Below are 72089 nucleotides of genomic sequence, written 5' to 3'. Positions count from 1 at the left end.
CTGGGGTTGTGAACTGTGGCGTGACCACTGACCTTTGGCAAAGCCAAACCCAGAAAAGGACCTACATTTCGCTCTCTATGCATTCAGTTAACTACAGTAGTACTATGGGCTTCTCTATGATCAACAGGTGTCTTAAAACCTTTGAAGTGCAAGAGGACAACGCGGCCGAGAACATCACCAGAGCGATGTACGAGGCTTTCGTTGAGTGGGGGATAACTCACAAAGTCAGCGGTGCCACCACAAACGGTTCAGTTGACGTCGTCAAAGCGTGCTCCCTCCTAGACCTGTCCGTGGAAATGCCTTGCCTCGGACACACCATCAACCGTGCGGTGGACGAAGCCTTCCAGTTGCCACGAGTCTGCAGCTTTTTGGGATGTTGCCGAAAACTGGTCGACCATTTTCAAGAACCGACGCTGTATCTGCTGAAGGAGAAACAGAAGCAGCATGGCCTCCCGCAGTGTGCACTCATCGCAGACAGGCCCAGGTCTTGGTTGGCCACGTTGGCAATGTTGCAAAGACTGGAGCAGCAACAAATTGCTATAACTGCGACACTTGGAGAGAGTTCCAGCAGTCATCATTTCAGCTTTGAAGGCACTCACTGGGCTTTGTTGGATGACTTGATTGAAATCCTTCAGCCTTTTAAAGTTGTGGCGAACATGATCACTTCTTGTAGGTACCCAACCATCAGCATGGTTCGGCCCGTGCTTCATATGCTGCTGAACACCACCCTCAAGGTCAAGGACGGGGACCTCAAAGAGATCAGCATGACCAAAGAGATCATCTCAAAGGTCCTATCCAGCACCTACTCGCAGGACACACCTCCGTCGCAAGACATAGCAACGTTCCTCAACGTTGCTACATTTTTGGACCCTCGGTACAAGAAGTTGCCCTTCCTCTCCACTCAGGAGCGCTCCAAAGTTGAGAGTACCATCATAGAGGAGGCGAAAGCCGTCCTGGAGAAGCAGATTGCAGAGCGACCGTGCCTAGATGATTTCTCCTTGGACTCTGATGAGCCACCGAGCAAAAAGCCTGCGCCTCTACGAGAATCTGCCAGGAGTTCAACCCAAGACAACCCTTTGGCTGCCATATTCTGTCAGTTCGATACAGACCAGAGCCAGGAGGAGCTGCATGCACAGGTGTTGGAGGAGCTGAGCAACTACAAAGCACAAAGAGTCCTCGGTCTGAATGAAGACCCTTTATTCTGGTGGTCGAGTCATGCGCCCTTGTTCCCCGCCCTCCCTAAGGTGCTCCAGAAGTACTGGTGTGTTCCTGCCACCAGTGTGCAGTGTCACCGGCTGTTCGGCTCCTCTGGGACTGCTCTGTGTGGGAAAAGGAACCGCATAGCTCCAGCTTTAGTAGATCAGCAGATCTTCTTGTACGAGAACTCGAGAAGCTACTATGAGCCTGAGCCCTGTGAGGGGGATTTGGACAACGTTTAGGAGAGCCTCTTGAGTGACTCTGCGCTTAAAATGAGCAAATAGTTAAAGAATTGTGATGACTTTATTCCTTGTAATGGAACTGTTGTAGCAGTAATTACTGTTTTTCTTTTCTTTTTAAGAGTTTTGACCTATATTGTCTTACATTAAAATGAATTCTAGAGAACTTAGAGGTATTGTTGTACTTTGTTAAAAAATGAGATTGAAATCAATCTTCTCATCTCAGGAAAGAAAAGAAAAACTTCAAACTGGAAGGAGTTTATTAAAGCCTATAAATCAACTCTACAAATCACTTTTTTCATCGCATTAATCAGAGGAAATCCTTAAACTGCTGCAGTCATCACATCTGTTCAGTAGATGGTATAAACCAAATGTTTATGGATATTTCAGCATTAACAATGGATGGGTTTTATGTCTTGCTGTGCAGAACACTGGCACATGTGAGTATGATGTAAACGCAATCTATGAAAGTAAAGGTGTTGTCTTCATTTTAGTGACTTGACTTTTTTTATTGTAACGTTGGTGCATTTTTATGAATACACTCAATTATTCATCTTTCACAGGGGCAACGTATTGTAAATGACATGAATTGATTCTTGAATAATCACAGATTAGACATTCCTGTCCCGACATAGTTCATGTAACGCTACCTGTTCTTCACACAAACATTGAATCATGTTGAGTCCTAAAAACATCTGCAAATGAAGGATTGGATAATGTTGTCATGTGATGCGCTCTCTCCTACACAGTCTTGCCCAAGCAGAATGGAAGGGTTGGCGTTGTGACGGGGGGCACCAGAGGAATGGGTTATGAGACAGCGAGGCACCTGGCACGCCTCGGCATGCATGTTGTCATAGGTAGGGTGGATTATTCTAAATACCTCCAGAGTGTGAAAGATCCACCAGGATCGGCCACCTTTTACATTTCAGTCAAACGTGATGTTGTCAAAATGTTTCATAAATACAGCCTAGCTTGATACATGACAGCTAATCATTTTCAGGAAGAATGAATAATTCGTAGCGACATGAGCTTTAGCCAGTCCGGTTGAGATGCAGTAGATATCTGCTGGACATCCGCCCACCAAGTCTCTCTGATCTCCATCATCTCCAGCTGGAAACGAGAGGACGGAGGGAGCAGCGGCCGTCGGCAGGATCCAAGAGGAAGGCGTCGCGGGGAAAGGTAATCATCTGTCTCTGGTCACGTGTCATTGAAGACAAAAGGAAAGAACTCTTTCAATAGTCTGGTATAGAATGTGAGCTGAGAGACGAGTGGAGCCTTCAAACCAAAGCTGCCAGTTGATACAAAATGTTCTGTATTCAAATATACCGGTACATGACTGGCTGTATGAAGTCATTTGTCGTCTGAATTATTTATTTCTTTAAATTAGCCATCTCTGAAAAAGTTTCCAATCCTTTTTTTGATATTCATAATCAATATTAGCGTTTGTTTCCCGAAAAACTGATGTTGATGTGACAAAGATCTGGAGAAGGCAACTGCTGCTGCAAAGGTTGCTGAGTCTGTGTGGAGGATACGGGTGTACACATCTGGATGTTAGGTCTTGATCTACTGTTACAGCTGTGTATGTCACAGAGCCGCCCGTCGGCGAGGACCGTTTCTCCAACTAAGCAATAAAACTCACTATTTCAACATGTCATATCACTGTTTATGTTTCAGTTGTTCTATCCTCATTCCACTCCCTTTAGTCAGGTTAGCTAATGGTGATGTCTTTAAAGCAACACAATTGAGAATCTAAAGGAAATTAATCTACCGTTTATCATATATTGTTTATTTTAGATTTTAGATGCTCCAAACACACAGGTTCAGCATTTCACCTCCACGACTGGGTCCATGCGATCCAAATGATTTATTCGACATATGATAATGATGTTTTTATGACTTTTTTTTTTCCCCAACATGTTTTACTTTTTTGTCATACTATACTGTCTTTTTATGACTTTTTAACATAATATAAATGAATAAGAAATAAGTCCAGGAAATGCCATTGAAGGGTTTATTTGAAGTCATTTGTTTTCCGGTTTGTGCTTCACATAAAACTGAGGATTTCATGAATCTAACCTATTTCCTCTCATTTTGAAAATCAATTCTAAAATACAGAAGTTATACGAAGTGCTCTGCTCTGGCCCGAGGCTGATGAAAGCGGTTAAATGGGACTCACGGAAGCAGCCAGCTGTTCATAGACTGATTAAAGTGACGCAGAGTTCCTTCAATTATAAAATCTTGACATGCGTGAAGCTGCTAAGAACTAAAACCAGGATTTAGGGGGAAGACATTCTAGGTTCAAAGCTGTTAAGTTATATCCTTTTTCGTTTCCAGGTTTCCCCTGAATTGTCCTGTGTGCACCTAATATACTTTGTATTAACAATGGATGCAATGTGAAAGCTCTGCAGTCTCTGTCAGCTCTGTGGTTTGGTATATGATTGATTGAAGATGAGCCTTTTGATCTGTGCTAACGTGGCGGTTTGTCTGTTCACAGTGGAGTTCGTCTTCTTAGACCTGACCTCACTCAAATCAGTGCGGCAGTTTGCTCAGGCGTTCAAAGACCGAGGTCTCCCGCTCCATGTTCTGGTTAACAACGGTAAGCTGCGGTAAATGCATGAAAGAGAAGATCAGACACACTGCGTACACTAAGAGCACATCTGTGTCCGTGCAGCTGGAACCATGATGGTTCCTGAGAGACAGACTGAGGACGGCTTTGAGTTCCACTTCACGCTCAACTACCTCGGCCACTTCCTGCTGACCAACCTGCTGCTGGGCACGCTGAAGAGGTCGGGGCGACAGGGCTGCTGCTCCAGAATCATCAACATGTCCTCCGCTACGCACTACGCAGGCGTCGTGCACATGGATGACTTAAACGGCAGGTGAATGCCTGCTGATGATTCTGAGGGTGCTAAATCCCAAATTCCGAGCATAAATAGGATTGAGGAGTTGGGGCATTAAACACAGCGCAATAGTAACCTCCGATTAGTCCTACTGATGATTTTAGTGATCCTCAGACTTTCCATCTAGTTATCTAGTCTAAGTTTACTGCTAACACACCGGTGTGGTGCAGTCACCTCAAAGCATGCAGGTAGGGGGTTCGATCCCCGGTCAGGACCTCTGTGTGTGGAGTTTGACGGGAGCAGCCAAAAGCAGAAGACGCTGACGCACCAAACTATGATGGTGAACATGATGAACAGTACATTTGTTAACATGTCATTGTGAGCATGAGGCAGACATTAGCATTTAGCCCCACGGAGCTGCTAGCCCAAATCCAAATAATGAAACCATTTTACAGTCTTGATATGATGCTACATTCTGTTGTCTGCAGTATTCCCACAGTGGTAAAGAAGGATAAGTCTGTGTGCAGACATCTATCGTGTGTGTGTGTGACATCTGGCAAAACCTGTGATATTGTTGCCGAAAAGCTAACCAAATACAAAGTACTATGTTTAAAAAAAACACCTGCATAATGCTGCGTTCACACTGGTCGCGTTGATTTTTTTGACGCACTGCAAAATCGCGTCCAACGCGCCGCCGGTCGTGTTCACACCAAACGCCGCAAAATCTCGTAGTGCCGGAGAGGGGGCGTGGTTTATCGTCCTGGAAGCCGTTCACCTGGCCGCCATTTCTTTCCGCTGTCAACCGTGAAAGGAATAAGGACAATTGCTGCTTTGTACGTGTTGTGGAAGTCCCTCAAACATCGGAATGCCAAACGCCGTCATGTCTGGTTCATAACATTGTTCAGAGGAGCTCCGTGGATTGTATCGAGCTGTATTCACCGTGTCTAGCAAGCCACCGGTCGCTGTTTACTACAGCTGTAGGAACACAAAATAAACTGATTTGGCTGTGATTCAACGGCAATAAACCGACAAAAAGGGACTCCGAAATAACTACGTAATGATGCCGATTTGTACTTGTCTTCTCCGACAAAAAGGGACTCCGAAATAACTACGTAATGATACCGATTTGTAGGTTACTTGTCTTCTCAATGGAGCTCTGATGGATCGGTGCTAGGCTATGCTAACATCGTAGCAGCTCCACCAGCACTCAATAACGTCACGTAGACGTAAATACGGCAGCGTCTATTCATTGTTTGTACCGTATGGTTTACACACACACATGTATACACATAGTTTGGTCCGGTCTCTGTTGATATGAGGTATCGTAGAGCTCTGGGTGAACACAGACGGCTACAGGATTTATTTCCTGATTCAACAACGGCAGGAAGCCAGTGATGACAGGGGGAGCAACTCAACGCTGATAGGCTATCGCGCCACGCGATTATTTCGCAGAACAAATTTCAACTCGCGGTGTCCATCGCAAAATCGCGGCACGCCAGTCTCATCGCGTCTGTGCATAGACTTTGTATCTCGACGCGCGTCAAAAAATCAACGCGCGTCGAGATTACATACAAAGTCTATGCACAGACGCGATGAGACTGGCGCGCCGCGATTTTGCGATGGCGCGGCGCGTTGGACGCGTTATTGCAGTGCGGTGGACACGTTGGATGCCGCAAAATCGCCAACGCGCGAGTTGAAATTTTTCAACTTCAGCGACATAATCGCGTGACGCTGTGGCGCGATAGCCTATCAGCGTTGAGTTGCTCCCCCTGTCATCACTGGCTTCCTGCCGTTGAATCAGGAAATAAATCCTGTAGCCGTTTGTGTTCACCCAGAGCTCTACGATACCTCATATCAATAGAGACCGGACCAAACTATGTGTATACATGTGTGTGTGTGTAAACCATACGGTACAAACAATGAATAGACGCTGCCGTATTTACGTCTACGTGACGTTATTGAGTGCTGGTGGAGCTGCTACGATGTTAGCATAGCCTAGCACCGATCCATCAGAGCTCCATTGAGAAGACCAGTAACCTACAAATCGGCATCATTATGTAGTTATTTCGGAGTCCCTTTTTGTCAGAGAAGACAAATACAAATCGGCATCATTACGTAGTTATTTCGGAGTCCCTTTTTGTCTGTTTATTTTCCGTTGAATCACAGCCAAATCAGTTTATTTTGTGTTCCTACAGCTGTAGTAAACAGCGACCGGTGGCTTGCTAGACACAGTGAATACATCGCGATGAAATCCACGGAGCTCCTCTGAACAATATTATGAACCAGACATGACGGCGTTTAGTTTCCCGGGATATCTGTGACTTCCACAACACGTACTGAGCAGAAATCTCCGGCGCGATTTGCACATGAACACTTGGTCCCCGGCGTTTTGACCGGCGTGGCGATGGACGCGAATATGCGGCGCGATGAATTCGCTGCACCTTCGGTGTGAACGAAGCATTAGCTGTTTTAAAATGCTTGCCATCTTTTTCTAAACTCAATGCTATTACATCTGTCCTTTGGTTTAACCAACATAGTCAACTCACAGCTCCGAACCATAACCACTGCTGGAGCTCAGTGTGACGCTGACAGACTGATAGCGTCCCTCGCCCCTCTCTAGGATCTGCTACAGCTCCCACGGTGCTTATTCCCAAAGCAAACTGGCTCTGGTCCTCTTCACCTACTACCTGCAGGAGCAGCTTACGGCCGGCGGCTTCCTGGTGACCGTCAACGCCGTGGACCCCGGCATGGTGGACACGGCGCTGTACGACAACCTGTGGAGCCTCGTGCAGACGCTGAAGAGACCCGTGGCCAAGATACTGTTCAGGGTAGGTCTTCAGTCTGGCCAGATCAGTGTGTTGCTGAGACAAAGAGAGGTCTCTGTAAAGGGGCGGGGCAGTGGTGAAACCCACCTGAAACAGGAAACTGTTTCTGAATCGACCGTGTTCTGAAAGAATACATGTTGGGTTTTTTCATGTTCATCAACTCAACTTCCATGGTTTCTTTTGCTCTTCTCAGACTCCAGCAGAGGGAGCGTCCATATCCATCTATGGCGCAGCTGCCTCTGAGATGGAGGGCGTGGGGGCCTGTTACCTGTACAACAGCCACAAGACTCAGTCCTCAGACAGCTCCTACGACTCCGAGCTACAAGCCGAGCTGTGGAAGAAGAGCTGTGAGCTGGTGGGCCTTCAGATATAGTTCCACATCCTCCAGAGTCACAAGTCCTACCGGACCGCTGCCTGACTTCATGTAGTGTCCCAACACTCACACATCTAGACTTCTAGGCCGTCCACATCTGATGACACAGATGGTTTTAGAGCTGCAGCTTGATTACATCAATATAACTGAAATAACATGAAAACTGTTGATGATTTATTCAATTCAAACTTGAAAATGGCCAAACCGAAGAGAAATGTGCACATCAGACCTGATGGGTGGGTGAGCTTGTCCTCATTTCTGCTGCATTATCACAAAGTATTCTGTGTACAATGAATGTTTTGTTTTTCAACATCAGCTAAGTTGTCGCTCTCTGCTCTTCTGTTTCGAGACTAAAGATATGTTAATATCTTGCCATGCTTCCATACAGAGCAGCTGTGCTGTTGAATATCCACAGTCAGAGCACATGAGATTCCTACGGCCTAGTGTTGCCTATTGAAGCCGACAGATGATTTTCCATATTTGTGATTTAATGTGACGTGAGTTTGTAAGTTGTATAGAATCAGTATTCAATCACAACATAGAATCGGGAACTAATTTAAACATCAAGTCTACTGAAAAGTGAGTTTTCACACATTTCAATTCATCTCTATGCAGAAAATAATAAATTATTGAATGTATCTTATTGCTGAAAGGAAACACGGTAGAAGTTGCAACTTCACTTGAAGATGCCGCCAGATCCTACACACCGGCCCTTTAAGTGGATTCAGTTTTAGGGTATAGATATTCCATTTGTATACCACAAAGTGCACTTTTTTTGCCTTAATAAAAAATAATTTTTACATTCATATATTGAATTAGCATTTATAGTGCAATATCATTTCACATGTTTAACTCAGAGTCCCCACATGCTGATAGCTTGAGTTGACGATCCAAGATGTTTAATACCTGCCTGCGGGTCCATCTTATCATATATTTGAGTATGTTTCATAAGAACTACAGTGACCAGTTTTAGCAGATTCTTGCAAATTGAGTTTTAATGGAAGTCTATAACTATATGTGATGCGTTTACAAATGTTACATAAATGTAAATCGTCGTCCCGGATCATGGTGTCTTACTTTCTATAAGTATAAAGAAGTTCATGTTCCTATAGTTATGTTTATGATCCTGGGCCTGAACTCTTCTGTTTAATGTTCTGAATACATTTCAGTGTGTCAGCATCAAAAACTGTTCCAATCAAACTGACTATACTGCTCACAAATGGTTTACCACCATCACTGTGAATTATGCCTTCATTCCAGATTGTACTAATTTAGTCATGTGAGTTTACAGTTATTATATTAACAGGTTAAGATGTCCCACCGATTCACAATATGTTAATAAACACAAATTAACAAATTGCTTCGTATGAATGAATTTAAATTTTACATGGATACAATTAGTATATAAATAAAAATTGTGAAATCAGACAAGCCTTTATGAATGTGCAATAATGCACTTATTGATTTAATCAGTAAGAACATCAAACATGCACAACCTTAGAATGGCCCCTTAACCCCGTCCAAGTAACCAGAGGAAACATTTACCATTCTTTAACATAAGGTTTGTGTCATGTAACTAATTATAATGTGCAAATACAAATCTAACAGCTGATTTTGTTCAAATGTGAAAAGATGTAACAAAATAGATCAAAGGTGGAAATTATAGCCCTATTGATACAGGATGTACATTTCTGTATTTGTACAAAAAAATGACAATATATCAGGCAATACTCACTTTTATCACAATATTTTTGTGCCGAGTGTGACATTTTGCTAATAAGCCAAGATACAGGCCCACACACACAGGTACCAATCCTACTGGAGATAACAGTCAGCAGTTTTTAGTGTGCAGTTGAAGGATATGACATCATATGAACAGTATCAGTGCTGTTAAACATGTGCTTACACATAAAGAGGCTGGCTGGCATAATAGACACTGACTCCTCATCTCTGCCCTAACATACCATCAGTGGATATATATTCCTGTTAGTAACCCATTCGTACATGTCAGTGCTGTGCAGCGCACTAACCAGAGGATTGATCCACTTTCTTGGATTTAGCCCACTCCAGGTGGCTTTAGTATTTTCAGAGGAGGTCTGTAACTTTGTTTTAACCTCAAATGTTGGTGAAACGAGTCACAAACATTTAGGGTTCAATGTAGTGAGTGGACTGAAGTCATACGGGCACATTTCACACAAGGCAAAACAGAGCTGAGGGTAAAAAATGTTTTTTTCAGTATATCATTGTATGCTTGTACCGTTGGTGTCCCTGGAAACCATTTCCTGTCCTGTGTCTGTGTACTGATCTCACCCAAAGAAATATGTCTTGGGTCTGGACTTAAAGGAACCTCTCCCGGACCCCTCCTGCTCCTCCGTGTCTCGGAACGTGGTGCTGTGGACAATCTCCGATGTCCTCGAGCGCAGCTTCTGCAGTTTGGGCTTCATCCTGCTGAGTGAGGACTTCCTCCTGACGACTTTCTGTCTGAGTGGGACCTCGCCGTCCACAGAGTTCCAGTCGTTGGGTTTGAGGAGTCTGAGGGGCTTCAGGTTGGAATGGAGAGCCTTGGAGAACCTCCAGCGGCCTCCTTCCCTGAGGTCTGCATTCTTTGAGTCAGCACGTTCGTACGCTCCTATTATATCCTGCATGTCCACACTCACGTTGTCAGTGAGGTACTGGCAGGCCTTCCTCCCGCTGTAGTCTCGGATCTCCACATCGGCGTCGTAGGCCCCCACCAGGAGCTTCACCACCTCCATGTGGTTGTGCATGGCAGCCACGTGCAGCGGCGTGTAGCCGCTGTTGGATCGGACATCGGCGCTGATGGGGACGTCGTGCTGCTTGGCAAAGTTGATGAGCAGCGCCATCAGCTCGGGCTTGCCTCGCTTGGCCGCCCAGTGCAGGCAGGTGAAACCGGTGACGAAGTCCTTTCTCAGGACGAGGCTCGGATCCGTGGCGAGGAGGAGGCACAAGCTGCCCCACTCTCCGTCCGAAGCGCACATCATCCACTCGTGTTCCAGCGGGTCCAGAGTGATGGCGGCCCTGTCGTCGTCCGGGTCGGAGGAGATCAGGGAAGCAGAGTCGCCGTCATTCCTGTCGGACAGGTAGACTGAGCTGCGTATCACCATGCTCCGCCTCAGCTGGGGGGAGCTGTTCACCATTACCTCGATGAAGTGTTTACGACTGCCTTTGGGGCTGCCGGGTCCTTCGCTCCCAGACAGACTGCGTGTGTCCAACTGCCCTTCATCCTCCTCCTCTTCGTCTGACTCCGGCTGTCTGGAGGGAACTTGCCGTTGGGATCCTTTTGAGCTCCTGGTCCCCACGTTAATGTGTTCTACTTCATTCAGGCCTTCTGCTGAAAGAGACTCCGTCTCAACCGGTCTGTCTCTGGGGCCGAGTCCAACACTACCCGTGTCTACCTGTCCTGTAGTACCGGTTTGTACAGGCCCCAACAGGATGACCATAGATCCCTCTGCAGGAACAGGCGAAGCTTTAGTCACTGAAATTTCTGGTATTTCAGGCTCGTTTACAACCTGCTTCTTCTTGGAGTCCCTCCTCTCTCGTTTGAAGCTTTCTCTGTTTCCCATCTCACCTGAGTGACTGTCCACTTCCTCAACTACACAAACAAACTCGCCACACTCACTCGTGTCGTCCGTTTGCGCTGTAAAAATATTCGCAGTGTTGAAATCATGCGGAACTCTCACCTGGCGCTCACTTCCGTAACCTGCGCCAGGTGGCTGCGCCCCACGTCCTGCGGCGCGAGGCTGGGCTGGGAGCTCCGCTGCGTCACTGCCACGAGCCCGACGGCCGTCTGAACCTGCAGGACAACGGTGACGGAGTTCCTCTCGGGACGTTACCGGTTCGGTTTCTGTCCCGTCGCTAACACTCCAGTTCAGCTGCTCCTTCTCTGAACCGCGAAACTTTGTCTTCAGGCGGACATATTTCACTTCACTCTCAGTCTTTACAAAAGCAATGTTGTCCACGTACTTTTTAAATGTCTCACGGACAGCAGCTTTCTTCTCCGGCTCCTCCGGGAATACGACCTTAAAATGCGCAATTAAATCCGTGTTTTTCACTTTGCCCCCTTTCTCCTTTAGAAAGGCGAGAATTGCCTCTTGCGTACACTCGGACGCCATTGTAAACTACTAATTTGAATAACCGTCAAAGCAGCAAAACATCGTGTAAACATGCGTTCCTGTCGTACCGTCCTATACCGACAAATCCAACGAGTTATCATTCGGCGCAGAACTGAATGAAGTAGAACCGCAAACTGTGTCACGTGAGGTCGAGCTTTTCACTGTGTTCTATTTCTAGCGTTCTTCGCCTCCTAGCAACCGAGTGCAGGAAACGGACACTCGCGGACCGTACCATTTGTTCTGTAGAGGGGGGGGGGGGGGGGGTTATGCTGAAAACCTATGGTTAAAACCCGTTAAAAACGTCATTCATGTTTCTATGAACTGCCAAACATACTTTGATTACGCGCACTTTCAAACGTGATGACGTTTGAAATTAAATAATACATTTTAACATTTAGTTTTCTTCTGAATTAAGTGGTCCTCAAGGGCAATGCCAGTTTGTGAACAGACCATGTTGTTAGATGAAGAAATCAACTTAGTGGACGTGTGATTATGAATAACTATGAAACAAGTTGTATTCTGAATGAGTCATGTGTGAACAGTATGTTATGGGAAAACATGAACTGGTTGCTGTGTTGCACAACAGGACTGAACAAGTCTGGCACAGCACCGGCCTGAGTCAGCCATGCTTCAAATTAAATATATAATATAACCAGTAGGCTGATACTTAAACAATGATATTTTTAAAAGGTATAATGTGTAGTATTTTCCTATGTGTCTGAATCTGCAGAGACCCTGAACTCTGCTTCTACTTTATTTTATCTTTCACTGAGTGGCAATTTTGAGCATATTTCAGCATTATAGACTGTGATAAATTGTGGAAACACTAAATAGTCCCACAATTCCCACAAAAAAAGTCTTCATTCCGCTGCTGTGGAGAACCTGCGGCGAAGATCCGCGGCGGATTCAGAGACAGCAGTGATGGGACCAGGCATAGGATACACACCTCAAGGACCATACAGTGCAGGTCCAGCTGTCAACTCATGGCACCGGATGGAGAGAGCCCCCATCCCTACCAACGAGAGATTTCCCCAGTACATCGCACTGGAACCAAGGGAGCCAGACTGGGTGAAGCCTCAAGCAGGACCTTCAGGCCTTGCAGCACCTCCCTAGGGAGAACCCATCGCAGAAGTCCTCCACCAATGACCCCACCGCAACCCACCTTCCTGCCCTCATGCTTCAGGACAATGGATCGGACCAGCAACCCCTTTTCACCGAGCATCAGCATCAGATGAGTCATCAGTCAGCTCTGTTCTCACCCCCACCACACCGGTCGACATCTCAGAAGGATGGCCACCACTGGACACTCCCCCACTGCAATCTCAGTCAGTGCAGTCAGCCGTAGCTGAAGAGCCACCACCTAAAGAGACCCTGAAATCTGCCTCCGAGATCAACAAAGACCTTGCTGTTCTTGCTGACATTGGGATTGAAATTGGAGACCCCAAGACCTTGGCCACCATGACCCGGCAGGAGTTCTCACGCCTCACATTAGACCTATGGTGCAGAGAGGCTGGAGCACTACAACGTCTGAGAAGCAAATACAAGAAGCGGCATGCCAGCAGAAAACACCACCTCAGTATACAAGCTCAACTGAAACAATACAAACTACAACTGGCTGAGGTGACCAGCACCATGAATAGCTACGCCCGCCAACTGGAAATCAGAGGCAGCACCTTGCAGCGTATCGTCGACTGTGAGACGTCACACTTATCAAACCAGAATCCCCATACGGCACCTAAACAGAGACTCAGTATACAAGCCTCTGTCAGGATCTCACCTTCCAACTCTGATGAACAGAAATATATATTTAACACACGAAAGCAAAGGGATGAAGCAGAAAAGCAGAATAGATCTAAAATACAATCAAATAATATTTTGAAATGCTCCATTGTGCATAATGAGTGCTTTTACTGTAACATAGTATTTCTACACTTTCTTACTTGTGCTTTTAAAAGGCAAGGCAAGTTTATTTGTATCGCACATTTCAACAACAAGGTAATTCAAAGTGCTTCACATAAAACCATTAAAAACAGCAAAACATAAGGCAAAAGAAAAGGAGATTTAAAAACAGTTAACATTTATTGAAACGTTAAAAATAGAATAATAGTTGCAGTGCAGTGTAAAAAATAAAATACAGTAGTAAAATGCAGAAATTGATTAATATCCTTGAATGTGGTTCAATTAAAGGCAGCAGCAAACAGAAAAGTCTTCACTCTTGATGGTCTCAGCAGACCTGCAGCTTTCTGGGACTTTGTTCCAGATATGTGGAGCAGAACAACTGAACGCTGCTTCTCCATGTTTAGTTCTGACTCTGGGAACAGAAAGTAGACCGGTCCCAGACGACCTGAGGGGTCGGGATGGTTCATAAGGTAGTAGCAGATCGGAGATGTATTTTGGTCCCAAACCATTCAGTGCTTTGTAAACCAACAGCAGGATTTTAAAGTCAATTCTTTGTTGGACAGGAAGCCAGTGCAAAGACATCAGAACTGGAGTGATGTGATCCACCCTCCTGGTCTTAGTGAGGACTCGAGCTGCAGCGTTCTGAATCAGCTGCAGCTTTCTGACGGACTTTTTACAGAGACCTGTAAACACACCGTTACAGTAGTCCAGTCTGCTGAAGATAAATGCATGGACAAGTTTTACACATCCTGTTGAGACATAAGTCCTCTAATCCTTGATATGTTCTTCAGGTGATAGGAGGCTGATTTTGTAATTTTGTAATCTTGATATGGCTGTTCAGGTTGAGGTCTGAATCCATAACTTTCCCTACCACGTCTGGCCAATTTGTTTTCCCTCCCCCTTTAAATTGAATCCCAAGTATTCTTTGATCAGTCTGGGTCACAGTCAGGGGGAGTTCTGTCATTTCAGTTGCCGTCCACGGTCCATAAAATGAGCTTGGGTCTTGCTTCTGTTGAGCTTTGACCCAGAGGCCCGGCCGTACCAGTCAGTCAAGTCCAGCGTCCTGTTGACAGATAAAGGTCAGTGCATAAAATGTTTATGTCGTCCATATGTAAAACACATTTGGCTTTGAGTCCTCCACTCCCTGGGGCTGTTATCAACATATTGTAATGAGGCAGAATCATTTGGTAAGATCGGCCAGATTGTCTCTCAAGGCGCTGTGAAATACGGCAGGGCTTTCTGAATATCTTTGGTGACACCAGGTCCAGGTATAGTCTCTTCCTTTAAATGAGAAGGCAAAACAGAATTGACTATGCACAGGTACGGAATGAAAATGCATTTGCCAATGGAGAACAATACCCTTATAAAGATGTGGGCAGGGATAAGGGAATGGGTGTTGTTTTGGATTTGGAACAGGGCACGTCAACTCAGGCTTACCGTGAGCGTTTTGACTGGGACAACTGGGTCTTCAACTGCTGTCGACAAGAGTGTTGTACTTACTTTGGTTTCTCTTAATAATGCACAAGTCTTTCGCCTTTTACTAAAGACTTCCGTGGAGAGGAATACCAATGAGCTGAACCTATTTTTGGCAGGCTTTGCCATTTGGCTGAGTCTTGTGCATTTGTGAAAAGAAAGCTGTCCATGGAGGGTTTGGACGGGTGTGCTAAGCAGCAGCCACTGCTATGCCCAACTGAGGTTACCAAACCTACTGGTGGCCTTGACGGAGTCATGGAGCTGAGTAAAGGATCCAAACATGGACGGAATGGCTAAGGGAGGCCAGTACAGGTGGGCTCCGGTGCTGGCACTTCAGGGAGTGAAGTGAAGGCAACGCCCCGGGTGGAGGAGTGACCCAGGCACCCATGGGGGATGGCTTTACTGCAGGCATGTCCAAAGTCCGGCCCGCGGGCCAATCACGGCCCGAGGTCAGATTTTATACGGCCCGCGCCTTCTGTCTTAAAATGCATTATTTATGGCCCGCCAGCACAGTCAAAACGGAACGAATAAATCATACAAATTCAACATGCAATTCCTATTTTTACCTCATGGTGGCAGCACCACTCTGTAACTGTCTGGCTGTTTGAAATTGGCTCTGACCCTTGAACTGTCATGGCTACGGCAAGTAAAAAAAGGAAAGTCGATAATGAGGGCCGCCGCTTGCAGGAGAGGTGGAGATCGCAATATTTTTTTCACCGAAAACCGAAACAACTGTGTCTCCCTAATTTGTCATGAGACTGTTGCCTTGTTTAAGGAATATAATGTAAAGAGACACTACGAGACCAAACGTGCTAATGCTACAACAAGCTATCAGAGAGCGTCCGTGCTAGAAAAGTGAAGCAACTCCAAGATAACTTGGCCACACAGCAGCGGTCCCTTTCACATGAAAACATCATCAAAGTAAGCTGCGGAGTGGCCGTGGTAATTGCTAAACATGACAAACCTTTTACGGAATGTGAGGTTATCAAAGACTGTGTTATGAAAATAGCAGAAAACATTTGCCCCGAGAAGAAGACAGAGTTTGCTAATGGTTGTCTGGCTCGTAACACTGAAGAGCTATCATCAGATACGAAGAGACAACTTGATTTTTTTCGTGAGCCTGTTTCATGTGTGTTGAATTTAAATGTTAGACAACTTTTCATCACCCTCACTAAGTCATATTTAAGGTGAGAATATTGATCGGTTCCTATGTAATTAGCTTTTAGATGGCTTGTTCTTTGTTATCTGACTTTCAAGATGTGAAAGAAAGGCAGAATAGTTGTTGAGATGTGTTCACACATGAATGCTTACATTTGGTTACATTGCTATTTGCTGTCATTGAAAATAAAATGATAAAATAACAATGTATGTATAGGCTACTTGTATTGTTTAAAAGAATGTCAGCAGGGACTGTTGGCCCTTGGGCATTTTCACATTATCAAATGTGGCCCTCTTTGAAAAAAGTTTGGACACCCCTGCTTTACTGCCCTCACTCCCGATCCTGCTCCCTCCTCCAAGACCCGTTTGAGAGGAGAACTTTGGCGGAGATTCTGAAGCCAAAGAGCTGATATCAGATCAGCCTGACCTCAGAATCAGACAGCAGACTCGCGGGAAAGGGAAGCAGTACATGTGAAGCTTCTGTACTAACTGTACACCAGACAGGTTTGGCTAGCTGCATGACGTCACGCTAATCATTTATTTAGCTTTTTAAAACAACGGGGACGGATCCAGCACGGACAGTTACGGGAGTGAGGGATGAGGAGGTAAGGAAACATGAGAACACCAGGGTAGGGAGTGAATGATGAGGAGGTAAGGAAACATGAGAACACCATGGTAGGGAGTGAGGGATGAGGAGGTAAGGAAACATGAGAACACCAGGGTAGGGAGTGAATGATGAGGTAAGGAAACATGAGAACACCAGGGTAGGGAGTGAGGGATGAGGAGGTAAGGAAACATGAGAACACCAGGACACACATGAGAACTCTGTCAAGCTACATATTAGACAAAGTGAACATCTTTTATTCTACATAGCTGTCCTCAGTCTCATCTGCTTAACTTGGTCATGGAGACGTCAACATGTAATAGAGATGTTAAATTAACAGTGAAAACTCATCATAGCTTAATTTAACATCAGTATTCATAATTACACTTCATGTTTACTTCTCCTGATCTTTACCTCCTATAACAAGGTCCATAGGGGCATCTCAACAAATGAACATGTTATATTATATTATATAAGTGTTATTTACTGATTGTTTTCGTGTTGGACTACATGTTAAATATTTAACTGCCAAGTAATAATGCGTGTTTGATACTTAATTTTTTTTGCATTAAATCATACTGGGATGTTTGCTGAAATTGATAGGATGGCCCTACCTAGAACATGTTCCACCAGCCGCCACTGACAGGAATACATGGACACACAGAGAGCTTCTTCCTGCGCTCTTCCGGATCACCATCTCGTCCAGGCCAAAGAGGAAAAGTAATCGCAATTTTAATCATTTTCTTACTTCATCAGATTTTATACAGGTACTTCTTTTTAGTTTATTTTAGGTGTTTTATCTTTTTACCCCTTAGCTACGTGGTGCCTCCACCATGTCTGCCAACCATGCCGGCATGCAGAGGCACCACAGCGTCTGATTAACTTTCAAAGAAGTAGATGGTAAGCTGCTGGGAATGTCTAGACTAGACTTCTTTCGGAAGTTAATCCAAAAAGCCCTGAACTTTAAGCCAGAAGACTTGAACTGCATTTTGACCCTACCATCCAACAAAGGATTTGATGTAAGCTTTCGCTCTGCCATAGCACTGAAAAGAGTTGCGAAACCCGTTTTCTGCCTTTAATGTTGAGAAACTGACTGATAATGCCTTTAAAACAGTCATTGTCAAAATGTTCAATGAGACAGTGAATGCAGATGACATTTGTTTGTGGCTGGGTAGATACTGCACTGTCAAGGCCAGGCTACCATTTAAAGGCTTCATCATGTGTGTGCCTTGCTATTTCTCAGTTATGACTTCAGCTAAGTGTACTAAGTATAACCTCTCTATTGGTCTCAAGACATGGATTATGCATTACATATAGACGGTCTCACTGAGCATACAGTGTAGCAAAATGACAAGTAGCTTTTTGTCAAAATAGTCGACTGAAAGGGAAGCCATCTTTGTTAAGCAGCATAGCCGGCATCAAGCCAACAGCTTCCACTGTTGTCACATCTCTTCTGAGGCATCAGCCCGCTGTGGCTGCTCCTCTTTCTTAAACATGTTTGATCAGGATCAGTTGTTGAATTAATCCACATTGACTTCATATTAGCCTGCTAAAAGATGCACATTTTTACCAATTTAGGTCTGCTGACTGTAAAGTATTTATCAATCTTGCATTATTTAGTCACTTTGTACTGTGCTGGACTCTCCTTCAGGAAATCCCAACATGGCACCAACACTTTGCTAAACACCGGCTTTTACCCGTCAATGAATGACTTTTATCCTGTTTTTTTAAGTTTTTCATTTTTACGATTGTGGTTATATACTCTGACTGCACACAGAAGGCCCAAGTTGTAATTGTACTACGTAATACTTTCTCATTTTACATCAAAGTATGACAAAATTCAATGTTAAGCCTAAATGTCTCATTTTCGGTGATTTTAACATACATCTCTGCTGCCCTTCCCAGACTTCAGATCATTTCCCATATGAAATCAACCATGCAGCCTTTATTATACAATAAATACATTTCCTAAAGAAGTTGACTCATTTGGGCCCAGTATGTTATAGATTTGTAATAGCTCAGAAGCAATAAGAACTATTTCATCCACTCTAAACATGCCGTAGACCAGGGATTCCCAAAGTGGAGCTGCTTCTAGGGGGTGCGCGAGAGGAAAAATGTAATGGCGGTGCAGTCCTGTCTCCTAAAAATTACGTTCCCCCAAAACTAAAATGCATTCTCAATTACGTTTTACCACGAACGTATTTTCTCCCTGATTACGTTTGTGTTTGACGTATTACAAATACGTTTCTCATCAACATATCTTTGCTGTACTCTAGTCTTTATTATTTTTCTGTGATCTGCCTCGCCTCTACCCCGCCACCCACAAGTTATTGACCCGCGGCCTGTTCCGAGGGCTGAAGACCTGACGATCGGGTGCCTCACGGCGGGGGCGGCATTGGAGACCTCGCGTCCCAGCGCCAACGAGTGAGCGCCCGCCACTCGGAACCATAAAACCAAGTCCCGGATTTCACCCGGGGGACATTCTGGAGGTATTGTGACCGGGTGATGTGCCTCGTTGCTGGGGAGGTATGAGCCGAGAGTGGCGGGGTGTTATGGAGGTATATATTACAACTCGGTGTTGTTCCCGTGCGTGGATGAGCGCATTTCTGCCGGAGACAGGCGGCGTGTTGTGGTCGTATTCTGACCGCGTAATAGGGAGAAGGAGAGGCGGTGGTGGAGAGGGAAACATGTTAAAGAGATGGTGGAATATATGATTGGAGAGAGAGAAGCGAACAAGTTGGACGTGATCCCGGTGTCCAACAACACTGTCGCGCGCATCGATGCTTTGTCCGAAGACATCCTGGCTACATTGGTCGGTCGCGTGAAGAAGAGTGAGTTTTACTCTCTGCAAGTAGACGAGCCTACAGATGTGGCCAATCTGGCCAATCGTCCGTTACCTTCGTAACGTTACGTCCGTTACCTTTTCGAAGGCACGGTGCAGGAAGAGTTTTTGTGTTTTTTATCTTGTAAACAAACGGCACGCGCGAGCAAACTGTTCTCTCATTCGTCCGATTTTTATGCGGCTCTGTTGCTTCTTTTTTTTTTAAGGTGTGTGGGGGGGGGGGGGGGGGTTGGGGGTGCGTGAACCCGGTCGGGATGTAGAAGGGGGTGCGTGGCCTAAAAAGTTTGGGAACCGCTGCCGTAGTCCAACCTCTTATAAATAAACATAATCTTGATCATGTTCTTCACAATGAGGTTTTCTAAACTATCACAAGTTTTAGGGAAAGTGGTTCCAACCCAACTTTAAAGTTTGATGCGTCTTAATAACATCTTAACTACGAGAGCTTTAAGAGCTTTACAGAGCACACAAACTGTCTCCTGAAGCGAACAAACTCTCTCCTTTTAGCAGCTGACGGGCTTTTTCAATTCTTTTAGACCTAGATGTCACTTTCGACACATGTGTAACATTGTTAGAGGATAGCCAATTACATTACCTGACAAATTGAGGTCCGCATGAAGTGTCTTGAGTGTGCCGGTCCCTCCCTCTCTTAAGATAGAAAGGCTGGCGTCCCTCCCTGATTGGCCAAGAGGGGAAATGCAACAAGCTGCTCTCAATTGTTAATTAGGAGCCGACCCCACCGTACCACCGATTGAGGGACGTCTGAGGGAGCGCACATGTTGAAACAAGAAGACTTGTTTTGAAAGCTGATCTTTGTGTTGTCTGATTTCAGGGTTTTCAATGATTTGTTTTTGAAATATTAAATGGACTTGTATTGCACCTTTCTGCTCTTCAACCATGCAAAGCTCTTGACACACAGCAGTCACGCATTTGATAGTTTCAACAATATATTATGTTATTTTAGATTTTGTGTCATTATTTTGATATTGCATATCAATTTTGTAAACCAAAGACATCAGGGGCCTGTTCAACATACCCAGTGTATCAGTTTATCTGGTTTAACTAACCAGAACTACCGCTGTCCCAAAAAGCTGGTTATTAATAACTCGATAAGTCAGCCCATGACATGAAGGGGCGGGGCTTGCAGCATATAACCAATCAAACATGGACAAGTCTGCTGTCAGCAGAGCGACGCATTTTAAAAATCAAGAAAAAACTATTTCTGACAAATAGGAATAAGTCAACTTTTCCACCCATGCTCTGAACTGGTTCAAATCATACTTATCCAACAGAAAACAATCTGTTACTGTAGATGGTGCTAGGTCTCCCTGTCTTGAATGTCCTGTAGGTGTTCCTCAAGGATCGGTCCTTGGGCCGCTTTTATTTTCCGTGTTTATTAACACACTACCCACCTCCTGTCAGAATATACATACACCGATGTACACGGATGATGCTGTAATCTTTACATCAGCTACAAACAACCAAGACGCTTTACGCATCCTATCATCTGCTATGTCTGATGTCCAAGCTTGGCTCACTAAATCCTGCCTCCTGTTGAATACTAAAAAAACTGTATGTACGATTTTCTCCAAACGTGCCCAAAAAATAACACAGTGGAACATATTTGTAAAGGGAACATAGCTAGACTTAGTAACCGAGTTCAAGTACCTAGGGGTAACTCTAGACTCCACCCTGACCTTCAAGAGCCATGTCAAAAAGGTAGCGACCCAGATCAAATTCAACCTTCTAAACTTCTAAACCTTCTAAACTTCAGAAACAGCTTGACCGAAAACGCAGCCAGGACATTCCTACATTCCATGATCTTCGCACATTTAGTGTACTGTCTGACCAGCTGGTCACTGGCGTGCACAGCAACACTCAAACCCATAGAATCTCTGTATAAGAGCACTCAAATTCTTTGACAAGAAACCGCGAACCCATCATCACTGCCACATCCTGAACAAACATACGTTTTTAAGTTGTAACAACCTTATCAGCCTTAAAGAAGCCAGCATCATTTACAAAGTCCTAAATGGTCTGACACCACCTCCGCTGAACGAGTACATCAAACAGAGACCTGTCTGCGGCCCTGCGACTAGAGTCACCAGAGCCTCCGACAGAGGCGACTGTGTCATCCCACACAAGCACACCACCTTTGGTCAGACGCGTGTCTGTCAAAGGCGGCGCCCTCTGGAACACTTGACCATCCTCCGTTAGGGAGTGCCCAAACTTCAGCACTTCTAAAAAGCACATGAAGGGATGGCGGCTGTCCACCCAAACCTGTGCACATATAGTTTAACCTGGGTTAGCAGTATTAGTGTCATGGATATGTGATGTACTAATGTTATATGAATGAAACCTTAAATGTGCAAATTAATTAATGCCCTTATGTGCAATTTATCTGTGTGCAATATGATGAATATGAAATGTCTTCCTTACACTGATATTTTTTCTAGTTTCTTTGATATATATATATATATATGCGATTCCTTTTTTATCCATTGTTTACTTTTTATTATCGAACTATTGTGTATTGTCAGCTACAGACTAATTGATTTTAGTTTATTACTATTGCACTTTGGCATGACCTTTTCCTTTAGGACACTCAGCCTGTACATTCTGGCGGGGACAGACAATGGAAATCAGCCTTGCGGCTGTAATTAGGTGCATTTACATTTTAATTTAAAGTGTTCATCAATGTACATTGTCCCTCTCGAACAAATGAAACTAAACTAAACACAAACTCCAGCCTGTGTAAATTAATCGATTTATAATATCACTGCTTCATCTACAGCAAAACTATGATGTCATCAGTGAGGAAGTGCAGTACTGTCTCTCTCGCACACACACACGCACGCACGCACGCACACGCACGCACGCACACGCACGCACGCACACAAAATCAAAGTCAGCTAACCTTAATACATTCCAGAGAAAGCATTCATTTGTCTACGCATGTCTCCGACTACAACCTCAAACATGATGGTGCATCAGCACTTTCATGTGCTAAAACAAAACAGACAACAAACATTTTCACCCCAATGATGCATTTATCAATATTAAAAACAAATTCAAAACAGTATGATCATTACAAGAGCACAGCTTGAAAGGTGTTTGTATCAGCACTACTGAATGTAGTACTGGTTTAACGCCACGTGTCTGGTGGGTCATCTCTTAAAGGTACAGTGGAACAGGTTTCTAGCCTTGTTGCCACCACAGCAGCAGTGCAGCGCTTACATTGTTAGAGAACACCGCTCCATCACTTCTTCCACATGTAGCTGTAGTTGCTCATGTTGATGTGAGTCAGAGCAGTCTTGCCCAGGCTGGAGGGCTGCTGGAGCTGCTGGAGGGAAGCAGGATGGAGACCACAAGCAGACAGGTCCACCGACCCACCAGGACACTGCAGACGCACAGAGACAGCTGGACTAAGAAAGACAACCGGCATTCTTTAATCCGACGCTGATGCCGCTTTCTGTGGCGGGACAGCTTGGACGCATCAATGGAACCTCAATGGAACCTCTGCACGTTAGCTGTTACTCAATGGAACCTCTGCACGTTAGCTGTTACTCAATGGAACCTCTGCACGTTAGCTGTTACTCAATGGAACCTCTGCACGTTAGCTGTTACTCAATGGAACCTCTGCACGTTAGCTGTTACTCAATGGAACCTCTGCACGTTAGCTGTTACTCAGTCAGGCAGGACTGTGCTGCCCACCGGCTGCTAACAGCTAACGCTAACTAGCTCTTTTCTCTAGTGCATGAAGTTATGAATGAAGTTTGATCTGTTCATTGAAGTACATGGCTGTCTTACCTGTTGCTTGGTGGTGTGTGTGTTCATGACAGCGGTAGGTGTGTGACTGTAAAGAGCAGCTGAGAAGTTCCCTTTCTGTGCGGACCGAAGGAGGGTTGTGACGGTGTGGAGGGAGGAGGGGAGGATAGGTCCTAAAGGAAGGAGGGGAAAACTAGTTCAACGTTACATCGAACAATGCCTCCACAGATTCTACACTCCAACGCCCTCAAATAGCAGAACGGATCACTAGCCGAGGTACCTGTGATCTCCAGACTGCTGATGTTCTGGTAGGTCGAACCAACCTGGCTCTTCACATTCACACTGCGGGCCTGAAAAACAGACAGATGTAGACATAGCAACAGCAGTGTGTGCCTTTACTCTGTGTCTGTGTGTATACTGTGTGTGTTCACACCTTCAGTGTGTGCATCGTGTGTGTGTTCACACCTTCAGTGTGTGCATCGTGTGTGTGTGTGTGTTCACACCTTCAGTGTGTGCATCGTAGCTCCCCTGAAGGCGCTGGGAGCCAGGAGTGTTGGGGGTAACCCGGCCTGGGAGCCCGCTGCAGCCACCAGACCCTTACAGCTGATGAGGAAGTTGATGAGGGTGAAGGTGTGCGGTCCCTCCACACACACCACAGACTCCGGCTTGTGGTCCAGAGACACAGTGGGACCTTCCTTATGACTACACCAGTGGTCAAGGAGCTCTGACTGGTTGTGACATGGCATTGGACACATGGTGTTTGTGAACCCGAGCAAAGCTTAAGTTTAGTTAAGTGGCGTGAAACACAAATAGGACAGCTGACGGTCGGTGTCAGAGAAGCAGGAGGATACAGTTGCATGGTGATGCTGTCTGGCTTCTTGATTTTGTCCTGGACACCCATCTCCTTCAGCCAGGAGAAGCTGCCGTCTTCATCATCATTCTCTCCATCGTCACCTGCCGGACTCTCCTCGCCCTCTTTCACCTCAGGACACCTACAATTCAAGTTATTATCCACAATGTCAGCAAAATCATCTGTTCAATGGATTAGGTTTGACCCATGGCACATGCACATATGTTCTTCTTCATCCCATACAGTCAGTGTAATCCCCCTGAGACATGATTTTCACACACACATCCATACTATCACAGAGGAGATGACACACTTACTCCTGCTCTTCCTCCTCTCCCTGCTGCACGCTCAGGTTCTGTTGCTCCCTGCTCTTCCTCCTCTCCTCCACTAGAGGGAGACTGAACTCTATACCTAAACAGAGACACAAGACCAATGAGCTCCCAATGAAATGCATTCATGATGCAGTCTCACTGAAGTATCTGATGATAGGAAGTTGAAAGTGTAGGATTTAGTGACTCGTAGCTGAGGACTCACCGTCAGCCTTCATGGCCTCTCTGAGGCCCCTGGTCGTAGGAGAGATGAAGGCCGTGATGCTGCTCGAGCCCCCGAGACCGGCTGCCCTGAACAACACTGTGAACTGACAGAAGAGAACCGATCACATGAAGGGGACTGACTGCAGTGTGCTGCTGTGAAGGTGTCCATTAGGACAGCCCCCAGTGGTGGTATCAAAGAAAGACACCATGCTCCATCCTCTGGAACCTAATTAGATCCAAAAACAGCCAAAACCTGAACGCCACCAACCTGATGGGAGCAGAGATAGAAGTAAGGACACAGTCGGGCCTTCAATAGACTGTAGAGAGACGACAGACTGACTGACCTGAAGAGCACAATCAGAGAAACAAGGCTGACAATGAATTGGATGTTTTTGTGCATGTTTAGTCCCAATTAGAGACAACTACATGGGAAAATAGAGTCCTCAATAGAGTGGCTTCATCGACTCTGTCCAGCCTCACCATTCACTCATGAGGCTCTGCTGCAGGGCTCGGTCTTGTGCCCAGGGGGTGCTTGTCCCAGTGAAGCGCCTCTCAGCGTTGATCCTGGGGAACAGAGGGATCCAGGGCAGGGAGGGGTGCTGCCAGTACACCAGACTCTGCTGGAAGGCCGCCCGCAGCTCAGAGCAGGACCTGGGATCCTGCAGGGACATGGGGAGGCTCAAGACACTTCTATGTTCATATTTCTCAAACTGTCTGTCTGAATATACCTGTATTCACCCTTTTAGTGCATTTCAGCGTAGCATTGCTACTTAATGGTTCTATACTACTTAATAACAGATGATAGCTTATTAGTTGGTTTAAATTCAGTATTAACATTATGACACTGCAAAGCAGCTGCTGTCCTGTCATGCGTAATAATCTACCTGTAGACTGTGAGGCAGAGTGCTGAACTGAGCTCTGCAGTGATGACTGAGCCCTGAAGCCTCCTCCTGGGCTTTGGGGTGCTCGGCCCATGACAGGGTGAGCGGGGAGGTGAAGAGGAGGCGGGTCTTCAGGCTCCAGTCCGCTGGGTACTCTGTGCAGATGGGAGGAGCTATGGAGGCCGGAGCAATGGCCTGGGGACTCTGGGAGGAGACGAGACGGGAGGAGACATGTTGAACACTAGTGGCTGTGGAACACAAGGACATGATGACGACAACAACAACAAACCTTCAGCAGTGGACTTTTAACATCTTCCTCCTCTTCTTCAAACAGAGAGGCATCTTCAGAGAAAGTGAGACACTCCTGCAGGAGAGGACAGAAAAATATGAATATTTTATAATCATATTAAAATAACACATCTGTCTAATGTGCCACGTGAACTACAGGGACATTGGACCACGCTCTGGTCCCGACTCACTACGTAACGTGAATTCACTGTGTGTATTTAGTTGTACGGTCGTAGTATTTATGTATTTATTATAAACCAACCTTGCTGGACATATCTTGGTGTTCCTGTTCCTCTGCCTCGGCCAGCCTGGCACTGAAAGGCAGACCTCCATGACACTCCGTCTTTGTTGACATGTCCTCCTCTCCTGTCCGTGTCCTCATCTTGTCCGCAGCTTCAGCATTCCCGTCGTCGTTATAAATGAGAAGTTTCTTTTTGGGGCTGAAAGTGTTCTCGATATTTGCGAACGGGTTTCTGCGCTTCATCCCACCTTCGGAGCGGTTCTGGTTGTTGAAAAGCGGCCCCGGGTAGAAAGGCCGAACGCATGCCCGCGGTGAGTCGCTTTGTCCGGGGCTGCCCGTGGAGCCCCGTCCGCTCGGGCTCGAGAAGACACTGGCGTCGCTACGAGTTCGCTTCCTCCTCATTCGCATGATTTCAGCCGGTCGCTTGAAACTGGGCGAATAGCCTTCCTGTTGAGACATCCTCAGGTGGATAGCTTTCTCAAAAACAACCGAACGACAAAACGTTTAGAAGACCGGAACCGCAGCTGTTTTCTTGTTGCGCCTTCCTTCCGTACAGTACAAATTTGGCGCGTAGCGTGCTGACGTAAAGTCTCCCTCGCGTGGTGCGTTTGTTGACTAAATAAAAACGGAAAACGGTACACCGCTTTTAGGAGGAAAATCTATTACTTTCCAAATGAAAAATACGACATTTGCAGTTTTCACCACGCAAGTGACTTGATTAACAAATACCATGACAACAAATCACATTGTTGTTGAGTTGTAATTGAAAATGTAAATTAATCGTGTGTCTGGTTTACTGTAAAACAATATGTTGTTGGTGTTAAGAATTACTATGAAAATGATTCATTAATATTTAATCCTGAATGAATAAAAATAAAACGCATTAACAGCAAAGCTTCTCCTAAAACTTCTCTAAACATAATATTGTGTATGCTATTTATATATAACAATTTTTCTATTGATATCTATGTCATTTTACACCTAAACGAAAAACACATTGCAAAACACACACAACTTACATGCAAAAATTATTCATATTATTGCAGTGGATTATTTGAATGTTTTTTTTCTAACAATAACAAGTTTGTGATATAGTGTGCCACATTTTGGATGTACTAAACCACTGCACACTTAACGGACTTATGAATAGAACAGAATAGAAATATACTTTATTCATCCCCAAGGGGAAATTTGTCTATGGCAGCAGCAAACAAGGTTACACAATAAAATAAAAATATTAAGTATGGAAAATGCACACTATGTGCAATATAATAAAATACAATAAAATAACAGAGCAGGACCTATTCAATTTTAGAAAATAAAGTAATACAAATGCAGAGTATATACACTAAATAGAATCGTATTAAATTAACCAAGTAGGAAAAAAATAAATAAATGATGGCTTCTTATCCAGTTTATTATTAAGTCTGTTGGTGTCTCTGGCTCCAATGCTGCTCCCCCAGCAGACTACAGGAGTACAGTGCACTGGCCACAACAGACCGGTAGAACATCTCCAACATCTTGCTGCACACGTTGAAGGATCGAAGTTTCCTCAAGAAGAAGAGTCGACTCCTCCCCTTCTTGTACACAGCGTTGATGTTGTTCTTCCAGTTCAGTCTGCTGTCGATGGAGACACCCAGGTACTTGTACTCCTCCACCATGTCCACATCCTCTCCCAGAACTCTCAGCGGTTGTGGAGCCGTCGTCTTCCTCCTGAAGTCGACCACCATCTCTCTGCAGTCATCAGAGAACTTCTGCAGATGGCATGACCCAGAGTTGTACTGGAAGTCAGTGATGTGGTGAACAGGAAGGGAGACAGAACAGTTCCCTGTGGGGCTCCAGACTTACAACAGCACACCAAGCATATGGTTTGGTATTACATCTCAAATATAATATATAAATACCCCCCCCCCCCCCCCCCACCCACCCACTCTCATTGCCATCACCACCTCTGTCACAGTGATTAATAGGACATTATGTAAATGTTGTGTCCCTTGTTAATTTGTCCCTCGTTTGTCATTACTGCTGGTCATCAATCACATCTGAAGCTCAGTCAGGCGCCATATGATGGCTGCTGTTAGAAATCAATTATTGTATCTGTTGGTAAGGTAGATGAGAGAAAACTAGTGCTTTAAGCCTCAAAACGCTGAGTCAGTTTTGAATTGATGGTGATTTTTATACAGGGCTTCTGAAAATGTTGTCAAGTCCTCGAACCACAATTGGGCATGCATGAACCCGCATATATTAAGGTTTAGTCCATTATACATTGGTTGTTGGTATTCTATATCTGTTGTCACAGTGGGAATAATTATTCTACTGGAAACCTGTCAAAAGTAGACACCTGGAACCAATCAAGGACCCTTGGAACCCTCTCAGGCATCTATTGAACCCCAGCGACCCCTACCACCTCATGTGCCCCTGAACAGTAACACCACCTACAACTTTCCATTGTCCCGACGACTGTGGGACCCCTTGAAGAAAAGAAGTGTAGAACGTGAACCTCTTTTGGGACCACATACTGTGGAAGCAGACTGCATTTAGACCACTATGTCAGTCTGTCAGACATCAGTCTGAATGAATCTCTGGTTCAAGTGAACTGTACCGCAAAGCAGTTGACAGAGACCTGGAACTGCCTTGAATTAGATGATCTATCATGGTGAACATTAAGTCTGCTTGTATTTTTCAAAATAAGAGCCACATAGAGTAACTCTATCCTAACAGGAAGCTATGGTTGTGTTTCAAACCAACTCTGACTGTATGTTGACAGACTCTTATCTTAACAAGCAACTCTGTGCGAGGCTGTGTTTATTTGATTTATTTTTAATAGCCCCATAGAGTCACTGATCCTAAGAGGAAGCTGTGAATTTTGTCTTTATGAATCTCAAATACAGTACTTGTATCATTTTTTTATTATTTATATACAACATCAATTTTTCGCGACTTGTATACATAACAGTCCTGTCTACTCATTACCTTTGTCTGTGCAGCTTTGCCGTCTTTGTTTCTAGCTGTTATTTCTGTGCAAATACATTGAGAGAGATGAAAACGAATGGAGTCAAATTCCTTGTATGTGTGTGCATACTTGGCCCATAAAGCTGATTGTGATTGGGCAGTGTGGCGTCGTTGTTGGCTCCCAGCGGGAGAGCGAGGCACAGCTCTGCTCCTGGCCAGAGGAGGAGCCACTGCTGCCGGGCTACGAGCTCTCCACCTCCCACCAGAGCTCTCCAAGTCAAAGGCCCCCCTGCAGTCTGAACGGTGTGATTTCATCTGATTCACTGGAGTTCACTTCCAGATGTTGAGCAGTTGTGAAAATCAACCTGGGCTTCTCTCACTTTCCTTGCCTGAAGTGAAGCCGTCTGCAGCGTCAAAACACGTTCATCACAACTGCTGCCGGTGGAGCTTGAAACCTGAGTTTGTGAGGTATTACCAAGTTCACACTGGTAATTGAACAGCCATTTGCTTTTCTTCTGACCACTCAAAGCGCTTTCACACCACATGTCATTCACCCATTCACACCCATTCATACACCGTAAGCAGCTACGGGAGCAATCTGGAGTTAAGTGTCTTGCCCAAGGACACATCGACATGGACTAGCGGAGCCGGGGATCGAACCGCCGAATGTCTTAAGAACATCATCTCTTCATACTGTGTACTCACTGCCTGGCTGCACTTCACCCTTATTTAGCAACTTCTGTGTGTGTGTGTGTCTAAACAGACAAGCTAGGGCTTGTCTGTTTGCCTGTTGAAATTCCTACAGGTTCAGGAATAGCAAAGGATAAATGTGTGTGTGAGGGTGTGTGTGTGTGTGTGGTGTTTGGGAATAGTTTGTCATAGATACAGGTGGCAACTTGCAGAAGGGAATTCTATAGAAAGAGAAAGATCGATAAAACACATCAGACGACCAGTAACACAGGACAAGAGTTGTATTTTCATTGCAAGAATGTTTATATAAATCAAAACCAAATGTGCACTATCAACGATGCCAAAACAAAATGATGTGTGTGTGTGTGTGTGAGACAAAGAGAGAGAGGAAGGGGTGATGAGAACATGATCAACTGCAGGGGTCATTTACAGCCCTGATTATATACAGTACAAATCAGCAGTGGATCATGGGTAAATGTGACGTACACACACACACACACACACATGAAATGCTACTAAAATTGTATTACAAAAATAAATTAAAGCATTTGACTAAACTCCATGCTGTAATGGTTTCTCACTGTATATAGAAATCTGATCTGATCTCAGAATCCAGTCTGGTGAGGGCCGTCTGTAATAAATATGTCATCGACGGACTGGCTCAACGAATGAAAAGTTAAGATTCCTCAATCATGTCATAGGTTTTGTCCACATTTGCCTCAGGGGCCATAAAACACCCAGTCAGTGACGTGATCGTGTTTCTTTCATTTCTTCAGGAGATGATAGGCTCCGTTTTTTCTGTAAAAAATGTCAACCAAGAAGCAGAGAGGAGTGGTGAAGTCATGAGAGAGTGATAGAAAGATGAAGGTAAACACAAACAGGCATGAGCAAAATGATCAATACACAACACCAACAACATTTATGAGGATGAAGTCTTGTTATTTTACAAAGGAAGCTGAGATCAGTCCAGTGCTGCTGCATGCACTTTGACCCTGTTTCTCTCTGTGTATCTGTCCCTATTACATCTTCTCTCCACTTCTTTCCTATGTCCTGACAGTGACACTGGGATGTTGGGTTCATATGACCGAACAAGCCCACTCACTGCTGTCATTCTGCTTGTTTTGTCAGTAGTTTTAAACTGGCTCCTGGTCAAGTGATGACGTTCAGTTCTGGGTGCTGTTTTTCCAAATATGACATGTGCTCAGGTGACATTTAACATGTATCAAACACCTGCTATCTCGTCTTCCTCTGAGCCATAGAGCGCCATTAAAACACTCACTGTTGCTCTGGCTGAGAAGTGTCTTCATCACCATGAACACACTGTAGTTTCTCTTCACTTGGTCCCAGATACACCGTCCTGCTGCCACAACATATCACTCGGGCACCAAATGTGGATTAATCTGCAGCTGACAATAGTCCTGAAGAAATGCATGACTTCCTCCTGTTTGAGTAATGTTTGATGAACACTACAGTGACCAGCTGTGTTGGAAAATGACTGAGCCTTTTCAAAACAGAAACAACAATTGCCTGGAGCTGGGAGCCACATACAGAGTAGTGATTTATGTGTTTGTGTTTTGTGATGTCCGCTGTCTGCCGCCACATGACCAGGTGGTCGCCTTAAACCGCCTATCCGGGTTCAGTAAGGTCTCCAGACCGCTTCAGCAGCTGCCATGTTTGTTGGGGAGCTACTGTGGCTTGACTCCACCTCCACACCCACTCCTTCATTCTGATTGGGCAAAGAGGGGTGCAGGAGGGAGGAGCCTGTGGAGGCGTTGGTGCACGGTGGCAGGATCCTCGGCGGGGAGCGCGAGTCACTGCTGCCGCCTCCCCCGGCCATCATGGAGAACTGGTATGCGCTGGCGGCGGTGGAGTAGTACAGGTGATACGGCGAGGAGGTGGACTGGAAGGGCCCGTTTTGAGCCTGGTGGGGGGTGTTCGCCGGGTAGGGCGGAGGCAGGTAGGTGTGATACCTCCCCGCTGGAGTGGTCGCCATGGCGAGGCCGAGGGCGCCGTTAGAGACGGCGTTGTGAGAGGGGGTGTAGGTGAAGGCGGCCGCTGTGGGGGGGTAGTGGACCCGGGGGTCGGAGAAACGAGACTCAGGCAAGGAGGGAAGGGAGGTGAAAGGTCGTTCTAAGGTCATCCTGGGGTCGCCGAAGGCCGTGAGGTCGGGACCTGAGAGAGGGCAAAGGTCAGAGGTTACAACCTACTTATTTACTCACTTCTCTCTGGTTGCTCTCTGTGCACATGCTTGTGTGTGTTACCTGTGAGTCGTGACGTCAAGTCACTGAGCGACGACCGACCAGGCGAAAGGGGATTGGCTGTGTGGACACTGGGCGTGGTTATCTGGCCAAGGTAGGGATAGGATTGGTCGTAGGACCAAGATGGAGACGCCTGCATCTGTCTGGAGTCTAAGAGAGAGATTGAAACCTTCAGAGCTGTGAAGCAAAGGGTTTTGATCAGAGTGATGCTGCCTTCAATTGGAATCAGACCGACCCGCATGATGATATGTTGCTATGGTGATGTCGTATAGTTTACAAGTAATTATCAAAAATAATTAATTTTATGTAATTATTGTAATAAGGCATGTCGCTATAAAATGCAGCTTTCTCTGAATAATCTATTCCAAACTTTAACAGCTTCCTCCTTGTGTGAGGGAGCTACATAAGGTGGAGGACGGCATGAAGTCAAAATATTTTAACTTTGGATGGCAATCGTCTACTGATGCTGACCCAGTATTATCTGCCGGCCTCACCTCATTTTGTCCATGAAAATGATATCCGGTTTGCTTGCTTCCATGTGAATGCAGCACAAGTTGAATGTTGTAAGAGAAGTTGAGCAAAATAATGCTGTTAACACACTTACTTCAGACATCTACTATTACACCTTCTATCCACTTCTATAAGGTTGGGGGACTCACAAGAGACAGATTCAAATATACAATATTGAACATGATGACAAAATCTGTTGCTAGTGAAAGGAACAGAAGAGAGAGATGGAGAAGAGGAAGCAATTAACTTAGCATGGGGGTGGACGGATGAAGGGGAGGGCTGTGTGTGTGTGAGTTATTTCATTCAATCCAGTCTTTTTCCCCACAGTCTAATAAATGGCCCTGATCACCCACAGACTTGCAGACAAGAGTGTGTACAAGTATGGGTTTGTGTGTGTGTGTGTGTGTGCAGCCAGACGAGGAGGCAAATTGTACACAGCAGCCAGACGTCAATGAAGGCTTTTCAAGTCCAGCCAAGAGCTCTCCCAAGCATTGACGTGTGTGTGTGTGTGTGTATCTGGGTGGTGGTGAAGCTCAGGCTCTGTGCCAAGCCCCCTCCTTTCCTTGCTTCTCTCCCCAGGCAGAGTACACTACAGCAAAAGTCACAATCCACTGGCTGTTTAAAATAGAACTAGAACAGATAGAAAGACATGTCTGTGGTGTTTTTAGGTTGGCTAATTGATGACAGAAATGATGAGACGGACCCATTTATCTTGTTCAAATGAGACCTGGTGCAGCGAGTGTCATCAGTTTCTGATATGATGGGTATGATTCAGTTTGACTGATTACACTTTGCTTTTAGAATGGAACAATACTTAAATAAAAGAACACTATACAGTAGTAATTTGTTGTTATTCAATGGTTTCTGTGGGGTGTTTTAGACTTCACCAATAAACCAGAGGCAAAACACAACAAAATCAGGCAACTTTTTGTGCCATGCAAATCTTCTAATCTGGAAAAACACAACGTTTGCAGGGGCAGTGGTTCTTTGTGAAAACCGTGTATCTCCTATCTGACAATTTCCATTTTTCAAACAAGTGTTTCTTTATGGTTTGAGGATATCCATCCATCGGAGCTAACTTATTGAGCTGGATAAACAATAAAAAAACGTTATCTGAAAAAATCTTTGTCACAAAGGAGCGCATGTATATATTCCCTCAGCCCTATGTTTCCTCTGTTTTATGTTCCCTCAACCCGATGTTCCCTCAGTCCTATGTTCCCTCAGACCCATGTTCCCTCAGTCCTATGCTCCCTCAGTCCTATGTTCCCTCAGTCCTATGCTCCCTCAGTCCTATGTTCCCTCAGACCCATGTTCCCTCAGTCCTATGCTCCCTCAGTCCTATGTTCCCTCAGACCATGTTCCCTCAGTCCTATGCTCCCTCAGTCCTATGTTCCATCAGACCTATGTTCCCTCAGTCCTATGTTCCATCAGACCTATGTTCCCTCAGTCCTATGTTCCCTCAGACCTATGTTCCCTCAGTCCTATGTTCCCTCAGCCCTATGTTTCCTCTGCTTTATGTTCCCTCAGTCCTATGTCCCCTCAGTCCTATGTCCCCTCAGTCCTATGTTCCCTCAGTCCTATGTTCCCTCAGACCCATGTTCCCTCAGTCCTATGCTCCCTCAGTCCTATGTTCCCTCAGTCCTATGCTCCCTCAGTCCTATGTTCCCTCAGACCCATGTTCCCTCAGTCCTATGCTTCCTCAGTCCTATGTTCCCTCAGACCATGTTCCCTCAGTCCTATGCTCCCTCAGTCCTATGTTCCATCAGACCTATGTTCCCTCAGTACTATGTTCCCTCAGTCCTATGTTCCATCAGACCTATGTTCCCTCAGCCCTATGTTTCCTCTGTTTTATGTTCCCTCAGTCCTATGTTCCCTCAGTCCTATGTTCCCTCAGTCCTATGTTCCATCAGACCTATGTTCCCTCAACCCTATGTTTCCTCTGTTTTATGTTCCCTCAGTCCTATGTTCCCTCAAACCTATGTTCCCTCAGCCCTATATTTCCTGTTTTATGTTCCCTCAGTCCTATGTTCCCTCAAACCTATGTTCCCTCAGCCCTATGTTTCCTGTTTTATGTTCCCTCAACCCTATGTTCCCTCAACCCTCTGTTCCCTCAGTCCTATGTTTCCTCTGTTTTATGTTCCCTCAACCCTATGTTCCCTCAGTCCTATGCTCCCTCAGTCTTATGTTCCCTCAACCCTATGTTCCCTCAACCCTATGTTCCCTCAGTCCTATGTTTCCTCTGTTTTATGTTCCCTCAACCCTATGTTCCCTCAGTCCTATGCTCCCTCAGTCTTATGTTTCCTCTGTTTTATGTTCCCTCAACCCTATGTTCCCTCAGCGCTATGTTCCCTCAACCCTATGTTCCCTCAGTCCTATGTTCCCTCAGCCCTATGTTCCGTCAGTCCTATGTTCCCTCAGCCCTATGTTCCCTCTGTTTTATGTTCCCTCAACCCTATGTTCCTTCTGCCCTATGTTCCCTCAGCCCTATGTTCCCTCAACCCTATGTTCCCTCAGTCCTATGTTTCCTCTGTTGTATGTTCCCTCAGCCCTATGTTCACTGCAGCAAAGTTCACACAGGCTTTCATTTCATGTAACTAGCTAGTCGGCATCACTGTGGATGGGCACTGTTAAACCTGGTGCGACCACACAGGAGCCAGCCTCAGATGATGTGTGGGGATGAAGGGCATTTAACTACAAGCAGTCCACTACTAACATTCTCTAACATGCTTGGCATGGATTCAGCTGCCTGTTAGGTTTTAAGTTGTTGACGTAATTAAAGAACCACCGTGCTGAGTAAAGTTCATCCACTTCACCACACACACACACACACACACACACACACACACACACACACACACACGCACACACACACACACACACGCAATGTTGGTGATCAGATGAGCAAGTCTGCAACCACGGTGTTGTACAATATCGCTGCACGAAATTCAAGTTATTTTTAGGTAATTTTATTATGACGCCAGTATTAATTTCAATTTCTATTCAATTCAGGCCCTCCTGATATGCATTTATCTTGATGGTGTAGATTGTGTATGCATAGTGTCTATCCACGAATCTAGAGTTGTATATAAAGTATATTCATTGTATTGTATTTTGGCTTCTATTTTTCGTATACCTCCTTTCCTAGTTTAATTAATTTGAAGGACTATGTTGCATGCATTACTGTAAAAAACGTTCTATTACTTTGTAGTAGTATTTCATATTCAATCCTATTTTCTTTGAAGTCTACTTTGGATTTTTGAATGTATTCGTATACTAATTGTAAAGGTGTATACATATTTGGACCCTGGTAATCTCCCTATTTGGTCTTTAGGGTTGTGGAAGGCTTTGCCAGTATTAATTCAACAATTAGTATGAAACATATTCCAGTAAAATGCATAATATTCAGTGGTGGACCAGGACCACGTTTTTCAAATTCTGACAGTTATAAGTTTTCTTTGCTTTTTCTTTCACACAGTGGCACTTCCTGCCAGCTGACTCTCATTTCCTCCTTTAGGTATGACTTGCTTCCTCACTTACAGACACACACACACACACACACACACACACACACACACACACACACACACACACACACACATACACGTATACATGCAAATGCACACAGCGTCACTACCACTGAAGGCAGAAGAGGAACAGATACTGTATTTTGGTACCACATAGAGTATCCACGGCAACCGCAACACACACTCACACACACACACATACACGCGCACACACAGACCACAATGGATCTCACTAAAACCACAAGGAGGAACAATGAGGTTTGATGCAAGCTGAATGCACAAGTTTGAGAAAAGCACACACACACACACGCACACACGCACGCACACACACACACACACACACACACGCACACACATGGTGTAATGGATGTAATCTGTTGTGTTAAGTATTAGTGTGCTTGTCACTAGAGTTTGAATTAAACTGCTAATGTCAACCATTCAGGCTGCTTTCACACCTGTAGTTGGGTTCATTTGGTCCGGACCAAAGGACAAAATGCTACATTGTTAAACATGACGTTATACAAAGTGACAGGTAACGTGAACAGATTTCACCATCAGCAGATGGATTTATTAGTAGTTTAGCTTTTGAATTCATGCTAAAATCACACATCTGCTATCATAAAACCCTGTGGTTGGTTTGTTTGCTTTCACACCACAAACACACTGCACCAGGGTCCGCTTGGAACTCGGACCGAGACCCGTGCACCTTTTCAGACTGTCTCCATTTGGTTGTTCGGTCCGCACCAAGGTTTGATTGACAGCTTTCACAGCATCCCAAGCAAATCGAAGTAACAAAGCAAACTGTCCTGAGTTTCTTTTAACCGAACCAAGCAGGTTAGCTGTGAAGGCACCCGTAGATGAAAGGTTTCTAAACATCAGGCCCCTTAGCACTCCCAGGAAACAGCCTAAATATGTGAATGCACACATCAGAGAATATAAAATGGACTACTGGGACTGTAAAGTGGAACACATATTGGCCACACAGCAGAGATTGTCATGATTTGAAGAGTGTCGATTAACAGCTGTACACACCAAACACCAAAGTGGAAACAATCATAGCGTTTTAAAAGACCTGCATAGCAGAAAACACAGAACTAGCACAGAACTGTTGTTGGTGCAGCTGCTAACATACTCACACAAACAGTTCACTCACTGTTTCTGCTGTTCACCATAAAAAACCTCTCTCCCCATGCCAATAAACAGATCCCTGCCGTCGACAACTTCGACCAATAACAGAGCGTAAGCCCACACGCCCCCACGCATGTGGACAATGTGATTGGCCTGTTTGGATCCAGGACATGTAAGGGCTGTAGGTTTGTTAGAGGCTGTTCTCGCTCTGTTCTAGCAACAACTTTGCATTTCGAAATTTCAAGATGTCCCTTGCACTGATGTGACCTTTCTGAGAAAGATGAACTAAATGATGGCTTAAGTGCTTCACATATACCTCATCACACTGAACAGGGTTTCTGGGTAATTCAAAAGGAAGTCAGATTCTGGAGAAAATGGATTCATTAAAAATGACTTTTTCTTCTAAACAATGACCATTCAGCCTTCCATGGAACATGAATGCAGCATGACTCAAAGAGTAGGAATGAACTGTTCTGGTGGCCACTTAAATGTACTTTACAGCACTTCGCAATCACACGCTAGCCACAACTTGTATTATTAAAGAATAGGGTTGTTATTTGAACCCAGAACACATTGGTATCGTTATACCTTAGAACACAGCAAATCCTTTTTTGGAAAGCAGGATATTTGAGGTGTAGACATGTTATAGCTAGTCCAAAAAGGAATGCTCTGCTAGCATTAGCTACAGTAGCTCTGGTCCCATGCAAAGACACTCATGGAGAATCTGCACTAGAAGGGTCCTCGAGCCCACTGAACCCCAACAGAAAGCTGCTTTCGATAACAGTATCTGCTGTATCAATGTAATGCACTCGTGGGTTGTGCTCTGTATTATAAATGATGGGAAGGTTTTGGTTAAACAACAGCCAGTCATGCTATATAGCTGGGTACATAAGGAGGACTATCATTGTACTTGGTAGCATTGCCCTAGCATAGCTTTGAGCTTTGTTTGTGATGATAAGATAGCGTTCTTGATCAGTGTTTTGTAGTTACTTTGCACCCGCCTGACGTCCATTCATCCAAACGTTATCAGTCAAAGAAAGTTTGTAGCATCAACATTCTTCCAGTAGAAGATTTATTGAGCCATTGACTAAAATGTCTCAGTTGCGGGTTTGGCAAACAGCATGTAACCTTTACCGTTAAATTGGGGAATTTGTAATGTTGGCAGCGGTGCAGTCAGCGTTAATCCACGACAGAATGGAATTGAGAGACAACGTCTATGACCGGATTTTCAGCCAGTATTGTTGCAAGTAGTCAATTAGCCATGCTAATAAAAAGGAAAAGTGTGTAATAGCAGGTGGGTTCCAAGATTGCATTTTGGGCCAATGCTCTAGTGCTCGGACTACAAACATTCATATGCAGATATGTGTTTACAGGGATTGGTCTTGGACAGGCAGGAATACTGAATTCTCCTCTGTGCTGCCTCTTGGCTTCTTTTCTTGATGAAGGCAGATAGACATAAATCCCTTTTGGGCTCTTACCAGCCGTTATCTGAGCGTGTGTAGGGCTGGAGAAGGTGGCAGAGTTGAGTGCTGCAGATTGGCGGGTGTTAGCGGAGTGTTGATGGTGATGGTGGTGGTGGTGGTGAGGAGGCGTCACCCTCATCGAGCTCCGTCTCAGCTGCTCCAGCTCTGTTAGCCTCTCGGAGAAAGCCAGGGAGCCGGATTTGACTTCGTCCATCTTCTGACGATGACCTGGGAGAGAGAGATGGAACTTATTTACATATATATCGCTCCCTACAATCTTAGAAATAAGAGTTCCAAACGGTTTCTTACAGAAGGGCTGAGGTTCTATCCAGAACCATTTGCTTCTGAAGAACAATTCTTTGAAGAAAGTGTTTTCAAGGGTTAATTGTGAGAATAAAGGTTCCATTAAGAACCCTATTCATCCAAAGCTTCCTAGCTAGCACCTTTATTTCAAAGTACCTGTTACCACGATTGAAAAGTGTGCCACACTATGAAGAGGTGATTTGTCAGCAGATTACTTCATGTTTGTACTGTGATTATATAATCCAGGGATTACAGTAACAGTTACAACCCAACACAAGCTACAACAATGTCTAACACACTCTGTCTGCTAATGTGTTCGGGAATCTGATGATGGGCGCCGCATAGGGGTCTGGCTGTCTCCCTGTGTGTGTGGTGGTCTGTCACGCTGTCTGTGGTGTTGGCTGCACTTCAAGCACCGAGACTGAGCTCCAGTTACAGGCACTTCCTCCCAGTGGGGGAAGTGTGCAAGTGTGTGTATTTATACTGAATGTGTGTGTGTGTGTGTGTGTGTGTGAGTGGGCGAGTTAGAGACGAGTGATGGTTATTCACAGCTGAGCGGAGCTGGCATGAGTCTTCCTCTCTTTCTGTCACCTCACGTCTCTTCTGTCAGTGTCGCTCAGTTCAGTTCCATTTAACCTGAATCACAATTATTCATATGACATGATGTTTGTAGAAGCGTTTATTGGCACTAAAGGAATCTGTCTTTCTCTCTTGCTTTCTTCTGCCATTAGAAATCCCCATGTTGCATCACTCTGAGTGGGAGAGGAACTCAGTGTTGCATCAGGTTCCTTATTGACTCACTCAACTGAGAGTTTATGTGAAGGGATTAGAGGCATGTCTTCATTAAATATCTAGTCTATAGACTACAATACATGTTTATGACTGACATCTTTCAGTGATAGAATAAAAACATTACATTCAAGCAACATTCTATACAATTCTGTACCAAACAACTTTCTGAGGCTGGTATGCAACATAAGACGAGATGTATTAAGTGTATTCAGATCAAATGTACTTTAGTATATTAAAAAGTAATATATTGATGAAGAGTACTACTGTAATCATTACCCTAATCCTAATCTAATCTCACTTTTCCTAATTGATGGATGTCCCTCAATATACAACCCTATTCTCCAAAGTTTTCTACATTCGTTTTCCTCTGGGACGTGTCTGAGCGGACGTTACAATATGAGCGGTGTACATGTGGATGGGTTTGATTGGCATTAGTTGCCATGTGTAGGAATTGTTGTTAATTCTGTGACATCAACTGCGATCATTGCAGCAGCTTTAGAAGATGACGATGCTGCTGCTAACACTGAATACACATGCTGGCTTTGTGGGCAGTAACCCTGTGGGACTCCACATGTCATTGTATGCTGAGGAGGAACACGTCAACATCTGTGTGTCAGTGTCACTCACGGCGTGGCTCTCTAGGACCGTCCACGGTGATTTTAATGGCTCTCTGGTATGTGGCCACCTGAGGAGGGTTGGTGAACACAGTGATGGTAAGAGTGAAACTCTTCCCTAGGAGAGAAAAGGAGAGGACAAAAGGGAGGAAGACAGGGAGAGCATAGTCAGAGAAAGAAAAAGGAAAGGAAACAGAATGGGAAAAAGGAAAAGTGTTCATTAGTATTAGGGTCTTTTTCAAGTAATACTCTCCTTTCAATCCCTCCACTACTTCTCTCCTCCCCCCCCCTCTTGGTCTGCTTAATGCATTAAGTCATGTACGTCATGAGCCCCCAGGCAGGAATAAACCAGATACCACACACACACACACACACACACACACACACACACACACACACACACACACACACACACACACACACACGCACACAAACACACACACACAATGTGAATGTGTGTGTGTGTGTGTGCATTTCCATCAGCTGGTTTGGAGCGAACAGACTCGGCTACAGCGTAGTTTGGTCAGAGGTTTGCACTATAAACTACGCATGGCTGTAATCGGCCAGTAAAAAGAGTTTTAGAAGAAGCAGAAACAAAACTAGTCAACTTAGCATCTCACCATCTGTTATTGTTCTTGACAAGCATGCATGCATTATGGGAATACCCGGGAAGATGCTGAAAAGGGAAAATTTAGTCACGTGCTCGCCCACTGACCAATCACAGCACACTCTGCAGCGCGTGCACCTGGACATGAGCGGTACGTAATGCTGACGTCATTATAGGCCGGCTAGCCGACGCTGACACGTCAAAGAATACGCCCCAACATGTCAAACTAAAGATCTGATTGGTTGAACACTATGACAATCAACAACATCGTCCCCATTCACTTAAACTGCACTGGCTGCAGGTGAGAGTCTGCAGGCCTCTGCTCTGTTCTTACCTAGAGACACAGAGGTGAGATCTGATTGGATAAAAGCTCTACTTAAAACAAGCTGCACTGGAAGCAGAGCAACTGAGGAAGACAGGAGCTGTGCAATGAGAACATAAGATAATGGGAAAAATATTTGTATGAATTGTAATACATGTAGTGTATTTAAGAAAAATTATTAAATTACAAAATAGATTTTTTTTTCTTCTTTTTTAAAAAATATATATAGCTTTGTGATTCTGTTTAGGCCAGCAGAGAAGGCCTTGCAGACCCTGACGGCACGCCACTGTTACAAATGCAGAAATATATTTGTGATTTTTACTTACATTTATATAAATCGTAATTTATTTATTTGTGCATTGGAATGTATTTGTGAATCGTTCTGCGTGCATTTGTGAGTCAAATTTATTTGTAAATCCTTCTGTGTGCATTTGTAAATCGAATATATTTGTGAATTCTGTGTGCATTTGTGAGTCTTTCTGTTTGCATTTGTGAGTCTTTCTGTTTGCATTTGTGAGTCTTTCTGTTTGCATTTGTGAGTCTTTCTGTGTGCATTTGTGAGTCTTTCTGTTTGCATTTGTGAGTCTTTCTGTTTGCATTTGTGAGTCTTTCTGTTTGCATTTGTGAGTCTTTCTGTTTGCATTTGTGAGTCTTTCTGTTTGCATTTGTGAGTCTTTCTGTTTGCATTTGTGAGTCTTTCTGTTTGCATTTGTGAGTCTTTCTGTTTGCATTTGTGAGTCTTTCTGTTTGCATTTGTGAGTCTTTCTGTTTGCATTTGTGAGTCTTTCTGTGTGCATTTGTGAGTCTTTCTGTGTGCATTTGTGAGTCTTTCTGTTTGCATTTGTGAGTCTTTCTGTGTGCATTTGTGAGTCTTTCTGTGTGCATTTGTGAGTCTTTCTGTGTGCATTTGTGAGTCTTTCTGTTTGCATTTGTGAGTCTTTCTGTGTGCATTTGTGAGTCTTTCTGTTTGCATTTGTGAGTCTTTCTGTGTGCATTTGTGAGTCTTTCTGTGTGCATTTGTGAGTCTTTCTGTTTGCATTTGTGAGTCTTTCTGTTTGCATTTGTGAGTCTTTCTGTGTGCATTTGTGAGTCTTTCTGTGTGCATTTGTGAGTCTTTCTGTTTGCATTTGTGAGTCTTTCTGTGTGCATTTGTGAGTCTTTCTGTGTGCATTTGTTATCATTGAGACTGATCTGACCCCATACTTGCCAGCCAATCAGAAACAAGTGTTTTATTTGATGAAGGTATAATCCAAAAAGATCGACCATAAAACACTCAGTTGAACCCCTGGTGAACACAAGTGTGTACTACATGTTTATAGGACTATGGGACACACATGTGTGTGTGTGTGTGTGTGTGTGTGTGTGTGTGTGTGTGTGTGTGTGTGTGTGTGTGTGTGTGTGTGTGTGTCTCTCTGAACGTTTCCCTATTACATTGTTGCAGAAAACACGACTTGTGAAATTCTGTCATAAATTACATGCATACAAAATTGAAATGAAATGTACAGATATTTAATAAAATAGTTTCATTTTAAAGAACAACAATTGAAAACCTGTATTTCCGAAGACAACCAGTCGACTGACTAAAGTGTTTCCACGTGATTTGCATTGATATTCAGACAGTGTACATGTTATTAAATGGACAATGTAGAAGGTTGTACTCTATTACTTGCTGAGCCCCTTCAGCTTTTGCATTGTTTTACTCGTTTCATCACGGAGAGGGCAAGAACATATATGGGCAGCATATCAAAGCAGCAGGGACGATCAATAATCACACAGCTGCAGGTGGTGGAGATCAAATCTTTTCACCAGACAGAATATTGATATTGGACAGTTTTTCACATGACAACTACTGTATGGTCTAAGTTTTGGAGAAATTGTGGTTATGCAAAATTAATTGTGGTGATGGGATGGTAAGAGTTAGGCATCTAAAACACCTGGTTAAGTTTAAGGAAAGATTGTGGTTATGGTAGGGCTGGGCGATAAATCGATTTAATCGATTAATTCGAATGTGTGCTTTAAGGCGATGTGTTTTATTGAAAATCGAGAAAATCGCCCCCACCCCTCCCCCCCGTTGGGTTCCCGTAGTAGAGTGCGCGCGCATTGTTTACAAACGAAAACAATGGCGGCCAGCAGTGAAGCTCTCGTTCTTAAGAGAGGGAAGAATGTGTCTTCGGTGGTCTGGAAATGGTTCGGGTTCGTGTCATCTGACACAGAACAAACAGCACCACGATGTAAGGTCTGTCTAAAAGCTATTGCTACAAAATCAAGCAGCACAACTAATTTAATGCAGCACCTCAAACAGAGGCATGCCGCCGAGTGGGAGAAGCGTTGTTGCCCTGAGGAGGGAGCAGGACCGCGGGAGCACAAGCGACGCCGCCGCCACCGCCACCTCACAACAACAACCCAGCATTTTTGAGACATTCACCAACTGTACTCCGCATGAGAAGAAGAGTGCCCGGTGGAAAGCCATCACGGATGCAGTCGCGATGTATATCGCAAAAGATATGGTGCCCATATACACCGTGGAAAAGCCGGGGTTTATTCACCTTCTCAAAGCTTTGGACCCCAGATACGTGCTACCAAGCCGTAAACATTTTTCTGACGTTGCCTTGCCTCGGCTGTACAATAGTACACGCCAAAGGATCTCTGCGGAGCTGGAGGGGATGTCATTCTACTCCGCAACAACTGACCTGTGGTCCAGCAGGTTGACCCAGACACCGATCCACTTGACTGGTGGAAGCGTCACCAACTTAACTTTCCAAGGCTAAGTACTTTAGCAAAGAAATACCTCTCTGTGCCAGCTACAAGTGCCCCCTCTGAGAGGCTTTTCAGTGTGTGGGGGGGCATTGTTACATGCCACCGTGCATGCCTGAAGCCAGAGGTAGTAGACAGGCTTGTCTTCCTGGCAAAAAATATTTAGAAAAAACATGCACTACTGTTTAATACTGTTGGTTATGTTGTGAATGCACTTGATTTTGTTTACATGCACTTATTTACTATGCAAAATATGTTATGTTGATGTTAGATCAGATGTTGCACTTTTGAAAATGTGAATGTTAAAGGGTCACATACATTTTATTTCATGCTGTGTTTGTATCAGTGTATTCAGTTAGAAAAGCTTACTGTAAAAAAGTTACATTTGCACAGTTGTTTACAATGGAAGGCTACTATTTAATGCCATTTAATGTTATGTTTAATTTAATTTTATATTTAAATGATTCAGGGAAACAAAAGAGTGACGAAATACTTTTTGTATACTACAGGCACCTTCCTACAATGTTCAGGTTTTGTTTGCACTTTATTTTTATCAACCTACTTGGGAAAATCATCACAAAATAAAATAAAAAATTGTTTTCAACAGCTTCTGTCATCTGCAAAAAATTTTGGGGGAAAAAATCGATTTAAATCGTGAATCGGATTTTTTGTAAAAAAATCGGAGATTTTTTTTTTAGGCCATATCGCCCAGCCCTAGGTTATGGTTAGTAATAAAGAAAACACGTGTTACATTTCTGTGATGGGACGCATCCACCACTGCCCTGCATTGAAGCACCATCCAATCATTGCTTTTGGTTTCACCCTGTTCCGTTCGGTCTAAATAACTCCGGTTCTCAGTGAGAAGCAAGAGCTTCCAAACCAGAAAAAGGTAAAAAAAGGTTTTATTTCTCTGTACGTTCCATAATGTTGTCAGACAGAGGGTGTGTTTTCACCTACCGGCGTATTGTTGAGTGTGTATGTTGCTCTCTACACAGTTTGCGTGTCGTATAAATAGAGTAGAGTATAGAGAAACATGGAGAGCTTTCCTGTGCAGGTTGTTTACAGGGAGAGTTTACAGTAAGAGATCAGGGCTGATAGAGAGAGACAGGAGGGAGAGAACAGCTGAGGTCGGAGTGTCTGTTGTGTCTATGAGGCAGCCGGTGGCATCACACACTCACACACACACACACACACACTCACACACACGTGCGCACACACACACACACACGCACAAACGCACACACTCACACACACACACACACGCACACACACACGCGTGTGTGTGTGTGTGTGTGCGTGCATCATGTCAGTGCTTGCTGAGTTTCGGTTGCCCCAGTTTTCTCACAATCGGCCAATCAGACGGAATCTCTTATTTACATCATCTTCAACAAAGTATCGTGTGTGCGTGCGTGTGTGTGTGTGTGTGTATGTGTGTGTTCACACAGAGTCTGATATTGGGAAAGAGAAAAATGATGGTCCTGTTTAAAAGCAGAACTAAAAGAGAGACAGAAACCTGGTTGCACACACACATTAGTGGTAGTACTCTGAACCAGGACACAAACACACAAGACATGACAGATGTGTGTAACTACAGTGTAAATGCAATCGCGTTATCAATTTCACATCCAACAACAACGTGGGTGGAAACACATAATCGACTGTTCCAAACCAGAGAGGAAGCAGCCAATGTTCCCTCTAAGCTGCGCGCTTGAGCAATCGCGCACTGCTCGCACATTCTCAGCGCACAAGAAAATCTATGCAGCGCATAAAATAAAATTCAACATAAACGTATTAATTAATATCTAATATTAGTCCTAATCTTATCTAATCAATTAAACCAATAATAATAATAATAATAATTTTGTTTTCTGTACTATTTTGCAACGTAACTCAGTGAGTGACAGGTGTCCAGCCAATGATACGATTCGGTTCACTTACGCTACGCAGCCAATCATAGCATTGACACTATTGCCCTGCCCATTCGCGCCGTGCAGGTTAGCTAGCTATCAACAGGGCGGCGGAGTTACGAGACGCAAATGCTAACCCTTATCATGGCGAAACGAACGGGCAGCGACATAAAGTCAAAGCAAGAAGCAGACGAAGCCATCAACCTGGACAAAGTGTACAACCATTGGAGAAGTGAGAAGGACAGACGTGAAAAATAAGGTAAAATTTAAGTCAGATTTGTGCATATTCTAGTGACATTTATTAAGATTTTTTACTTATGGATATTAACAGTGGTGTATAGTAACGAAGTAGAAATACTTCGTTACTGTACTTAAGTAGTTTTTTTGGGTATCTGTACTTTACTTTACTACTTATATTTATGTTTACTTTTACTTTTACGTCACTACATTTTGCAAAGAAAACTGATACTTTTACTCCGATACATTTCCCCTGAAACCTTCGTTACTCGCTACAAAATCAAATCTATCTTTAGAAACAAAATGAATCATGAGAGCAGCGTCGGGGACTGTGGTGGAACACAGACTGCAAGCAAGCAGGTTTGTTGAATCAGTGGTCCTAGCAGCAAGTTAAATCATTGGTCAGTCACGTTAATGCACAATTGCAAACAAGTGCTCTCAAAGCCGCGGTGTTTGATTCCCAGTGATTCCCAGGATGCTACATGCTATAAGCTAGCGGGCGACTACCTGAGTATAATTCCACTCTACGATGACTGATTTCATGATGGAAGCAGAAATGGAAGCACCTGCTACTCCCGCAACAAACGACGGTGGTGACGAAGACCAACACCAGTGGATCGCTAGCGAGTTAGTGAGCTGAGGAAGTGTTGACAGTTGTGCAGCACTAGTTGCCTAACGTTAGCTGTAGCTATATACACGGATTGACAGGAGCCGCGAGAGCGCAGCATTCGGGGAATTCTTCGCAGCTGTGTGCAAGCTGTCTGTGACGCTGAACACACCTCTACCTGCCTCAGCGGCCTGTGAAAGACTATTTAGCATCGCAGGACGAGTCTTCAGCCCATGATGAGCGAGACGGAATTCTCGCAATTTTGAAAACCAACTTCTTTTGAAGATGAACAGGACATGTTTCAGTTTCATGTAATGACTGTGTTGTTACTTTAGTATTGATCATGTTTTGATATTTGAGTCATGTTGTGGATGATCAGATGGAGTTATGATGGTAGCAGTCGCCCAATTGCAGATTCAGCTTGAGCAAAACCTTTGTATTCAAATCAGGCCCATAGGAGTTTACAAGGCAGGCGTCCTTTCTCAAACCACTGACCTGATGCATCAAGTGGATATTTTTTGCTGAACATAATATTATGCATTTGTCCTCTATATCCTCTAGTCTAATGAGCAGACTTATAAACGCACTGTTACAACTCCTTCATAGTGTCATATTGCTTTACGGAGAATTATGATGATAAGTTCATAGTAGATGCAAAAGTATACTTATGTACAATATATTATGTTTAACATTGTTGCTCCTGGATGGATCACAGCAACCCAATTATGTTCAACACAGCTCCATGTCCTTGGTCATGGTGCCACAGCACTTAAAAGAATAAACTTCATAATTCTCACAATTCTGACCCTTTGCTTTTTTATTAACAGCATTTACTTGTACTTTTACTTTCAATGAACAGGTTATGATGTTCATTTAATGTTCAGGTTATGATGTACATTTAATATCAGAAAATTACTTTTGATACTTAAGTACTTTTGTACTTAAGTACAATAAATATCAGATACTTTAAGACTTTTACTCAAGTAGTATTCTAAGAGGTGACTTTTTACTTTTACTTGAGTAGTTTTCCAGTAAGGTATCTTTACTTTTACTCAAGTATAGCTTTTGAGTACTTTATACACCACTGGATATTAATCATTAAATTATGTTACTACTAGATAATTTATGGGGAGTAGAAATGATAATAAAAAACTGAGTAATTACATATTTTACAGACAGAGTTACAGGAATTTACACTGTATCACACAAGCTACAGCACACGTCATTGTGCAAAATGTGAATGTTTTAATGTGAACAAAATGTTATGTCTGAAAGGTGTATATGTATCATTTCTTCCAGAACAGGACCCTCACACAGGCCACAACAGGACCTCACACAGGCCAAAGCAAGACTCTTCCCATGGCCAAGCAGGACTCTCACATAAAACATACTACACATCTCATGAACAACAAGATTTTTGTCTTTTTCCTTTAAAGTTTGTCAAATCACTTATATTAAAAGTAAACTAGTGAAAATTGCTGCTGTAATTTGATTCTTTTAATAAGCCATGTAACTTGCTATGATCCAAGGTTTTGAACAGGTGTGATACTGGTGTGTGGCCACAGCGTGCACATCTGATGTTGCTCACAGTGGTCCTCAGTGTGCTCAGGGAGCTTGTGTGTATGCCCAGACACATGAAAAATTAGAGGGAACATTGGAAGCAGCCATTAGCCAGTTAGCGAGCTACGCTAGCAAGAAAGCAGCAAGGAAGCTTGTCATCGTGGATCCACAAGGCACGAGACCAAGTGTCTGCATTAAGATGCTGAATACTGAATCATAATTTTACTATCGCAAAGCCACCTGACCAAATAAACAGATACACAGGTTTATGACAAGCGTTGTAGTGTGTGGCTATGGAGGCGGACCATGTCTGAGTCGTCTCACAGCACTGCGTCATAGAAAGACTGTTGGTGGGGTCATGTTGTTTCAGGTACGGATGAAATAAGAACCAGATTGATGAGTTTGAAGTTTGGTCAGATGCCACACTGATGGGAGCTGTGTGCATAGTGTGAAGTGAGTGCTCTCATTGATATGAATGAAGGGCCTGCAGTGTTTCGCTGATCACAGCCTCGTTCACTCTGAAGAGTCTTTAGGAAAAGCTTCTTGTGGACAGAAGGCTGTTTTCACATTATCCGGTTTAGTTTCACCAGACTTGAAACAAATGATTGGTTTTCTTATATCATCACTAAATCAGCAATATCACTGTTTATATTGTGATGTTTGAAACATCAGAGGTGAGTTAGGAGGAGGATGTCACGAGAACCGATACTTCGGTACCATGTCAATGGAACAATTCTGAAAACATGATGGTGCTCGTTTTTTTTACAGGTACTGCAGCAACACTTCTTCATACAATTATTTGTATAATATTTAATAAAAGTTACTCCTCATTTTTGATGCTTTTTTTTTCAAAAGCCAGCAACACATGTCAATTTCTGCTTGTTACATGAAAACAGTCTTTCAAAATAAACTTCCGTCTTCATAGGAAACCACTTAGTTAGGTTTAAGAAAAGGTGGTTTGGGTTAAAATAACTACAAAGCGCCGTAACTACATTACGCAAGTTAGGCGACAAATAAATGAACATTGACTTCTCGTTTCACATTGGGGAACAAACAGCAGTGTCCTGGGTGAAAGATCACTGTCACATTCACCAAAACCAGTATGCAAACTGTAGCAAAGGAGCGCATGTTGACGTACGCAGGATTTATTGTTCTGTTTTTTACTGTGGTATCAATTTGGGAATTAAGGATCTTGGAATTTCACTGGTATTGGTATCAACTTCTACATTTCTGGTACCGTGACCTCCCGAAGGAGGACATTCAGAGAACTTGGAGCAGGACCAAGTTAAGGGTTTGTATCTAAAGTCAAAACCTTGAGGAATAGGATTTAGTTAAACAGTTTTGATAACTTCAGTGAGGAGCTACTGATATGCAAATCCACACAGCAGCTCTACATTGATGTAAGCACTGTGTACTGAGTGTATCAGTGTCGCCGGGTGTTGTAACTAAGTGCTTCTGCAAAACAGGGAACACTGACTGATGATGAGTATGTTTGAGAACGTTGACTCTGACTCCCACACACACACACAGACACCACTAGTCAAACCACTAAACCATTCATTGTGGTCGGCAGCTAAACTGACCACTTCCCACTCAGACAGTTAATGACAGTTAATGACATTTTATAGGTTTTAGATGGAAACTCAGCTCAAAATCTACAACACACAACCCTGTCTCCAGGAAAAATGTTTTCGGATTCGTTGAATGTCGCCACATCTAGGCAACAAAACCTCAAAGGTTAGAAAAAAGTTAATGGTTTATGTTTTAAAAATAATGGCGCGAGGCAGCGGCGCGAGGCAGCGGGACGAGGCAGCGGGACGAGGCAGCGGGACGACGCAGCGGCGCGAGGCAGCGGGACGAGGCAGCGGGACGAGGCAGCGGGACGAGGCAGCGGGACGACGCAGCGGGACGAGGCAGCGGGACGAAGCAGCGGGGCGACGCAGCGGCGCGAGGCAGCGGGACGAGGCAGCGGGACGAGGCAGCGGGACGAGGCAGCGGGACGAGGCAGCGGGACGAAGCAGCGGGACGACGCAGCGGCACGACGCAGCGGGACGACGCAGCGGGACATTTATTCCTGCCGACTAGGCTTGGAAATGTCCAGGACCCTTCACCAAATACCCTTTTATCACATCGTCACATCTCGAGCGAGAGACATGACTAGCAGAAATCAGAAACTGTCAAGAAGCCAAAAGTCAACAGATAAGTCTTCTATATGTTTATTCTTCAAATCCCAAACCAACAATATACTATGAATCCGACTGACAAGTATTGTGTGTATCAATGCCTGATATCTCCACTTCCTGTGTGCCATAGAGCTCCATTAAAAACACATCAATGACTCAATCTGATATGTTTTCATCATTCTTCCGGGATGCTGTAGATAGTTCTAGCGATCTAATTGGATTAGAAACAGATACGAGTTTTGTTAGCTCAAACTAAATAACTTTTTTCTCGTGTATGATCTTATATAATATATATATATATATGTGTGCTTGCAAAATCAATTTTGTGCACCAAATCTGACATCGATGATATAATGCAATCGTCCCACTGCCACAAACACTCACTAGAGCATTTATATATATATATATATATATATATATATATATATATATGTATATATACATATATATAGTTCATATTTACAGAGAAGACATGAATTAGCTGGTGGTTTCCTGCATTAACCACTGTGATCAGCTTTGTTTTGTCTCTTAAAATACTGTGATGCTTGGAGAATGAACCTCATTGTATTCTGTGCAGTTAAATTTGCATGAAAACAAATTTCTACACATCATCGTTCTTCATTTGAATTCTACTGCACAATAATTAAATTAAGTATGCTATTTTCTCAACGGCTGAACTGTGGAATCTGTAAAATATTGACAGTTATTCCCATATTTCCATTCAGCTGGGGATTACGTTTATGTGAGTGTTCGCAGAGTGTGTGTACACAGGACGGCAGTTTTAAATAGATTAGTTGGGACATTTGCCTGTGACTGATTTCGTGTAACTGTGGTCTAGTGTGTCCGTTAAAGAGAGAGAGCGAGGGGGGGAGGGGGGGCGGGGTAGACGTTGAATGGAGAGTTACGGGGAAGTTGTGTGAATACTGTTGTATGTACTTCCCCTAATTTATCCGCTGTGTTGTGTGCTTGTGCAAAACACACGTATTAGACTTCAACCAGAGTAAGATTGGCTGACGCTGCCCTCACTCTATTTGGGTTCGGGGCACTTAGATCATAGTGGTGCTCCCTGCAAAATGAGTCCACGGCAAAGATCAGCATTCGTATCTCTTTGTTTTTGCATTTGTGTGTTTCTATGTGTGTGCAACGTCTCCTCATACAATGTGTCGTATCGTTGGTATGATATGATACAAAAAGTAATATTTTGAACGTTCAGCAACACGAGAGATCAGCGCTCCTACTCGAACCCCTGCAGACCAGTTGAGACAACCAAACCACTTGGTTGGGTTTAGAAGAAGATCGTGGTTTGGGCTGAAATAAGTATGTCACATAACTTAATAAATACATAAGTTATGTAACAAAAGTAAACGTTGACTCCTGGGTGAAAGTCTTGTTTGGTTGACCCGTCCATCCACCTCGACATGTCCTGTGTTGCTCTTTATACTCCTGACTTCCGTAGAGGCAGCCGGCGCGTCCTGCCCATGGTTACGTGGGTTATTGATCATTTACAGTCAATGTACGGACACAGAACGAGAACACTCCGGTGTGTGTGTACCTCTTCCACTGCGGCCGACGAAGCGCAGGTCGTTGAATCTGGCCACTTGGTTCTTGATGGCGGCTGTGGCGTTGCGAAGCTCAGCAGAGAAGTTCTCATCATTTCCTGCCATCACCGTTACCAGGGTGCCATCGGGGGTGTCGCCCAGGGCAACCACCTAGTGACCGCAAAGAAGAAGGAAGGAGAGAAGGAGAGAAGGACAGAAGGAGAGAAGATGGAGTGTGATTTCTGAATGTTTGGTGCTCAGTCAGCCTTAAGATGTTCAGCTGTTTGTAGTTTTTCTGCCCAGGTTGTTCCAGGTTAATATCATTTTATTTATATATCACCTTTCTCAACATACGTGTCTGTCTATGAATGGTTCAAGGTTGGTATAAAACAAAGAAAGATAATATTCATTGATTTTTGAACGGTCACACTGAGAAACAACAGCTTTGGATTCAAATGATGAAATAAAACGTAAATCATTTCCCTATTGAAGATGAAACAAGTGTGAAATGGAAGTGTTCAACACTCTCTGGAGAGCACATTCTCCTGCTCCACACCTACACAGATATACAGATATAGAGGCAGGGAAGCTGATTTCCATATCAACGCTAATCACACCAAACCATCAGTGAGGAAACGGCCGCGGCTGAAGCTGATGGACGCTTTCTTTTTGAACCCTGAGCTCTCAAAGCGATGACCACAGTTTGGCTTTACCTCTCAGTTAAAGCATTGTCCTCAAGGCACATGGGTCTCTATTGTTTACCTGCTAAGCTGCCTTGAGTATTTGTTGAAATATCAATATGCTGATGTTCCAATAATCAACCAGTGACATGTGATGATCTGAGCCTGCGGTGGAATGTGATTGGATAAAGTTCTTCCTTAATAATAAAGCAGGAGCGACTGGATGGATCTTGGCCTGTGTGTGTGTGTGTGTGTGTGTGTGTGTGTTCGTTAAACACATGCCAGTGTATACCAAGGTTCATTTCTTTTACTTTCGTCTTGACTGGTAATAGATTAGTGTCAGAGTGTGTTTGCTAGTTTTAGTTTGTATACTGTTACACTAGTTTTAGTGTGTTTTTGTTAGGGACAGTTATAATACCCCACAAGTATGTAGTTACATAAAAATACAAATTACAACACATTCTCTCTCCCAACTCATCCGATACCAACGCTTGGTCAGTGGTCCTAAACTATGTCTCGGTTCCTCTCTGTCAGGTTTGGACGTATCAGGAAGGGCGCGTCAAGTCCTTACATGCATAGTCGGTTTGCTGAATGGGCCTATGGGCCCTCTAACCTGTCGGGCCCCTGGGTCTGACTACACGCAAAAATGTCGACAAAGATGTCTCTCTGATTCTGTGGCTCCTGTACTTATGGAGAAGGGGTGGGGCCTTTACAGGGGGACAATGTCTCACTATCCGCCCATGCACAGTGTCTTTTCTAAATGAACCTCCATGCCTGCCTCTTACGTGCATGGGCTACATTTAAAGGATCAATGGTTTGTTATTCAGGTTCAGTTAGGTTTAGTTGATGACGATAGCCCTGGTGTTTACACACACATAGTACCTGCGTGCACCGGCAGTGTAGTGCATGTTGTCATGTATGCACCTGTGCAAATTTCAGTGTTCATGAAATTGTGTGTCTCCATGTATAGTGAGTGTGTGTGCATCATAACAGTCATCCATTATCAGTAAAAGGCAGTGACATCCGCTCATGACTCATAATGATGCATAATGCACCAAACTCACACTCACACACACACACACACACATGTGCGAACACTAATGCATAAGGCTCAATAAATCAATCAGTTGTGTGTTCTGCGGCTAAAAGCTGCTTTTCCACAAATGCATTTTGTCTCAAAGTGCAGAGAAGCGTCCACATCCACACACGTCGATACACCACGATGAAGAAATGCAAGAATATCCAGCCATCATGTGAACACATCAAATCAATCTGTTGTCTTGCAGACAAATAGCATCAAACCCTGTAAATTGACATTGATGAACAGAGGTTTTGCACAAAAGGAATTGTAATAATATCATATAATAATGTCGTATTGAAGAGATTGTGGCATAAAAGAAGTTGGTCCTACTTGTTAGTCCAGATAAATAATAAAGTATCTGCTGAAAGGCCTCGTCACAGAGTCATATGTGCTTTTCATGGGACAGCGTTGTCGTCTCGGGACTAATGGTAAGGACAATATTTTGAATCCAAATTATTATGCTGAAACTTTCTCCCTCTCACTCTGTGAAGTGAATAAAAAGATCGACACATTTACTTCCCTTTCGCTCCAAATGCGGTGAAATGCCTCCATTAGCTGATTGGTGCGGAAATAATGAGTCTATGACATAAATGAACCATTGATACAGAATAATATATATAAGTAATAATATTCACAGATTCCAGCTACTCAAATGTGAGGATTTCCTGCTTTTCTGATGTTGTTGTAAAGATCTGAGTCTGTTTACAGTGAAGTACAAGTAACGCAAAGATCTCAGCTTCCAGCACTAAAATAATAAGAACAGATTAACATTTGATGAATTGTTATTTTAGGTGAAGCTTCTTATTCTGCCGTCTTGGCCAAGACTCCTGCTAAAGACATTTTGAATCTCAATGGGAAGATGTCCTGGTTGAATAAAGGTCACATTAAAAACAAATATGCAAATGATGCCCTGCTGTGGTCTCAGATGAATCCATCATCTTCTAGTTCTATTCTACAACTCACCAACATTGTTAAAACACACGTTATATGCATTATTTACAGTAAATTCTGCAGTGTAAAAAATACATATAAAAGTACAGAAGTATTATCAGAAAATGTACTCAATGTATCAGAAGTAATAGTACTATTTTGTGGCTTCTTTTTAGAGTTGAATGATTAAATAGATTATGTTATTCGTTGATTATGGATGTAATCTTTATACGTTATAGTTGGTCAACATAGAGCAAATGTTTTATTTTACATACACACACACACACACATTGAGTACTATACTTATGTAATTTACACTGTGTTTTTTCTTTACCTGCACATTCATATTTATATAACAATAATCCGACACATTTAAAGCATTGCATAATGCCATATAAGGTCAAGTATCACAATGTATGATGATGTGTTATAATTCTCATAGTTGAAATACTTCACAATATTTTAATAATGCCTTATAATGCATTATAATGTGGTTATAAGTCACTATAAGGGTCATTGATTGCTTTAAGTAAAGTGTAAAAATATCATCAGCAAAACCTTGTAAAATAAATACATCAAAGTATTATGATGATTGACCTTGTAAGTCATTATAAAAGGCTTTATAATGTGTCATGATTATTGTCGGAAAGCATTATTATTTATGGCTGCTTATAGCTGTCAGTAAATGTAAAGCAACACACACCTTGAACGCGATGGGCAGCGTCTTGTTGCACCTCCAGTGTGTGGGCAGCACCGAGCAGAGGAAGTTGGGGCTGTCAGTCTTGGACAGCTCACCTGGATGATCTGAGATCACCTGTAGAGACGCCGCCGTTACTCAACTGAAGGTTTACATCAGGGATACATTCAACACGGTGACTTGCATGTCATCGTACCTCCACCATCCCGCGGTCAGCCATGCGCAGTTTGCCCACCAGAGCGGCCCCTCCGGCCTCCTGGGTGCCCAGAGGCAGGGCCTCGGCCATCTTCCCCCCCGAGGCCAGGGTGGTGGAGGGGGGGGTGTAGCGCCGGCCCGGGGCTGGGTCTGAGAGAGGATACACGAGGTTAGTTCATCTTTGTGCTGCTCTAAATACCTCCAGATGATGTTCTGCCATGTTTGCAGATAAATATGAGAGACGGTGAAGCTCACAGAGCGCTTATCAACTCATGCACAGAGGCTCTGGTTCCAAATGGGAATATGGCCCTTGTCTATAATAACTGATTGAATATCGTTGGGTCTGGGACTGTTGGTTGGACAACACAAGACATTTGAAGACGTCCATTTGCGCTCTTTAGGGGATATTTGCCACTATTTTGTGACATTTAATAGAAGAAAGGATTGAGCTGAAGATGATGAAAACTCGTGTCAAAGAAATAGGGCGTAAAGACGAGCACTCAGATGAGACTGAACGAGCGGTGAAAGTCATGTATATACAGCACATGATGACACACACGGACTCCCATACCACAGAGAGGAGTCATGAAACTGAAGACAGCACCACCGCTTCTGCTCTCTCAGCTTCAAATGAACATTTAGGAGAGAAGTGGCACGCTATCAACAAAGAGCCTTCAATTCATGTAACACCATGAAGAAAAGAATAAAGAAAGCCTCAGAGGGACTGTGATAAATAATCTGTCTGTCTCTCTGTCTGTCTCTCTGTCTCTCTGTCTGTCTGTCTGTCTGTGGCTCTGTTTGTCAGTCAGTCAGCCCACAATTGAAGCCACATGCGGCGGTGTGGAGTTTATCTTAGTGTGATTGAAACCCTTGGCTGCGGCTGCACTGAGCCACCGGCTGGTTCAACAGGAGCCACGGACACATTTAGAATTGTTTGAATTCACTTCACAGAAAAGAATCCCATAAACCCACGGCAACCAAAACGTGCATTCACTCCTGTGGAGATCTGGAGTCATATGTGATATTTTTTGAATGATCTGAGAAAAGAAGATGAGACACTTGTATCTCTTAGTGTGAAAGAGAAAAAGAAAAAAATGTATTTAGAGAAACTTTGACGATTTAAATAATAAAAGTATAATAATCAAAGGTAACAGTTGAAAGTTAGTTTGTTCGTGGCAGTGTTCAATAAATGCTCATCATGTTCAATAAATGCTCCTCACACTCAGCGGAGCACCTGGAAACGTAATTTCACTCACTATGAATGCAACTCTTTTAATAGAAATCATCCTTTGTGACTTCATCTCAAAGGATGATGATGTCATTTGAATTTAAAGAAAAAGGAGAAAAAGTAAACAAGAGCAGCTTTACATTATATTTAAGATAAATATAGAAATGCGATATATTTTTCTCACCATATGTTCAAAGACATCAAGAGCATCACTATGGCAATAAGTCATTATTTTACCAAATGTTATAAATATGGGTAAGTACTGATATACTGCAGTATACAGGGGACTATAGTTAAGATATTTAACTTGTTATTATAGAAAACATCTTTGTGAATCATGTTTTCTAGAACGCGTCACACTGCACTAGAGTCGATTATATAAGACTACTAATGTCTATAATACTATAACTGTAATACCATAACTGAGGCAGTCAGTGTGTGTTTGTGGTTTGTGTTCAAACTGAACAAAAGAAGGTTTCTGAAGTACATGTGGCCTCCCGACACCACAGCTGTTCTCATGTCCACCGCCACTCACACATCCTCTGATCACGAGCATCATAACAGAGAGATGGGGATGCATTCATGATTTCATATATATGTGTATAAATATATGTATGTATATATATATTATGTATGTATCTATAATATATATATATATATATATTATATGAGCAAAGACACTCGTATCATAAAGCGTCAGAGAGATGCCTCGTACCGTATTTTGCGTCCCACAGAAAGACCATTTGTGCGCCACAGTGCGTCCACAGACACGCGACTCTCCCGATCTTCCCCGTAAACCTCCCGATGTCTCTTGTTGGCAGCGCGAGCTGCAGAATGTTCTGCGTGTACGTGTCGAGAGTTTGTCACGTTGTCGACTTCTTGTTGTCTGCCCGTCAACAGAAGAAGAAACATGAACCGCCTGCTTGCGGCGCTTTATTCCGTCCAGACGCGCCGGATTTGAAAAAGCCCGAAACCGAAACGACGTCCAGAGCTCCACCACTGGGGAGCAGAAGAGAAGCCCCTCAGACTGGTGCTGCGTGCTGGGACGTCTTCAACGCTCCTCGTGCCTCCTCGCAGCCGAAGTGAAGCTTCCACACATGTTTGGCACCAAAGTGGAAGAGAACTGACAAGACGTGAAGGAGACAGGAAACTAAACCTGAACTAGTTTTAACTTTCAATCTCGGATCCTCCTGATTTAAATATGATGCTTCAGGACCGTTACAAGCTGCGCTCTCTCTCTCTCCTGCCCGGCTATGTCTCTCTCCCTCCCCGCTACACGAGTGAACATCCCGGCTAACGGCGCCAGGCTTTTACCGGCAGACCGTCCGCATTTGCATCTCAGCTCTCAACCAATGGAGAGGCTTGCCGCTGGCTGTCCGAGTGGGGGACTGACCAATCAGCGTTATGTCCGTCCGGGAGGAGGCGGGGTTTGTGGTGAGGGAGCGGAGCAGCACTTCCTCGTGCGCTGAACGGACTTCATCGCTGTGATAAGTCAGACACCGCGAGGTGAGACCACGCGGGACCAGGACTTCTATCTGTGGCTGCGTGGAGACAACAGTGAGCCCGACTTTCACACTGTTTCCCCGGATTCAAATAACGACGTAACGTTGAGTAAAATGTGACAGCTTCCTCTGGAAGTCAACATACACACTGTGATGTTCACGCAGAGGTGCACATTAACATCTGCCTGCTGTCCTCAACAACCGGCTGTGACTCTCCCAAAGAAATAACGCCGTCTCGGTGCTTTTAACTCGGGCTGTCGGTACCGGAGACCGACGATAGGGGGCAGTCGGTGATGTGAATCATGACAGAGAGCCGCATCATGGATTCACCAGCATGTTTATGATTTATTCTTATTCATTCTAATGGGTTGAGACAGCTCTAGCATTATTTTATTGTGTATTTACATTGTTTTATGATTATATATGTTTCTGGCTGTGTCATAAAGTGTACTCATGATTCTGAAATTACCAGAGAGAGAATTGAATTATAATTAATTAATTTAATTATCTTTTTTTATTATCTTGAATTATCTTTTGTGGCATATAAATGTGTGACGTGTGTGATGTTGAGTGTGAGAGACATGTTGACTCTCCTGGTTGAATACAAATAAAACATATTGTTCAATATCACAGCATTACTGATGTAGATATGATATTTATATTATTTATGTGAAGTATTCTAAACCACATCATTTAAAATACATTTTTCAGCATGACATTGATTTAAATGATGATTTAGTGGAACAATATTTTAAAAAGTAAATATTTCCAATTATATCTAATGTTAAGTTTGTTGAATTTCTTTTTAAAAATTTTAAAACTAAACACTAAATAAAACCTTTAATAATATAAAACAAAATGAACAAATAAATGATGTAAGGATTGACTTATATTGAAGGATACATAAAAGCAAATAGAAAATAACAGATAAACTGAGGTGGATTCGGCTTATTCTATTTTTATGACTTAACGTGTATTGAATTGAATTTGTTTTTATTTGAAAATCACATAGAACAAAACAACAACACAAAATAATACCCCAAATGAAATAAAATAAACAGATAAATGATGTGAGGATTGACTCATATTGAAATATAAATAAAAGCAAATAGAAAATAACGGATAAACTGAGGTGGATTCAGCTCATTCTAGTTGTTGTCGTATGATGCTACAGAGAAACTAAATGAATAAAGGAGGCCCAGTCTTATTTAATCTCCACACAAGAAAACTGTGATGTATTTAGTTTGAACAAACAGCTGACTGATGATGAAATGTTGTGTGTCAGCTGTTCAGCATCTTAGTCATCCCAGAATGCATCCTGTCATAACTCACCTTCAGTTTACATTAAACCCGATGTTGTAAGAAGAAAACATACAACTGAAAGCAGATTTTACAGCTCAGCACTGATATGTACACACTGTACATGTTGGGTGATCATAAGACAACATTACCACGAATACAAACATAGTGTGCTTTATGCCTTCAACAGTTTATCTCTCTGGTAAACCGTAATACAATAAGGCCATACTGGTTTTCATTTTATAAGAAACCTCATAATGAAACATAATAACTATGAATAAGTTGAAATTCAAATACCACTGAATCAAATGCACTGAAATATTATATATCTGAATTTGTGGTTTAAATTCCTCTCTGAATTTTCCAGTTTGTGTATAAATCGATTTTTTTCCTGGTTCACAAATTCAGAAAGAGCATTCCAGTGTGTCGGGTTTGTAGCTGCTCATCTGAACGTATCTCGTACCTCACGGTCCCCATCAGCAGAGCAGGCTGGTCAGTCGACATTTTATGAATGTTCAAAATGAATCTAGCTTTAAATTCAGTGGTATTAAAAGTATTCAGTAGTTATTACAACATTATTACATGTGGTCGATTTTTATTATAACATTTATATATATAAATATATATTTAAAATATATATTTTTTGTACACATTAGAGGTAGTTTTTGGTTCCCACTTCGAAAAACCATCAAACTTTACAGTTTTGTACTGTTAAAGGTCAGTGTGTGCACCTGCCTGTTTCATGAGGCCTTTTTGTGAGTCAGTCGATTGGATCTGAGTGAAATCAACACGCTGTCGGATGAGTTTTAGCGAAACGCCAGTCTGCCTCTGCATCCATCCCTCTGTAGCCAAAGGGGGATGATAAAAAATGTAAATGCCTCCACTCTGGCCCCGGCCTCAGATGGACGTGACGTGATTTGCCCTTGGAAATATCAATTTTTCACTTCCTCATCCAGTATTTGTCTTTTTGTTTTGAACTTGTTATCCAAAGATCAGACGAATTCAAACACCAAGAATTCACTGATTGTCACAGATTGTTAAACTGCATAAAAACCTGGATTCAAGATGAACAGTGAAAGCATGCTGATAACACATTCCCCTGACGCTCCCCGGCTGGTTTGCTGCTACACGCACAACGTATGAAACCTGCAGCCAAAGGACTTCTGTCAACCTGCAACTTCATCAAACTTAGTGTCATTAAATCTGACACTGGACATTTATTCCTCATAGAAGCACACGTATAAATAATTCAAAGAGTGAAGGATGAAACTATATATCTGTGAGGCCTTATGCCAAGAATGCACACAGATTCTATAGAAACAACGTGAGTTTAGATGCTCGTAGCAATTCATATCGTCACGCATCATCATGTGTATCCTGAGATGTTGCCACAAAATGTCTGAAAGTTTAATACTCAGCTGAAAATGTGCCATAATTTATTTCACAACTAGATGCAATGCATGTATTCATCCATCTCTTAAATGAATCTTTTCTGTTTTGAACAAAGCGGTGCAGCTATACAATCCTTTACATGTTACAAGGTTACACCCTGTGTGTTGGGGTAAATGATCAAAATGAGATGGTGAGCGTTTAAAGATAGAAATAAAACAGAGGAGGAGAAGGAGAGAAAAGACACGGCAAAGGGAGAGGAGTTGGATTTCACTCAGCCAGCGTTTCCCACTGACTGACTGGTAATGTGAGCTGGTCATTGTCCTCTGATCCATAATCAATACCCAGCCTATCAAAGTTATTGATACCAGCATTGCTTCATATTATCAGCCGCAGTATAAATACGATTCCTCAAACTGAAGATATGCCCAAGAAAGGTTTCCACAGAATAAGAGCACCATGTAGGAAGACGACGCAGCTAAGTGTCATTCTGCTGTCATTTAGAAGTGTTGGTCCATCGAGGGCTAGTACTAGAGGAATGTCATAGTATAACTTCCCTGACTTCAAATTGTCTGACAATAATCTTGGTGTCTGTAGTGAAGTCAAATATCTTGGTCATTTTTTAACAGAACACATGACCGATGATAACGACATTTCCAGGCAATGTCGTATGATGTCTGCACAAGCAAACAGTCTCTCACGCAAGTTTGGTCTGTGTACAGATGGAGTGAAGATGTCTCTGTTCAGAGCATATTGTACTCCACTCTACACTGCACACTTGTGGTCAAACTACAGAAAAAAGAGTCCACAGAGACTTCAAGTAGCGTACAATGACGCCATGAGAATACTTTTAAAGAGACGAAGATGGAGTAGTGCCAGTGAAATGTTTGTGGCTGCACGAGTCAACACTTTCCAAACTGTTTTAAGAAATCTCATGTACAAATTCATCTGTAGACTGAATGACTCTGTAAATGGGATCATAGTTGTTTTAACCAACATAAGGTTTAGCACCACACGCTACCAGTCCAGCTGTGGAGACATTGGTACAGCTGTCTCTTTGTAAGGCATTGCTAGGCCTATGTACTTTTATTGTTTGTGTCTGTCTTTTTATGTATCTGTCTGTATGGACCCCGAGTCTGAAATAAAGTCTATCTGTCTATCTATCTATCTATTACTGTCCATGGATACTTTCACATCTTTAACAAAGGATATGTTACTTGTAAATAACCAATGGCATGCGATATAGAATTGTCCGCATCATCTCAGCACATATTGCTACCAGCCTTCAAACAGCCCAAACATTTCCTATCTTTGTTTCAAAACTCAAAACTAGTCAAAGTTGTTTTCAGGATGTCCTGCAGAAATTCAAAATAAAACTCAAAAATAATCACCAACCAGTAGACCAATATCTGAGTATAAGTACAACCACTCCCTGAGTTGCAGTCCGAATGGACTCAGGCTGGTCAAACACCTCAAGAGAAAAAGTGCCATTCAAGTGTTGAGCGTTTCGAGGACTACAGCGTGACAAGCTTCTCAGAACAACGCGGTCATCAAAGATTAACATGGATTATTGTAGCCACAAATTATGTGAAGGCAATATTTCTACACCACAACAGGTACATTAATAACTAAAACACTGATTAATGTTGAGTTCAAAATAATACAAACAGAAAACGGCCACGAGACCAGACATGATGGGGATGATGATAACCAAGTGGTGTCAAGAAGAATGCACTTTACCAAAGAGTCCGCTGCCTGTCCGGCCCTTCCTCATCAGGTACATGGCCCAGGACAGGGGGCCAGAGGTGGAGAACGTCCCAGGGTTCATGCTTCAATCCTGGGTGCAGAAGCAGCAACAGCTGGGGCCAAATGTCCAACACCCAGCGGGGAAGAGAGCGGAGGGTATCAAGGGTAAAAATGAAAAGACAAAGAGGGAAAACAGCAAGAGGGAAATGGGAAGAAATAGAAAAAATAAAAGAAGAAGGAACAAATAAATGAGGTGTGTCTTTAACTTTTTGTTGTCGAGGATTCCAAAGTTAAAAGTCAACGAAAACACTTCAAAGAGAATAAAACTCATTAGACAAAGAAGAGCTCCAGCATGTCCTCACCTTCTCAAACGGCTTTTATACCCCTCACCCCCCCCCCCCCCCATTCCCCCTCCCTCCATCTCACCCTACATATTAGTAAAAAGCAGAAAAGAGTGCGGGAGTAAGAGGCAAGGAGCCAGTCAAGCTTAATTCATCCCCTCCTTCTCTAAGCGTAGCCACAGGGGACACGACTCCACTTTGCCCTCAGGCTCTTTAAAGCTGCTAATTTCATTTAGCTACTCAAATGATTTTTCTCCTGTTTTCTCCCTCCCTCCTTTCCTCCCTCTCCCCCTCCCCCTTTTCTTGCTATTTGGAAGTTCTGGTTGAAAATTGAGGTCACACACTTGCGTGATATGAGTCTGTTTGTACTGAAGCTGCTGATGGCTGCTTTGTCCATTCACTACGTTTTGGATCCGTGTTCATAAATCAGATGGATACAGATGTTGCTAGTGACAAGCTAGCCATCACTGCTACCATGTTATGTGGAGCTCTGACAATAGTAGAGACTGGCTGCTTTGCCTCTGATGTGCTAGTTAGCTAGAAAAGCTAAAAACCAACAAACTCGTCCTAACCACAGTCCTGTCTTAAACTATAGCTTAACTTAAATGAGTTAACGAAGCTGGAAACCATCAAATGATGAAGTTCACTAAGGTCAACGGTGTTACCCGAGGAAGGACGGAGGAAAGATAAAGCAGACAGCAGTAGAAGACACAGAAGAGGAGAGGTAATGTCTTTCTCTACAAGTTGACTACCAACTGTTTCAATACATATGTCAAAGCTAGAAGTGAATTTAACAGGAGGAATCATGTTCCAGGGAGCTGGATGTCTCACTGTCTCACTGGGACATGAGAGCAGAGTCCTTGTTAATGTTGGACACCAACCCTCTGAATGAATAGATGTGTCCAGTCCACGATGCTAACTGTCAGACATTTCATTTGAGTGTTTGAATTCTGTGTGTGACATTCATTCACTGGTGTCCTCTAAACGAGTGTCTATGTCATACGCACTACTCTCTGCTAACAATCCCACAATGTGTTGCAACAGTTCTGAACACCGCACGTCTCAGTGATGAACTAAAACGACTCAACATAGTTTAACCTTTAGAACCTTAACCTGCAGACATTGTGACTTAGTGATCAGTCACACAAATCAAATGTTTCTTTGTTTATGGCGTCCAGACCAGCCGGGGGGGTTTGATTCTGTTTTATATTTTACAGACAAATGTTTCATCAATTGAGCTTCAAGACTTTATTTTCAACTTTGATAATACTAAATATTAGGGGTGTAACGATATGCGTATTCATATTGAACCGTTCAGTACGAGGCTCACGGTTCGGTACGCATGACGAACCGAATACGTTTGAATAAAAAAAAAATAAAATAAAAATAAAAAATTTAAAACAAAAACCTTTATTTAACCAGGTAGTCCCATTGAGATTAAAAATCTCTGATGCAAGATGTAACTAACAATACTACATAACATTAAGGAGCAGTTCTTGTTTTTTATGCTTATGTGTTGGTAAGAAGACACCCCAGAAGATGGGTCACTCAGGTATAGTTCCATCATTGTTCAAAGTCAAAGAATAACTTCATGATGTTAGTTGTAATGAATAAATATATTTTAAAATCAAGTACATTTCTCTGGCATTTATAGTTTTCTACTGTACCGAAACGTACCGAACCGTGGCTCCACTGTATCGTACCGTGCATTTTATGAACCGTAACACCCCTAATATATGTATGGAGGAGATTATATATATTATATATATATATATATATATATATTACCTGTTTTCAAACCATGCTGTTTATCATGTTACTGTGATGGACTGTAAAGCAGAAGATGTTGGATACTGACAAACATATTGTGTTTCTATAATACTCTGTTAAAGGTGACCAGACACCACGGAAAATGTGGGACAGTCCCGAATAACAAGCAGTCCTCCCGAACCCTGTTCTGATTGTCCCGAAAATCGGACTTAACCCGGATTTGATCAATAGCCAATAAAACATGAATGTCCCGAATTTAACCCCTTCTGATCCCCCTAATCTACTACTTCAACATATATTCATTCATAACCACTTATTGTTAACACAACATTTGCTCTCTGCTGGCTAAAGCTGAATAGAGATGAACGAAACATTAAGGTGACCACTGCACACACACACACACACACACACACACACACACACACACACACACACTGGTGGACAGTGAGCTCCCCACAGTGACTCTCCCAGAAGCCCTTTGGCTGGTGACATCACCACAGAGCTCCCTGTGTGTGTTTCAGAGGGAGACCGAGTGTGTGTGTACACTGACACGTGTGAGCGACACCCCTGTAACCCTCAATGGCAACCTCAGCCCAACAGTGTGTGCTACTGGCTCATGTTGAGCCTCAGTTGTCTGAGGTATTTGTTCACAGTGGGCCCAAACCAGGCCCACAAAGCTCAGCTCGTCCTGTAGGTGGTTCCGCTCGAAACCGCACTACAGTGCTCTGGTAGGCAGACGTACAGCAGCAGCTTTTCATCACGATCTGCTAACACAAAGTGAGGGTGTAGTCCACATTAGACTGGAGAGATGAAAGTTCATCCTTTGGATAAATCCTCACCTTTCACCATTCCACAATGCTAAAATGTTTTGGAGTATGAATACTAAATAAATTTCTTCATTTTAGAGATTCCCCCAGAATGTAGTTTTCAGGTTTTCAGGGGTTCCTCCTGTGTAAAATAAGAGCCCTCGTATTAAGCTCACCAGGGACGGGTGTAACCGGCCTCCTATTGTTCAGTGTGCTTAAAACTGCCTGTGCCAAAGCACACTGTATATTATCCACCGGGCTTAATAATAATCAGCTTTATCCAAAAGTTTGGCTCGCCTCTCCTCACACAGCGTTGCCAACAGCGGCGTGAAAAATACATCAAAATGTGCGGCCTGATCGGGAATAGTGTGCATTATATTTTTCGGAGAGATTCACCCAGCGGTTTTCCCGAAAATCCCAAAAAACTGAGCCCCATTCACTTGAATGGGGTTTCGGTGTGAAGAGAGCTAAAAAAAACACTTAACTTTGGGCCCATATTGACGAGCCGTACTTTAACGTAGAAACAGGATTCAGAGTTTAACACGTAGACAAAACGCTGCACTTTATTCAGCTAAAGGGACATTTTGCTAGCTAGCACAGTTTTCATGAAGTCACAGATGAAGTTTCAGGAGAATGTTGGGTCCGTTTCAGATTTTATAATGGGTGTGTATTGCGCGGCTCGTTAAGAGCTAGAGTGAGAGCATAAGCGTCAGAGTGGAGCAGAGCAGGAAAATATTCTGTGATTTTTCCAAACAAATTGCTCCAGCTCCCACAATTTACTCTTCATACACCATTTTCCCCCAAAAGCTTGGAAATGTGCTGGTCGCAGTAAAGTGTCTATGTAATCCAACGGATTTACACCTCAAAGAACATTGCAACCAGTTACACGCACGCACGCAGGCGGTCTCTCTCTCTCTCTCTCTCTCTCTCTCTCTCTCTCTCTCTCTCGCTCTCGCTCTCTCTCTCTCTCTCGCTCTCTCTCTACACACACACACACACATGACTTGGAAGCATGGACCTCCTGTCTGTCTGTCTGTCTCTCTCTATCATACAGTCATTCAGGTCTTAGATATCTTTAGAGAACCGCCCCCCCCCCCCCCCCCCCCCCATTTCAAAATAAAAGCTCCAGAGAGTGAATTCTAACTGGAATGCTTGTGATGAAGCCTGTCATTTAATAACCTCTGTGTTTGTGTGTCAAATATTATGAATATGTGACGCCCCTCTCTCTGCCAGCGGCTGTCTGAAAGCTCACATTTCATAAATAAATTGCCTTCAATAGCTTCAAAGGCGCCATCAATCCCATGAAAACACATGTCCATAACTCGTGGGCCGTCAGTGTCAGTAATATTATTCACTGAAACATGCGTCTCATTGTCCAAACACTGAGCTCAGTTATTGTTTCACACACATTTAGGATTGCTATCGTTGTTGTGAGATCCTCTTGACGCTGATACTCACACACAGTGTGATGTAGAACTTTCTACAGTTGTTCCATGATTTTAAGGAGCAGCACTTTATGTCTCCTGTGAGAAATGTGTGTTCAATGAAGTTTCCTATAATTATAATCATCATCTTTAATGAAAGAGCAACAGTCCAATGGGGCGCTTGGTGGTATATTGTGTCTTATTACATCTGTCTGCTTAGTCATGGCTGCCTCTGATCATGTTCATCAGATCCTCTCTTCATTCTGTCATGCAGCACATTTGAGGAAAAGGAAAAATGATGTGGAGGTTTAAGAAATCCACTCCAGTAATAAGAACTGCAAATGTAAAAGGTTGGATTGCTATTATTTTAAATTATAAACACACACACACACACACACGCACACACACACACACACACACACACACACACACACACACACACACACACACACACACACACACACACACACACACACAAAGCAGACATGGATGAGTCAGTTCAGACACTTCAGAGCTCAGTAGATTTGTATCGAAGCACTCTCATCAATTGATCAATGACGGAGAAGTTAGCAATTGTCTGTAGTTAACAGAGCAGCCGATTCTACCGCACACACACACACACACACACACACACACAGATGCACACACACTTCGTCTATAATTCATGGGGTGTATTGTGCGGATGCAGTTAACTGCCGCTTAAAAGTAATGAATTGATTTTCTGACATATCAGTTAGCAGCAGCACCAAATGACACACACACACACACACACGCGCGCGCACACACACACACACACACACACACACACAGAGGATAAAAATGCAGACTTGCACAAGGATGTCCGCTCACACACATGCCCAACACACTGATATTGATGCACTTCCAGATTACACACACGTACACAAAAGACTGACACGCACGTTGTATGGTGACACACACATACACACATGAACACTTATACAGTCGTAACATAACCTCTTTTCACAACACACACACACAGGTCGTCTAAATAAAGTCTTTATTGTGAATATTATTGTGAATATTGTCCATAAAATGCATAATTTGCACCAAAAAACATGAAGTCAAATTCAAATGTGAATTTCCACTGATGCTTTTATCAAAAAGAGGTCTTCATGTGCATTATTCTACCAACTACATATTGACTTGTGTGTTTTTACTGATGACCATTTTTGCTCAGGTCCATGCTTTGCACACGTGCACCCTTTGCACACGTGCACACGTGCACAATTCCCTGCATGGGGCCACTCAGCCTGCTGGACTACTTTATGGCACAGAGGGGCGTTGCTTTATGGCATTAACCGGGAAGGGGTGCTGTTGTAAAGCTTTCAGTGCTTCTACCAGCGGCAGATGGAGGAAGAAGCGAAAGGCTGATTGTCAGTAAAGGTCAGCAGAGGTCACCATGGGTAACTAAGAATCAGTTTTACATGAAGGAACTTCAGGTCCTGAAGAAGAACTGTGAAGACGAGGTAACATGATGGATCTTGCTCTATTTTTAAACTAGTCAGGAAGCCGACAACATAACTTTGTTTTTAACATTAATAAACATGACAAGTCACAACTGTCATCGATTCCTGTGGCATCTGGTATTTCCTTATCTTGTGAATTAAGATGTAGACAGGAAGTAGCAGAGTCTGTGTTTGTTCCAATCAGCAAGGTCCCTGAACCACTGAGAAGTCCAACATGCAGGACGGTCCCCCTGGAACCAAATGTACGTCACCGGTAGTTTAGTTCCCTAACGGCAGGTCCTGCAGTGAAAAAGCCCTATAATACACTAACATGTTTGTTAAAAACTTCAGTTTATAGAGTTTAAAGGTTCTCTATACATTCAGAACATTAATAAAGCAGCAAACAACCTTTATATGTGTAAAGATAGAGAGTAATGGCTTCCTGAGCAGAGAATGAAGTCTCTTTGTTCACATATAGCCGGGCTGGCCGCACTTGCTTTTAGTTCATAAAAGTGCATGTTAGTGCATGTTAGTGCATGTGAGCGTGCCCCACTTGTTAGCTCACAGCCGCTCTGCACTGCTCTCATTCGGTTGCAGCCGTCCCGACTGACAGCGTTGTCATGGAGGTGTAAGCTGTTGGGATCTGACTATATGGCTTCGACATGTGCTGTGGAACAAAGAGTCAGGTCTTCCCTTTTGCAAGCAAAGGTTTCATCCTGATTGTGGTTTGATTGAGCACCAAACCCCCTCTGAAGGAATTTCACATTAGGGTGTGAGTTTCCTCCCCCCCAAAAACGATGCGTTCCTGAAGTCACCTGAAAGCACCGCTGCAATCGAATTGGCCGAAAGCCAAGACACCCCAGGACCCCTGTGGTTCAGCCACTGTTCTACAAAACTACCTGCAGCCCCACCTCAATGCTTTTTCCACCGATCCCCACGGGATAGCAGGAGGCACACCAACGTTGCTCCTCTTTTTAACCAAAATCCTAGGTTTCACAGTTATATTCGCTGGCCGATTTCACCAAACTGTCTATTTTATCTTTGCTCGTATCCACGAAGCGAACCCTTTTAATCCTGCAGAAGTAAAGAAGCAAGATGTCTTCAGAAAGAGAGCGAGAGAGCTTCCTCTCTCCTCTCTCCACTATGGCTGCTCCAGCCATAAGGACGCGAAAGTCCCTTCTCCAGACGACAGCGATTCTCTCCCACCGAGAGTTCTCTCCGCGGCCCGCAGCCTGAGCCCACTGAAGCTCAGAAGAACCCCCTCAGAAGACTCTGCTCAATCACCATGATTGCATCGTACCGTAAGGCTAAATGGATTCTGGGCAGAGTTAGAGAGAGTTTAATTTGTGTTTATTTTATCTTGTTTTGTGTGCTTAAAGTACTGTTCATTTTTATAACGTGGTGTATGCTTAATAATCGCCGACACTAACGATCGCTGAGATCGTAGGGGTTGTGTAGAAGTAGCGTGTATTCCATGCTACTGTGATTTATGGTGAGACAGCCGCCTAGTGAGGTCGAAGCTGCGTCTCATCAGTTCAGGAGGTCAGAACCGCCGGCTGAGACAAAGAGTCGCTGTTCCTGCTCCCCTGGCTGAGAGAGCAATCTTCCGTACTCCGCAGAGGATCGTAATCGCTTGTTTTATTTCATTTCGTTTTGTTCCTTTCCCGTCTCTTTTACTAACCCACACACACACACATGTAGCTTTGAGCTAATCTAGCTACGTGCTTAACAGCTACCGGCACGTGTAGACACCGGGTCTCCTGTTGGCTATCCGCATTTTGGGTCTCGCGCATGAGACGTCACCACGTCCCAACTACGTCACTCGTCACTGAGCTGTTCCCTCGCTCCCCCCCCCTTTGCACACACACACACAAACACACACACACACACACACACACACACTCCCCCCCCGTTTTCAATAGTCTGTTGATTTTAGATAGCGTGCTCATGAATGTATAGTTGTTGTTAGTTTAGATATTAGTTGACCAGATCATTAGTATTAGAATGTAATAAACTCTGTTATATTTTAAAGAGCAGCTGTCTGTGATTACTTTGAGCATGCGTATTGTGATAATAGCTGTATATGTGGTCTGTGCTCGAACTTAACCCTTCACTTTCACTCTGAATGTGTAATAGTACTCAGACTATTGACATTATGAGTGAACACTAATTATGAGACTTAGTTTATCGTTTGGTTATTGGTCCCTGTTTGCAGGGTGGTGCCCCGTTATTATTAATAATCATTAATAATTGTTACTGACATTAATAATTCTATTGATGTCAAGAATTTAGTTTCTTAGATGCTGATAACCCAAACACGTTCCCAACAAAGCCCACCCTCCTGCGCCCCCTCAGCTCAATACTGCTTGCTCTGTTAGCACTGTTGCTGTTGTTAGCGCTGTTAGCGCTGTTAGCTGCTAGCCATCAGCTCAGCCGCTGCCATGTTGAGAGCCGTGTGGTGCCAATAGAAATGCTCTGAGTTCCACATAGAGAACCTTGAGGTAAACATAATATTGGGAAGCAGGTTGATTTGTTGTTACATCAAACACCAAATTGGAAAAAACTTTCAACAATGTGTTCATGTGTGAACACAGGGCAACAGGAGTCACAGGACTGTTATCTGATTGGCTGCGGGCTCTCTCTGGCTGCACTTCGCCGCTAAAAGTTAAACTATCCCCAACTTTTAGTTTGCTCGCTGAGCTCAGAGCGTACACAGACGTTGCATGGCACCTGTTTTCAGCATTAGTCCTTTGTGTGTGTGTGTGTGTGTGTGTTGAATTATTCAACCGGCCTCTGTGATGAGAGGAGATGGGCTTATTCCTGCTAAACTAAAAATTGATTTTCTGACACAAGAAATGAAGGCAAGAGAGACAGAGAGAGATACAGAGAGAGAGAGAGAGAGAGACACACAGAGACAGAGAGAGAGAGAGAGAGAGAGAGAGAGACAGAGAGAGAGAGAGAGAGAGAGACAGAGACACAGAGATAGAGAGACACAGATAGAGAGACAGAGAGAGAGACAGAGACACAGAGAGAGAGAGACACAGAGATAGAGAGAGACAGAGACACAGAGAGAGAGAGACACAGAGAGAAAGAGAGACAGAGACACAGAGAGCGAGAGAGACAGACATAGAGAGAGAGAGAGACAGAGAGCGAGAGAGAGAGGGACACAGAGGTTTAAATATATCTTTATTTTTTGTTAAGTTCTATTTACAGAGTTTTACTGTTTATCAAAACAAACTTAATTCTTTTTTGAACAACACGATACTTTATCATTTAAAACGGTTAAACAAATAAAGTCCAACAAACATAAATGTGTCTTTGATTGTCTTTAGACTGAGATCTGACTCTCACTGAGCTCCATCTTTGTTCACTTGGTGAACTATCTTCTTTAGTCTGTATCCTTCCTGCTTCGTGAGACCTCCTCTGTCCTTGCTCCTCATGTGAGATC

General features: G+C 43.5%; 4 protein-coding genes across 5 annotated transcripts in view; 1 reads left to right on the top strand and 3 right to left on the bottom strand.

Moving 5' to 3' along the window:
- Window positions 1-8770, top strand: part of dhrsx (dehydrogenase/reductase (SDR family) X-linked) — a gene marked incomplete at its 5' end in the record, with an annotated part of 11386 nt that extends 2616 nt beyond the window's left edge. The window contains 6 exons of one of the 2 annotated variants that reach the window (XM_079296658.1): window positions 2186-2293; window positions 2547-2615; window positions 3931-4032; window positions 4108-4315; window positions 6897-7104; window positions 7295-8770. In XM_079296658.1, the coding sequence (XP_079152784.1) occupies window positions 2186-2293; window positions 2547-2615; window positions 3931-4032; window positions 4108-4315; window positions 6897-7104; window positions 7295-7474 (875 nt within the window). In that variant the 3' untranslated portion in view covers window positions 7475-8770. Of the gene's footprint in view, window positions 1925-2185; window positions 2294-2546; window positions 2616-3930; window positions 4033-4107; window positions 4316-6896; window positions 7105-7294 lie in introns of those variants that run through there. The other variant, XM_079296657.1, reaches the window with a different exon arrangement.
- A 177-nt stretch (window positions 8771-8947) lies between these two features.
- LOC306797429 (ankyrin repeat domain-containing protein SOWAHC-like) lies at window positions 8948-11171 on the bottom strand. Its single transcript, XM_079296794.1, has one exon. The coding sequence runs from the start codon at window positions 11053-11055 to the stop codon at window positions 9781-9783; it is 1275 nt and encodes a 424-aa protein (XP_079152920.1). The 5' UTR covers window positions 11056-11171; the 3' UTR covers window positions 8948-9780.
- An 11508-nt stretch (window positions 11172-22679) lies between these two features.
- On the bottom strand, window positions 22680-26672 carry donson (DNA replication fork stabilization factor DONSON). Its single transcript, XM_079296734.1, has 12 exons — window positions 26160-26672; window positions 25899-25973; window positions 25613-25813; window positions 25209-25387; window positions 24997-25072; window positions 24730-24832; window positions 24513-24606; window positions 24197-24337; window positions 23849-24047; window positions 23626-23695; window positions 23388-23518; window positions 22680-22977 (listed from the first exon to the last, which is right to left on the bottom strand). Exons 1-12 carry the CDS (start codon window positions 26595-26597, stop codon window positions 22837-22839), a joined length of 1848 nt encoding a protein of 615 aa, XP_079152860.1. The 5' UTR covers window positions 26598-26672; the 3' UTR covers window positions 22680-22836.
- Window positions 26673-30124: 3452 nt separating this feature from the next.
- Window positions 30125-57703, bottom strand: runx1 (RUNX family transcription factor 1). The gene is made up of 8 exons (XM_079296115.1): window positions 57614-57703; window positions 55672-55820; window positions 55482-55592; window positions 52102-52258; window positions 40386-40490; window positions 38679-38891; window positions 32042-32188; window positions 30125-31952 (listed from the first exon to the last, which is right to left on the bottom strand). The coding sequence occupies exons 1-8, from the start codon at window positions 57639-57641 to the stop codon at window positions 31417-31419; spliced, it is 1446 nt and encodes a 481-aa protein (XP_079152241.1). The 5' UTR covers window positions 57642-57703; the 3' UTR covers window positions 30125-31416.
- Between the last annotated feature and the right edge of the window lie 14386 nt (window positions 57704-72089).

Source organism: Melanostigma gelatinosum (assembly GCF_949748355.1).
Source record: "Melanostigma gelatinosum genome assembly, chromosome: 24".
Taxonomy (NCBI): Eukaryota; Metazoa; Chordata; class Actinopteri; order Perciformes; family Zoarcidae; genus Melanostigma; species Melanostigma gelatinosum.
This window is presented reverse-complemented; position numbering and strand designations above follow the sequence as displayed.

Bases quoted from the DNA above. Each gene is read 5' to 3' on its own strand.
- LOC306797429 (XM_079296794.1), bottom strand. From the start codon at position 11,055: ATGGGAAACAGAGAAAGCTTCAAACGAGAGAGGAGGGACTCCAAGAAG.
- runx1 (XM_079296115.1), bottom strand. From the start codon at position 57,641: ATGGTCTTTCTGTGGGACGCAAAATACG. The intron at 52,259-55,481 runs GTGTGTGTTGCT...TGCGGTCACTAG, and splicing joins CGCTGCCCATCGCGTTCAAG to GTGGTTGCCCTGGGCGACAC. The intron at 40,491-52,101 runs GTACACACACAC...TTTCTCTCCTAG, and splicing joins CGTCGGCCGCAGTGGAAGAG to GGAAGAGTTTCACTCTTACC.
- donson (XM_079296734.1), bottom strand. From the start codon at position 26,597: ATGTCTCAACAGGAAGGCTATTCGCCCAGTTTCAAGCGACCGGCTGAA. The intron at 23,696-23,848 runs GTGTGAACACAC...TCTGTTTTTCAG, and splicing joins CTACGATGCACACACTGAAG to GCCCGCAGTGTGAATGTGAA. The intron at 23,519-23,625 runs GTACCTCGGCTA...TCCTTCCTTTAG, and splicing joins CAGCAGTCTGGAGATCACAG to GACCTATCCTCCCCTCCTCC.